The sequence below is a fragment of the Lithobates pipiens genome, unplaced genomic scaffold (genome assembly GCF_037356315.1).
Source record: "Lithobates pipiens isolate NorthernLeopardFrog02 unplaced genomic scaffold, aLitPip1_a1.2 Scaffold_8, whole genome shotgun sequence".
Lineage (NCBI taxonomy): Eukaryota > Metazoa > Chordata > Amphibia > Anura > Ranidae > Lithobates > Lithobates pipiens.
In genome coordinates, this window is record NW_027507903.1 from 248527186 (window position 1) to 248599274 (window position 72089).

The 72089-nt window shown below is 42.3% G+C and overlaps 1 protein-coding gene across 1 annotated transcript; it reads right to left on the reverse strand.

The window, feature by feature from the left end:
- Positions 1-5490: 5490 nt before the first annotated feature.
- GNS (glucosamine (N-acetyl)-6-sulfatase) lies at positions 5491-52388 on the reverse strand. The gene is made up of 14 exons (XM_077469772.1): positions 52127-52388; positions 41630-41689; positions 38763-38966; positions 36827-36892; positions 35789-35887; positions 32610-32777; positions 31070-31152; positions 29673-29791; positions 26604-26707; positions 22789-22890; positions 22516-22620; positions 20231-20341; positions 13459-13619; positions 5491-8440 (listed from the first exon to the last, which is right to left on the reverse strand). The coding sequence occupies exons 1-14, from the start codon at positions 52292-52294 to the stop codon at positions 8362-8364; spliced, it is 1629 nt and encodes a 542-aa protein (XP_077325898.1). The 5' UTR covers positions 52295-52388; the 3' UTR covers positions 5491-8361.
- Between the last annotated feature and the right edge of the window lie 19701 nt (positions 52389-72089).

A 72089-nucleotide genomic window follows, 5' to 3' on the forward strand; every position in this document is an offset into this window, starting at 1 on the left:
TCGAAATAAGTCAGATACGGAAACACCTTAGGTGTACGGGCTGGCTTACGGGACCCAAAAGACAGCTACTTCAGCAGAGGATCCTGCTGTATCCTGAATTTTCAGGGTATCACGCACAGCTATCATAAGTGCTCCAACTAGCGCTTTGTCTTGCACGGACCCGGAGGGTGAATTGTCCGATCGGTCCTGGTCAGCGTCCTCTGACACATCAAAGCAGGGGCCACCAGTCACTGCAGGCCCGAGTGAGTCCGAACTCTCCCCGGAGGATGGGGGGGGGGGGGGCAGGGGCCATTTTTTACCACATTTGTGCACCCGCACACCGCCTTCACCCTGGCAACGATGCCTTGTCGACGGTCCTTGAAACGTTCCAAAGGCACTGCAATGTTTGCAGACGAGCCGATTGCAATTGCAGGGAGATCTGGGGAAGAAACACCAGTTTATGCCATGCTGACCCACCCAGTCTGCCACCCTTGGGGACTTAGGACAGGTGCTCAATCCCCATGTTGTTACAGTGTCAGCTCCCAGGTGTCCAGAGCAAAAAAAGTGCTGTTCTGAGGTACAGGAACCAGCGCTGAGGAGAAAACCGCACTGATGCCACAAAAAAATGGCCGCTGGGTGCCCTGTATGAGGGACAATCACAGGGAAAATGGCCACTGACCATGCTTTCCACAGAGATTCACAGAAAATGGCCGACAAGTAAATGTACACAGAGAATGAACAGAGATAATGGCGGCAGACAGCTCTATGGCAGCAGCACATACAGAGCCCACAGACACCAGCAGAGAGACCACAGACAGCCAGCGCAGCCCCCAATCCAGGATCAGAGCCCCCGGAGGACCCCTAGCTCTGGTACACACACTGCTCAGCATCCTAGTCATGCAGCATCCACCACGGGGGGGGGGGGGTAAAGTAGGGAGAGAGGAGAGGGACCCCCTAATCGACCTCACAAGGGAATGCCCAGCTGCTCAATCCCGCCGAGGCAGGAAGAGCTGTACTTACCATCCGGAAGAGCTGACCCACACCCGGGCACACTGTGACAAAGACATCGGTAGTCCAGTCATAGGTGTGCCCCAGAACATTGCGCTCACCAGTGCCCCTGGAGCATGTGGTGGCCGACCCAGTGCATAGCTAGGGTCTGCACGTGCACGATGGCCAGGCTGGGGAGACTACAAGGATCGATATTATCCAGCCTGTCACCTAGCCGGCTGTTGATAGCAGATCACAGGATCTTAAAATCTTGTGCAAAAGGCAAAATCCAGAAAAAATCCCCAGGGCCGATGGTCCCGGCAGGGAGCCTAGGTCCTTCTTCACTAGGCAGAAAGAAAAAAAAACTGAGCTTCAGGAAGCAGGCTGAGGGGTTATTACCAGAGGGACTGCCCCCTGGGCGGAACTGTAAAGTTCTGTTTTCACATGTATTACATGTTCTGCCTAGTTTTCTCCTGAAGGTGGCATAATAACCCTACGGTCAAGATTACTGGAGCTGTGTCAGTCAATGAACGAAAGAGAAATTATATCTGAATGCAGGCATCATTCAGATATCACCACTGAGAGCAGAGGGCGTCATATGACGGCCTGCGGTATGGAAGTGGTTAACATTTGGTTTTGGAATGAATGCGTTTTCCTGAACAAAAACCATACACTGTCAGAAATGTATTTGTTTGGGAAGATTTTCTAGCCTGCTCTTTTGAATTTTCTGGTTACTGTGGTCCAAAATAAATAATTGTCGGTTTGACCTATCTAAAAAAAAAATGATCACGTACTCAATAGTATTGTTATGGTGGTTGTATCCCTTTTTAAAATGCTACTGTAACTATGGAGATATCTGTTACCCTTTTTGCTGAAATGTAAGAGGATAAAAATAAAGATAGTATGAAATTCAGCTATTGTATGGCCAGTCTACTCTTCCCACTCTATAACCAGCATTTGGCATGAGTTGTACTTGAATTCCTGTGGGCATTCCTCCAGTTTTCTGTGTTACTTGTAGGATAATGTCGTTTATAGTGCATTAGAGATTCCATAATTGATCTGTATATGTATTTTTTATTTTTGTAATAAAATTTAACTATTTGTGTACATGTCCGTTAATTTAAGCTATGCACAATCCTTTTTTTTAGACCATGTATTTAAAACCCATCCTATTTTGTTCATCAGTCATCCATACCCACACAAACACTTATCATATTGGTCTATATGATGTACTTGGTACAAATTATTTTGGACTGGTAATGGCACACACCGCTTGATGTAACTTCTTTATGAAGCATTGCCTTTTTTTGGCCAATTACACCCCTTTTAAAAATTCATAAAGAATTTACAAAAATGTAAATATATCATAACACAGCTAAAAAAAAAAAAAATTGAGTTGAAAAAAGTTTGTAGGGCAAATGTGCAGGAGTATAAAGTAAATCTATAAAATTTCCAGAAAGAAAAATGCTGTGTGATCTGGATACTTGCTGCAGGTCAGTGTCTCAAAGTATTCGTTTAGCACAATAGCCAAGCAGCCAATAGGTCAGCACAGGCTACCTTTAAAGTGTTAGTTCACCTTTTACACCTTTTCACCTGAGATCCTGAGCGGTCAAGACGGCCACTCCACCTGGACAATGCTGACCAATCAGGATCTGTCTGGACCATCCCCTGCAGTGCTGGATGATGGGGAGGAGTGAAAGCAGCAAGGATTTCAAATCCTTGGACTAGTGGAGTGGTTTGCAAGAGCCCTGACAGCACAGGATCACAAGAGTAAAGTACAACGGACACCGTGGGCAGGGGGTTTGTGTTAAGTCACCTTTACAGATTTTGTGTAAAGATTAACTAACCCTTATAAAAAAATAAAAATAAAAAAAAAGGCATATGGCTTTGAACACAGCATATTAAAAGCCTAGTGCAGTATTCAATAGAAATAGTCTGGTATGTGACAACTGCACCTATTCCTATTGCTCAGTCCTTGCACATGCCATCTGGATCATAAATCACTGGTTCTCCTTGTGCACAAGCTCTGGATAGTTACCCACACCTCATGTTACTAATCTAAGGAGGTGTTAAAATATTAGTCTCAGCTATCCATTTTGTATATAAATAAGTTTAACCACTTGCTGTCCTTAGGCCATTTATATGCAACCTGAGCTTAAGGGGTTAACTGCAACTATGAACTATGTACCTTTTTTTCAGTCAGCTCCAAACAGTAAAAGTGATCCAGGAGCTCTAGAATCACTGTCCTTTTTACCGTACCATGCAGGGGGACGTTTTCCCATTATCTTGGAATGTATATTTATGCATATTCTATGTTCAGGTGGTAAAAGTACCATCAGTAAAGTGCAACCTCCAGGAAAGCAATGTGTATGAAAATTGAAAGTTAAGACAACAGAAACAATTTCCATGAAAACTGTTGTGCCTCCCTACATGTGTGAATGATAAAACCTCGGAAAAAAAAAAAAAAAAAAAAAAAAAAAAAAACAACAACACTGATATCACATACAAAGAGCATACAGTGTCAAATTCATATAATTTTATAAACATAAAAAAGCCCAAAGAAGCATACAATAATTCCCAATGAGTGAAAAAAAAGTCATGTGACAACACGCATTGAGTGAAGCCAGTTTGACTGCCGAAAACCAGAAGTGAAGCCGGAGCCGCAGCCCCACAGTTTTTAACACAGAATTGAATACTTAACAAATCTGTAAGTGTAATTATTTTAATAAAAATTTGCTGTTTAAACCAGGGTTCGACAAAACCCGGGCGCCAGGTCGCATTTGCGACTAGAATTAGCGACCTGGTGCCTGGGGGTATGCTGTCTACGCGGACCCCCTCGGCGCGATCGAGTCGGGCCGCGCCGCCGGCGGCCGGTAATTGAGCCCCGGCTTTGAGGCCTTCTACGATCCTATGGTTCCTTCTGGAATCTGGCGCCCTCTTGTGGTGGCCGTTGGAATTACAACCAGCAATGCTAATGGATGCAATGCTAATTCCCCTGCCTGCCAGCCTATCTTCCTTCCCTTTACTCAGAACCCCTAAACATTATATATGTATATATTTTATTCTAACACCCTAGAGAATAAAATGCTGGTCGTTGCAATACTGTCTGTCACGCCGTATTTGCACAGCGGACTTACAAGCGCACTTTTTTGGGGAAAATGTATTTAATAAAAAAAATAAAAAAATAAGACAACAGTAAAGTTAGCCCAATTTTTTTTTATATTGTGAAAGATAATGTTACGTCGAGTAAATCGATACCCAACATGTCATGCTTCAAAATTGCGCCCGCTCATGGAATGGCGACAAACTTTTACCCTTTAAAATCTCCATAGGCGACGTTTAAAAAATTCTACAGGTTGCACTTTTTAAGTTACAGAGGAGGTCTGGGGCTAGAATTATTGCTCTCACTCTACCGATCGCAGCGATACCTCACATGTGTGGTTTGAACACCGCTTTCATATATGCGTTCGCTTCTGCACGCAAGCTTGGCGGGACAGGGCGTGTTTAAAATATTTTTTTTTTTATTATTATTTTAACTTTTATTTTTATTTTTTTCACTGTTCTTTTAAAAAATTTATGTCACTTTTATTCCCATTACAAGGAATGTAAAAATCCCTTGTAATAGAAAAAAGCATGACAGGTCCTCTTGTATATGAGATCTGGGGTCAGAGAGACCTCACATCTCATATTTACACAAAAAAATTTGTCATTTGAAAAAAATATAAATAAAATGTCCCTCTAAGAGCTATGGGCAATGACTTGGAGACAGGTGGGGGGCTGGGGGCTTCTTCCCCTCACTCGTCTCCATGTCAGGCCAGGGACAGGTCCAGATCGCCGTCACGGACCTGGCTCCTAACTTTTTTAGCTCCTAGATTCCAAGCAAATTTGTCAACCCCTGGTTTAAACCTTTTACACTATGGGGATCCCCTCTGTCATTTGAGCCTAATATAGGATGGATGCACAGAAATTTAAAGGGCCATACACTCCCTATATGTGAGCATTCAAGGGAGGAGGAAAGACGTGTGTAAGGAGTATCCCAAATTGGAGCAGCACTGCTAAGGCACCCCCTGCCAAAGGGGGAAGGCATGTTTAGACCTTGCCATTAGTAGGTCCAACTTGGGAGGTGAGCGCATAGCAGAAACGGTGGTGGGAATCACTAGAGCACTGCGGTGTCACACCATTTAGTAAAAAAATTTTTTTGGAAGATATTGACTGTCACTGGATGATCTTTTGTCACAAAAACGTTTATTTGTTGCACATCAGCAGAGACTTTTTTCACTCATTGGGAAGGGCTGGACTATTCTTTAGGTGCTTTTTAGGTGTATGCACTTTATATGCAATATTTTTGTTCTTTTGATGTTTTTTTCATTCACATGTAGGGAGGCGCAACTTTTTTTTTTTTAATACACGAGTTCGATTAAGCAAAAGAGATTCACTATAGACTGTATCAAAGCAGTCTGAGCTGCTAAGAGTAAAGAGCTTTTAAATCCTTCTCTGATAAACAAGGAAAGAAAACAGAATGCATAGAGATTCAACATTTTATTGTAAAGTGCAGCAGTGAAAAGGATCAGTTAAAGGGCACTTCTATAAAGGATAACAGTTTCACAAGGCAAAAAGCAAAATTACAATTATCTGTAGATAAATATAATAAACACAAATCATAATAAAATCAAAAAATTAAGAACTAAGCCCGAAATCTTAATGTAGCAGCTATACGTTTACCAGTGCAAAGTGATGGTTGCTTTGTTTTTGCAGATGGCCATTTATCCCTACTGGTCAGGCACCGCCTTATAGTTTTGTGAACCTTCTGAATGTGAAGGTAAAATAGGTCCCTGGCAACCCATTCACTTCTGAATTATAGGCAGCCCGTGAGGTCATCCCTTTATTGTTTAGCATGGCCCATGCTTGCTTGGATTGCAGTTAGAGAAATCATGATGGTGGGGTCGATATGAACTAAAACTTTGCTTTAACTGCCTAATCAAAGCAAAAAAAAAAAAAAAAACTCAGCCAAGCAATTCTGTATTAGTTTAAATAAAAACATTTTTCTTTCGGGTCAGTTCACACTGGGACAACTTGTCAGGTGACTTAGCTGTCTGACAAGTAGCGTCCCGTTCTGTACAATGGAACTGTTCTAATCGGAGCGACACAAGTCGCTCTGACTTAGAAGGTTTCTGTATGACTTTGGAGGCGACTTGCATTGACTTCTATACAGAAGTCATTTTGCAAGTCGCCGCAGCAGTCGTGTCCAGGTCGCCTGAGGCAGTTGTGCTGCGTGAACCGGACCTTCAAGTTCACATAAAATTAAAGCAGAGCTGAAACATTCTGAACAGTGGTCCACAGACTGGTTCCCACCTCAGGATTGAAGGCATCAACTTTTAAATATAATTTGGACAATTTTGAAAGGATCATGTCATGGCTGAGGGTTCTCTGGTCCCATCAGATCCCTGGCTATAATCTCAGAGGGAGTAAAAGAGGATCGTTCAGCAATGAAACTGGGCTATGCATTCAAATAGAATCACTAATTTATTAGAACTTAATCAGACGCCATATATGATCAAACCACCACCACGCGGCTTTAAAATCTAGTAAAATAGCCAATTTCTTTTCTACCTATAACGCAATTAATTTTCCCAATTTGCTGCAGTAAGCAGTATGGGAAGCAAAAACATAAAAATGTAATGCATTGTCACTGTTTTTCTGATGGTGATAAACACTTCTAATAAATCACACACACACAAATCATGCTTAAAAAAAAAAAAAAAAAAAAAATGATATGATATGAAGGAGGAAAGGTACAAAGTCACAAAATGTGTTTAGTGGTAGACAGTTATCAGTTGGCTGGGTGACTGTGTCATCTCCAAGCCACGTAACCAGGGGAGATGAAGCTGGCTAACTGCAATAAAAATCCTGTGTCCTTCAGAAAGTTTTAGCTGTTCTGAAGTTCAACATTTGGGACAGCCAGGTTGCTTATACATTTTCAGTTATAAAAAAAAAAAACCCATAGGGCAAGCTGAACAATAAAATATGTACATATAGAGGCAAGACCAAAGACAGAACACTTACTGTGAGGTTCTGAAAGGATCATTTGGTGGGCAAATTTGTGCAAGGCATAATGGGGCATTCATGAACATTGGTTATGGCTATGGGAAAAGTAGAAATGACACACACTATACCTCAGTTTTGGATTTTGAGTACACTGAGAAATTGGAAGTTGAATGAACTCTCCTATAAAATGAAACCTATATTCCCTTACTCAAATTATAGGCTGGTACCAAAAAAGAACAATGAATCGTGATAAATATATCTTCAATTTACAAAGTTCAAAGATTAGGATGGTGGGGACACTGTCAAGAACATACATATGAAGCACATGGCACACAAACCTTAAGTGTTATGTAATAATTATGGGATGGCTTTAGAAAAGTACTGGCTTTAAGGGTTTAAAAAAAAAAAAAAAGTTAAGTCTCGTCATCTTTGCATTAGCTTGTATAGAAAAATGCATACACAATACAAAAATGGGTTTTATGCTGAAAATAAAATAGGTTAGTCTCCAAACCGATTATTCAGAAGCACCATCACACACAGGCAAATGGCCAAAGTCTGCATTATCATTTTATTATCACACTATAGAACACTTTAATCTAGAATCCAGTTTATTTGGACTGTACCACTTTTAAAGCCTCAGTCATCAAACTTGAAGCCCGAGGTTACGTTTTTTTTTTTTTTTTTTTTTTTTTAAACCAGTCATTATCAATTTCTGATCAGGGCTAGATTTCTGTCCATGACAATTCAGAGACTTTTCTTTCTTTGGGAAAAGGGATGTGTTCTATAAATTAGATGGATGTTCCCAATTTGCTCATCTTAGATACATGAAGATTCTTAACAAAACTGCCAAACAGTTCAGCAACTTTAGAACCAATTCTGGCTATTGGGAACTAACAAGGTCTTAGTGGTTTTAAACAACTGCAAAATTACAGTATTTTTTTCCTAACAAAAATAGTCTCATCTCATTAAAAAAATAATTTACTTGAGACATATTAGTACAGCAATAGAGTTTAGCATTGATAATTAGTTAATTATCAAAAAGAGAGCTTCAATGTTTTGGGGACTGGCTATGATCAGAATAAAGTGGCAAAGGTTCCCTTTATCTAGAAGATTATAACTGTCTCTAATATCTCTAACCAACCAATCACAGCAGTGAGAATGAAGCCCAACTGTGAGGACATAGAGTCTTAGGAATTCACTGACATAGCCACAGATTTCACATAGCCAGCTGGCGTTTGATTAGGTCCTGCACAAAAAAATGACACAGATAAGCCAAATCATTGAAGCCTTCAAGGCTGGCAGAGAGCAGCTCAATTTCTTCACCGGAGATAAGTTAGGAGATGAAATATTCTAAAGCAAAGACTTCTGGGATAAGAGGTGGCCTTGCTGATCTCGATTCCTAAACATCATTCCTGGGTCAAACTGATACCTGGAAAAGAAATATTTCATCAGAAGAAGTTAAAAACAAAACCTGTAATAAAGAGATAAAACGTCTAGGGCTTGAAGTGTAAACTACTACACGTATGAAAGCTTGTCCACCACCTAGTCATGTACGTATCTGTCCCCGTTCCAGCAAGATATAGCTCTTGGTCAGGCCCACATACACGCTTTGCAATACCCAACCGGAAAGAATCTGATTGCAAAGCACAGGCCCCGCTAAAATAGTTTTTAACCAGTGGTTGGGATAAAGTATCTCAAAGGTTTAGGAAAAGATGATTGTAGGTGGAAGAGGGGACTCAATCGAACAAATATGCAAAGTTGTGATTTCACATGCTGCATGTTTATTCCAGGTCAGTGACTAAACTGTCTTTTTTTAAATGCTGCTCTTGCTGCAATGTTCACCTTATTTTCATTCTCTTCCGGGTAAACAGGCAGCATCATTCAACCAATTTCCTGTAAGCCTCAGCTGTCACATTGCCACACCCTCATGGGGTGGGCCAAACCTTGGTCTGGCTTCACCTGGCAAACTACTAGGAAGAAAAATAAAAATAAAAAAAGTAGGTATTGGGTGAAGGGGATAGCCACCTCCTTTTTCTTAATACCCCTCCCTTTTTCCTCTTTGGAAGGAAGAAGATGGGGATTTGGGGCTGTGGTTATTTTTGCTCTTCGCCCTTCCGTTTTAAATTTTCTGATTACTGCTCCATTAGGAGCAACATGCGGTGATGGTAGGCAAAGTTCGACCTCAACTCTGGGCTCTACTGCCAGTTATTCCCATTTATTGTACCTTATGACCCTGGTGTTGAATATACTGCGTTTCCAATTAAAGTTATTTTCCTGGGATATCTGGGGGGACATTACTGTACTGGGGTTGGGGGTTTATCGGCACTTGCCATATCAGGTTATTGATGCTCTACTTATGTTGATCATGTCAAATAGTTTTGTCTAATATTTGAATGTTTAACGATGTAAAAATAATAAAAAAATAAAAATGTGCAGGGGGGGCAGGTGCGAGAAGGACATGGGAAGCCTTTTGGAAATTACCATAATTTTGCTTTACAGTACTGAAGCCAGGAAATTTAGCGTGATAAATGCCTAGGTAATCAACCGTTAGAATATTGACAGCAATGGTAACTTCCACATTTCTCTGGACAAAATTCCTCCTGAGTGAATGTTCAGGAACGTCCCTCAGGAGGGGGATTGCGATGCGCTCATATCACCCGGACATGGCGAATCTCATCGCCAGGAGGGCTCTATGATTGGCCCTCCTGATCATATGACGGCTGTATCCAATCAGAGCCGTCATGCGATTAAATAAATAGTGCTGGTTGCTAGGCGATTGGCTCTCCTCACACAGAAGTTGTCAGTGAGGAGAGGAGAGGGGATCGCTGAAGCCAGCCGGTGATCAGTGAGTATGAGCTGTTTTTTTACAGCTTTTTTCACACCGATCACCGGCCCAGTGTCCCCACACAATGTAGAATCATAATGTTCCCACACAGTAAAAACACCTGTCCCCCATATATGTAACAGTAAAATCATATGTCCCAATAATCATCTGCGTACATCTGTGTGAACAAAATGATAAAAATGTAATTTGGGTGCAGTGTTGCATGACTGCGGAATTCTTATTGAAAGGGCAAGAGCACTGAAAGATGAAAATTGGCCTGGGAAGGAAATGGGCTAAAGTGCTCTGGATTGATATGGTTTACTTCCATTTTTGTAGTCCTTTTAATCCCACAAACATTTCCCTTATGCCCTCTTTGCATGTAGTATCCTCGTTTGTGCAAAATGGCTCCTAGTCACCTTTCCTCCTAGTTGAAGTTTGCAGAAGGAGACACAGGCAAGATGGCTTAAGGCTTCCTTCTGTGGGCTAGCATGATTGGAACATCACCTGGTTGTGACCTGTCCACATCCATAGAGTGACAGCTATGCAGAGCGTGGATGGCTATGTTGGTATGTACATGTAATCAGGAGTCATGTCCACCTGAACACCCACCCACCACATCCTGCATTTCACACTGAAACATGGAAAATGTAGCGCTCATTTCTCTGTGTGGATGTGCAGTGTAACACCAGCATACAGTACTGTGCAAAAATTTAAGGCAGGTGTCAAATGCTGCAATTTAAAGTGGGAGTCCGCCGTTTTTTTTGTTTTTTTTTCTAAAGCCAGCAGCTACAAATACTGCAGCTGCTGACTTTTAAAATAATGACACTTACCTGCCCAGCGCGCCCGCAATGTAGGCACCCAAAGCCGATCTCTCGATCGTCTCTCGGGTGCTGCCGCTGCCATCTTGGCTATGGGAATTAGGAAGTGGAGCCTTGCGGCTTCATTTCCCGGTTCCCTACTGCGCATGCGCGAGTCGCGCTGCGCAATAAGGATGGTCCCCGCTGTCTCTGGGATCCGTGTGTTTCCCAGTAGACAGCGGGGGACCTTCGGAAAGGGGCGTATATTCTGCAGATATCTATACCGGAAGTGGGTGCAGATACCTGTACTGTACAGGTACCTGCACCCCCTCCCCCCTGAAAGGTGCCAATTGTGGCGCCAGAGGGGGGGGGGGGGGGGGTTCCAATGAGTGGAAGCTCCACTTTAGGGTGGACCTCCGCTTTAAAGAATGCTTTCAGAAATAGAAGTGTCCATTTATCAATTAACATGGAAAGCAAAACAGAAGAAAAATCCAAATTAATTTGGTGTGACCACCCTTTGCCTTCAAAACAATACAATTTCTGCCAGGAACACTTGCAAAGTTTTTGAAGAAACTCGGCAGGTAGGTTGTTCCAAGCTTGTTGGAGAACTAACCACAGATCTTCTGTAGATGTAGGCTGCCTCAGAAAGAAAGAAATACAGTTACTTATTCAGAATATCATAACATCAGGGAGGCGTGCGATTGGCCCCAAATATATCCCGCAGCAGGACAATGACCCAACATATACAGCCAATGCATCTTCAGCATAAAGAAGAACAAGGAGTGATGGTTTGCCCCTGATCTCAACATCACTGAGTTTGTCTGGGATTACATAAAGAGAGAAGGATTTCAGGCAGTCTCCATCCACAGAATATCTGTGGTTAGTTCTCAAACGTTTTGAACCACCTACCTGTTGAGTTCCTTCAAAAACTGTGTGCAAGTTTACCTAGAAGAAGGGATGCTGGTTTGAAGCCAAACAGGATTGTCGTGCATAATATTGATTTAAAAAATGTTCTGTTCATTAACTCTGCCAGTGTGAGGCGAAGAGAACCGATAACCGACATTTCCTTGTTTACATGTGATCAGCTATTATTGGAGCCAGCTGATCACATGGGTAAAGAGCCAAGTCATTGGCTTCATCTGGTGGCTAGATGGAGGAGTGTACTGGCACCGATGCTGGGTGGTTCCCGAACCAGCCAAGGACGCCTCCCTCCTGCAGTGCATGCCTAGGCTTCACCCAGGGACATCAGATTCACTCTGGTGTGGTGTAGCTCACTTTGGTTCACTACATGAATCCCCTTGGATCCCTGGACCATATGAACTGATCACTGTTTAATTGGCAATTAGAATTCAGCTCCAGTTGCACTGCTAGATTGTTTTATTCAACTTTTCTTGGTAATGCATTTATATCCTTATCACTTTTCACTTCTTACACCTTGGCTACCACCAACACCTTCCAGTAATTCAATCCCCCTGTTCTTTACTGAGCACAGGACACCTTGCACCTGTTATAATAATATAAAGAATTATATATTGATGGTCTCAGCACTTATGGCCTTCAATTTCTTGAAATCTGTCTCCCCTGGATGGTTTTCTTGCTGGATAGCAGCCCACTCACTCCACCTCAGCTCCCGGTGGAGATGCGCCGCGCCGCCGCCCCCCCCCCCCCTTTGGGGGTCCCCAATCTACAGTGCCACACTATTATATAGTCAACCTTGTAAGTACGGTAGAGAGTGGGTTTTTATACTTGGGTTTTATTTTATTATCTTTTTAATAATTTTTCTTTTTTCCTTGGTTAGGAACAGACCATACAGCAACTCCTATTGTATATACTTTTTATTGAATTCACGTGCATGCTCCTGAAGAGTGAATCAATCCACAAAATGCATAGAGCTATTATATGCCATGTCCCTATGATTCAATTGATATCTGTCAGTGTGTACAATTTTTTTTATATTAATTGTTTATAACCATGTGGTAAACCATCTATATTGTATGTATAGATACACATTTTTATGAATTGTACCAGTTATTTGAATTGTATTGGATATACACCCATCCAAGATTATGCGTTTGTATGTTCAGTTTTTTTAATATAAATTGAATTCTTTATACCGACGTGCTCCATTCAAAGTGCCAATCCCCTTTCCCCTCTTTTTAGTCATTGGCTCTTTACTGAGATCGGGTTTGTGCCATGTCCCAGGGACACAGTGCGTCCATGATCGCCACACTCTCCCATGGGCACAAGCGTGGTGAAACTGGGGCACATGACGTTGTCCCAGAATGAGATAACATCCCATAGTTAAACAGCAAGACATTTAAAAAAAAAAAAAAAAATCACAGCTCTTTAATGAGCATGGGGGAGAGGGATCCAGTAATACCAAATGAGAAAGATCCTGGAGTAGAACTAATCACACAAACTAGCACCAGCTATTATTTATACTTTAATCACACAAAATAGACCTGCCAATCATATCAGCAGCTGCAAATGCTACCATAATGCAGTTACTTGCTATAGCCTACCGCTTGCTAACACTTGTGTTTAAATTATAAAAAACACACTGCAGTTTTGGAAATACGCAATAAAAGGTTGTGCTGTACAAATAAAATGGCTTTTAAAGCACCCTGGGTAATGAGATAACTGAAGAGCCCAGCAAGTGCTTTTACTGAACAGTTTTTGTTGTGTAAAAAGAAAGGAATCGCTCCTTTCTGAATACAAAACATTTCCTGCTGACATCCCTGCTGAATACAAGACATTTCCATTACGTCAAAACAGTTACACGCTACAGAAGCAGGGGATCATAGCTCAGAACTGACATGTTATTACCTAGGATCAAAGACTCCAGGAGTTCGGCATGAAGCTCCGCTACAGGACTGCAGTATCATTAGACGGTGGTTCATCTTCTCAAGGATCTGTTGTTCGATCGTTTTACCAATGTTTGTCAACTGGTGTGGATCTGCCGTCAGGTTGTAGACCTCCACAAATAGCTGTATTTCAGTAGGGAAAAAAAAAAAAAAAAAAAAAACGTAAAATACAAGTACTCCTTTGAAACAATTATTAGAAATGCTTAAATTGCACAGCTACACATTCTACAGACTACTGGGATAACGTTAAAAATCAGATGGGATTGCTGCACTTAAAATTTATTCCCAAATTGCAAATTCCATTCAATGTCAACTGCAGGGACATATCTATATCTATATCTATATCTATATCTATATCTATATATATATATATATATATATATATATATACACACACACACACACACACACACACACTACACACACACTACACGGTTTTGGGCTATACAGATAACGGCCTCAGTCCTTCAGAGCAGGACATATACAATAATGATGATCTTTACAAGCGTATTTATACACTTCTGTCTCATATAGGATCAATCATTCAATACCAATCAAGATAATTAACAAATAAGAAAAACATGTAGGCATGTATGTTATCCTGATTAACCCATGATCTCATTTTTCCTATTACATTCAATATGCGCCAAGGAAGAACAAAAACACATATGGTGAATACATGTGCATAACCAGCTAAATCCAAAAACGTACATATCAGTATAATAAAGAATTTTTTTTTGAAAAAATAAAAAAATTTATGAAAAAGAAACATTACTAAAAAATAAAGAGATGATGCATTTGACATGGATATATATATAAATGCGTGGATGAGAAACTGACAGAATGCTCTCTTTGGACAGAGCTCTGGGCTGTGATCACACATAGCCGATCAGCAGGTCCCGGTCTTGAATTATTGGCCAAGACTTGCTGATAGGCTCAAACTGTGTACAATCATTGCAGAAGCAGGGCAGGGGGCACACAGCCACTTGCCTATACCCACAAATAGGCAGTGATATACAGGTAGGTTGCTTTGCCTACAGCGGCCGCTCACCTGTAGTCAGGGCCGGATTAACATAGGGGCTATTGGAGCTGCAGCTCCAGGCCCCTTTCTCAAGATAGGCCCATTTGCCCAAAAAAATAAATAAAAAAAATAAAAAAGATCGACTTTGAGGATTGTAGCTCGGCGATCAGGAGTCAGAGACCCCATATTTGGGGGTAGGTAGCTAAAGACCCACTCCAGCACTGGTTAAAATATGGGTCTTCTATCATCTATGGTTTCCGGAGATACAGGGCTCCTTGCGCAGCCTGTCAGAAGCTACAAACAGAGCGGCCAGTTTAACCACTTAAGGACCGCCGCATGTCAATGTACGTCGGCACAATGGCACCGACAGGCACAATCACGTACATGTACGTGCTTGCCTTCCAGTGGGTGGGGGGTCCGATCGGACCCCCTCCCGCTGGCTGCGGCAGTCCATTTCGCTTCAGGAGAGATTCGGGATGAGGGGATGGCCGTTGGTTTCTGGCCATCCCCTCTCGATCGCTCCTGGCGAATGAGAAGCTTCCCCCGTCTGTAGTGTAAACACAGGCAGGGAGGAAGTGATATTCTCCTTGGGCGGTCTTTTTGACCGGACTGCGAGGAGAACACATAGTAAGTGCACCAATCACTACACTGACATGTAGGTACACATAGGCACACAAATCACCCCTCCAGCCCCCTCCCAGTCACAGTGTCACTGATTGCAGTGATCATTTATTTACTGATCACTGCATTTAGTGTCAGTTGTGACAGTAAAAAAGTGTCAGGGCAGTTAGTGTTAGGTCCAGGGTAGCCCCCTACCCCAATAAAGGTTTAACCCCCTGATTGGCAAAAGGGGGTGAAAGGGTCAACTCTAGGGGCAGTGTCACTAAGCGATCGTTTTCCTGATCGCTGCATTAGTGTCACTGGTGCCGCTAGGTAGCTAGTTATTTTTTTAGGTTCACCGCCAGGTTTTTATAGCGTTAGGTACCCCCATATACTACCCAATAAAGGTTTTAACCCCCTGATTGCCCCTAGGGTTAACCCTTTCACCAGCGATCACCGTATAAGTGTCACTGGTGATGCTGGTTAGCCAGTTAGTTATTTTAGTTATTTAGGTTCCCCGTCAGGTTTTTATATAGCGTCCGGGACCCCCATATACTACCTAATAAAGGTTTTAACCCCCCGATTGCCCCCAGGTAACCCTTTCACCCCCTTTTGCCAGTGTCACTAAGCGATCGTTTTTCTGATGGCTGTATTAGTGTCACTGGTGCCGCTAGTTATTTTTTATGTTCACTGCCAGGTTTTTATAGCGTTAGGTACCCCCATATACTACCTAATAACGATTTTAAGCCCTCCCCCCCCCCCCCCCGATTGCCCCTAGAGTTAACCCTTTCACCAGCAATCACCGTATAAGTGTCACTGGTGACGTCGGTTAGCCAGTTAGTTATTTAGGTTCCCCGTCAGGTTTTTATATAGCGTCAGGAACCCCCATATACTACCCAATAAAGATTTTAACCCCCTAATTGCCCCTAGTTATCCCCTTTCACCAGTGATCACCGTATAAGTGTTACGGGTGACTCTGGTTAGTTTGCTTTTTATAGCATCAGGGCACCCGCCATTTATTACCCAATAAAGGTTTAACCCCCTGATCACCCGGCGGGTGATATCAATTAGGTTTTAGGGTCATATAGGGTCTGCGTCGCCCCAGGCAGCGCTAGGTTAGTGCCAGTACCACTAACACCCACGCGCAAAGCATACACCTCCCATAGTGGTATAGTATCTGAACAGATCAATATCTGATCAGATCTATACTAGCGTCCCCAGCAGTTTAGGGTTCCAAAAAACGCATTGTTAGCGGGATCAGCCTAGATACCTGCTGGCACCTGCGTTTTGCCCCTGCGCCCAGCACACCCAAGTGCAGTATCGATCGATCACTGTCACTTACCATACACTAAATGCATAACTGCAGCGTTCGCAGAGTCAGGCCTGATCCCTGCGATCGCCAACAGTTTTTTTTGGTAGCGTTTTATATTTAAATCATGAAGGCAGTGCTTGGTTTTCGGGGTCCCGTATGTGGCTAGGCTCCCAAAAAGTGCCCCACATGTGGTATCTCCGTACTCGGGAGAAGCAGCAGAATTTATTTTGGGGTGCAATTTCACTTATGCCCATAGCATGTGTGAGCAATATCATTTAGTGACAACTTTGTGCAAAAAAAAACAAAAAAAACGTTTGTAATATTCCCACAACTTGTGGCAAAATATAAAATATTTCATGGACTCAACATGCCTCTCAGTAAATAGCTTGGGGTGTCTACTTTCCAAAATGGGGTCATTTGGGGGGGTTTTGTGTTATTGTGGCATTTTATGGCCTTCGAAACTGTGATAGGTAGTGAGGAGTGAAATCAAAAATTTGCACCCTTAGAAACCCTGAAGGCAGTGATTGGTTTTCGGGTGCCGAACGCCGCTAGACTCCCAAAAAGTCCCACATATGTGGTATCCCCGTTCTCAGGAGAAGCAGCAGAATATATTTTGGGGTTCCACATATAACTATGGCATGTGTGAGCAATATATCATTTAGTGACAACTTTTTGTAAACTTTTTTTTATTTTTATTTTTTGGTGTCATTTAATCACTTGGGACAAAAAAAAAAAAAAAAATATTCAATGGGCTCAACATGCCCCTCAGCAATTTCCTTGCGGTGTCTACTTTCCAAAATTGGGTCATTTGGGGGGGGGGGGGGGGGGTTGTACTGCCCTGCCATTTTAGCACCTCAAGAAATGAGATAGGCAGTCATAAATGTAAACTCCAGAAAATGTACTCTAGTTTGTAGACGCTATAACTTTTGCGCAAACCAATAAATATACGCTTATTGACTTTTTTTTTACTAAAGACATGTGGCTGAATACATTTTGTCCTAAATGTATGACTAAAATTTAGTTTATTTGATTTTTCTTATAACAAAAAGTAGAAAATCTCTTTTTTTTTTTTTAATTTTCAGTCTTTTTTCTTTTATATTGTAAAAAATAAATATCGCGGAGGCAATCAAACACCATCAAAAGAAAGCTCTATTTGTGGGAAGAAAAGGACGCAAATTTTGTTTAGGTACAACATTGCATGACCGCGCAATTACCAGTTAAAGCAGTGCGAAATTGTAAAAAGACCTCTGGTCCTTAGGCTGACAATTGGTCCGGGGCTGAAGAGGTTAATGTCACCTAGATGTTTTGCAACTAGATAAGGAGAATTGATAAGAGCAGTGTGGGCTTTTTTGTCACCCTCACTTCTCCCAGGTTGTCCTTACTGCTTAAAAACTCTCCTCCCAAGCACATTCCATTCACACCCAAGCGTTGTTCACGTATAAACATGTGTCATACATGGGCTGCCCTACACATGACATTTCGGAAATGCGTAGTTGCTTTGCAATGCATTTACATCTGCTCATTTTCGAATGTGCAACTACTCACACAAACGTGAAACTGGTTTCAGAAACGCGCATCACACTTGCGTTGCTATAATGTCATGCTAACCATGGAGTGTCATTAGCATCTGCACATTTATGAATACGCAGCAACCTTCACAGAAAATGCATGCATTGCCATGTGTTTGGAAACGTGCTGCAAACACATATTGCAATTGTGTCGCAATAATTCACTTCTGCTCATTTTTGAAAGCACAGCAACCCGTGCAGAAAATGCATACTTCACTGCGTGTTCTGGAAACGAGCTGCAAACATGCAGCGAGCTTGCATAATCATAATGGTGATGCGCGTTTGCAGCACGTTTCCAAAACTTGCGGCAAAGAGCGCATTTTCTGTATAGGTAGCCACATGTTCGGAAACGTGCAGATTGAATTCAGCCTAATTGTTATTGACACTCCAATCATGGTCAGTGGATGTGCGTTTTGCTGCGCAAAATGCACTCCAATCTTCCCAAAACGTGCCCTGAAAAACCGCGTGCCGCTCCATGACCAAACAGGTGTTTGAGCTACTGTTGGAGCATTTGTCATGCGTGTGGCTGCCCATTCATGCATGACATGTGTTTACATGTTAAAAAACACAAAAACGCATGCAAAAACACATGTGCGCTACGCTCAGATGTGAATGGAATGTGCTTGGGAGAGTTTTTAGGCAGCAAGGTTGACCAGGGAGGAGAGGCGAGGGTTAAAACAAAAACACTTGTCATATCAGAGTAATAGGAATGGCTTATCTAATTTGACTTCTTTGAACATAGAAGTCCAAGGGGTTGAAATTGCACAAGAATCGCAACAAATTAATGCAAGAATCTTCAACGTTGTAGCTTCTTGAGTCACACAGATTGGAACAGCCACTGTTGAACATAATGTCATTTCAGTTGTCATGGAGCGGTGTGCGGCAAGTCGCATTCAAAGTCACACCAGTGTGAACCAGGTCTTACAGGGGGATAGCAACAGGCTGATGACAGGTCAAATGAAGGTACTTGGTTTGTATTCAAATACATTTAATAAGGAGAGCTGCAAAAATGTGCATCTGTTATATCAGTCTGGTGTTCAGCCTTAAAGTGGATGTAAACCCACTCTCATCCTTTCTAAACTACTGCAATATTGGTTATCTAGAAGGATATACATGCCTCCTGCATATATATTTATCTGTCAAATGTCTCCCCTCTGTCTGCTACGAGACCCGAAAAACTTCAGATTTTGTGGGTGGGTCTGTTTTTCAGGGCTCAGTGGGTGGAGTCGTGATGTCCTTAAACTACCCGCCCACCTCTACACTCAACTTATCAACATGCATTTTCTCCTGTGCATTTCTTACACTTAATTTCTGCTATGATCACTAACATCCAGTCAAAATCCACAAAAAGCCCCCACATGACTTCAGCATGCCAAATCATGCTGAGGTGGGGAAGAGCCAATCCTTGCAGAGCAGCAGAAGAAAGGAGTGGGAGGGAATTCAAAAATAATGCATGTCTCTTAGGCTAGTGCATGAGATATGCAACTCACCTGTCACTCACAGCAAGGGGGAGGATTTGACAAAAAATTTTGTCAAGATATCTCACTGAACAATAAAAGAGGATTGTTCAGAGCTGGATTAACTCTTTGTGGCAAGACTGGGCTCAAAAATGATAGAAAATGTTAAAACTCTACATTATGACAAAAAAATAAATAAATAAATAAATAAATATATATATATATATATATATATATATATATATATATATATATATATATATATATATATATATATATATATATATATATATATATATATATATTTTTATTAATTATTATTATCATTATTATTATTATTAATAATAATAATAATAATAATAATAATAATAATGATTCGGGTTCACATCCACTTTAAAGTTGTTCTAAAGCCAAAATGTTTTTACCTTAATACATTCTTTTCATTAAGGTAAAAAAAACATTTTACATGTTTGCCCTCCCCGTGTGAAGGGGAAGAGAGGGGAGATGAGCTCCAACGCTGTGCACAGCTGCATCTCTTCAATCTCTTCCACCTCACACGGGGACTCGAGCAGCAGCAATGGGCTCCTGCTGCTGTCAATCAAATGCAGTAAAATCAAGACGTGTGTGTGCAGTTCTTGCCCTTGTAGTGTAGAGGGAGACTTTGTTCAGTGGGCTACACAGAGGTTTTACCAGGAAATAAAACAATCAGAAACATTTAGCGCCATTTAATAACAAGTGCATTTTTAAAGCAGAGACATGTGTTCAGCTGAACTTACCTGTGGTCCATTAAATTCACAGTACTGCAAGTTTTGAGCTGCTGAAATTGTTCTCACACAAGCATATGTGTTATTATAAGCATCTTCACATACACAGTCTGGAAAGCATTCCTAAAAAATAAAAAGCTGATTTATACATACTTGGCGATTGGATTGGCTACACACAACTTGCCCACAGTTGAGCCCACATTCACACTGGGCCGATTTGGCAGCTATTGTCAGCAATGGCACCGTCTGAATCCCAAAAGTAGTTCCTGTACTACTTTTGGGCGATGATTTGAATAGACATCTGTGCATGAACCCGCACAGATGTCTGTCAAATCTTTTGTCAAATTTTGGTGCCAACACTGAAAATGCAGGATGCACGCGGCCGTAAACCAAAAATTACAGTTTTTAAAATATGCGTATAATATATATATATATATATATATATATATATATATATATATATTTTTTTTTTTTTTAATTGGTATCACAAATTTAAAAATAAATATGAATTTGTCGCCCATTATTGGCGCAAGAAAAATGTATAACTTTAAATTCTATTGATGTCTCCACACTGGTCCGTTGCGCTTCCATTGTGGTGTTAAAAATCCTGCTTGCTGCATTTTTGGTCAGTTAAAATAGCACCAAAAACATACCTCCCTGTTTGAATGCAATAAAAAAAAAAAAAAAAAAAAAAAAAAAAAACACAGCTAGAATGCAATAGAGCTGCCATGACGCAATCGATTATGTCAACTACAAAAATACGTCGACGTGCGTGCAAGGCGTTGATGCGTCACACAGTGAGAGTTGCATATCCACACCCCCACCGTGGCTTTCAGCGCGGTGCTTCTCTCATCCTGCTCTGTGTCTCCCGCTCTCCTCCGTGGCGCCGCCCCCTCTGTTCTCCCCCTCCGTGCATCTGTCCCCCCTCCATGCTGCCGCCCACCTCTCGTGTCCCCCTCTCTTCTCCCCCTCCGTATCTCAGGATGGAGAGCAGAGGTAGGAGCCGGTAAACCCGGCTCCTTCGTTTTCAGAATGGACAGTCAGTGACCACTGATTGTCCATTCACATAACTGAAACATTGTACCTGCCTGTGATTACAATGTCTCAGTTAACGAATGGAGAGAAGCTGCTGTCTTCTCTCCATTCATTATCATTGCAGCAGAGGCTGCAGAGAAAAGGACTGCAGAATCTCTGTCCGAAGTCCCTTTCCCTGTCTCAAATGGGAGATGTCAGAGGTCTGTTAAGACCCCTGATATCTCACCATAGCCCCCCCCAACAGGGCTGATAAAAAAAAATTGCAATAAATAATACATTTTTTTTTTTTTTTTTTTTTTATAATTTCAAAAACAAAAAAACACACACTGACACTGCCCCCACACCCCTTCCCTTAAAAAAAGAAAGCATTGTACAAAATTATAAACATTCATAAACTTCTGAACAGAAAAAATAAATAAACGATATATTATATATTTCTTTTATCTTAACAAAAAAGTAGCACATAAAAAAAAAAAAAAAAAAATATATGATAAAAGAATATAAAACTAGTACATACATATATATTATATACAAGTATGTAGTTATGTACTAGTTATATTCTTTTATCTTACCTTTTTTTTATGTACCTATTTTTTGTAAAGTTATCCAAAGGATTAATAAAAAAATAATAACAATCGTATAGTCGATGACTAATCAAAAAAATTAAATCGACAGATTAGTCGACAGACAAACTAATCGTTAGTTGCAGCTCTGGAATGCATTAATAGCGCACCCATGTTATTAATGCGTTTGAGTCACATGACCTATGAAAAACACACCATAAGCACAGTTAAATCGTAGCAAAACCATGGAAAAAATTGAGTGCGTTTTCGGCACAATGCAAATATATTTTATGTTTCGGCTGCTGAAATTTCTGTGCATCTCAGAGGGATTCCCCTGCACACATGGTATGTATTGATGGGGAAAGTAAGCAATTTTCTTTCCTGCAACCTGTGGCTGCAGGAAAGAAAATTGCTCTTCTATGGCTGGCCTTAGTGTATATCAAATGTAAGAAAAAAAAAAGAAAAAAACACAAGAATAAAATGGACAACAAATAATAGATTCATGGTCTGTCTCTGTCCAAGACCAAGCTGACTTAAGCAGTCACCACAACGGCCCAATTTTGTGGTATTGTACTTGATTACATAAGGCAAATGGCATCGGTATTACCCAGTTATGTTCAACAGAAGTGATATGAAGTTAACTGTAATAATAAAAAAAAAAAAAAACTCTGTTAGGATATTTTGATTAACAATACATACGGAGACACCGGGTCCTAGCGCTGGACAAGAGGGGTCCGTACGATTAGATCCTTCTCCTTGATATTCAATCAAAATATCTGTTCTCCAAGTATCATTCTGATTTCTCTGTAAAAGAAGCATAGAGTAATTCTATTAATTCTAAATGTATAGAGACTGTAAAACAAGTTTGATATTTCCTCTTGATGCCATTAAAATCAATCGGTTTCTTCCAAAATATTAAAACATGTAACATCTTTGCAATTATCTTAAATTGTAGCCTGCGGCTTTACTTGCCAAGACTGGGAGGAAAGACATCCCGTCCATCTGGGTCTTATTGAGGTCATAGCCAGCAATATCTAGAATGGTTGGAGCGAGATCAATGTTTTCTACAAGTGCCTGAAAAGAGAACATAAGAAAACACAGGTATTTATGGGGTGCAGATTAACATCTCTTTTTGGCTACAGTGGTCTTTAATCATCACTTGGATTGAGAAGTAACTCTGGAACAAGCTCCCACACACAGAACAGCTGGCTAGGGTCAGGCAAATAGAATTGCGGTAAAGCTTCCAACTGAGTTTTCCTCTTAAACGGCAGGAAATGTACATACTTTAATTGCTTATTTGAAAAAAAAAAAAAAAGCCTTGGAAGGTTTTATTTTAGAATTCATACAATTATGTTGATGCATTAAAAAGGGATGGTAATAGTTACACAACAGTGTATCCGGAAAGTATTCACAGCACTTTTTCCACATTTTGTTATGTTGCAGCCTTATTCCAAAATAGATTAAATTCATTATTTTCCTCAAAATTCTACAAACAATATCCCATAATGACAACAGGAAAGACGTTTGTTTGAAATCTTTGCAAATGTTTTAAAAAAAAAAAAAAACACACACAACAACAACAACATGTACATAAGTGTTCACAGCCTTTGTTCAATACTTTGTTGAAGCACCTTTGGCACCAATTATAACATCAAGTCTTTTTGAGTATGATGCTACAAGCTTGGCACACCCATCTTTCGTCTTGGGCAGTTTCTCCCATTCTTCTTTGCAGGACCTCTCAAGCTCTATTAGGTTGGATGGGGAGCGTCGGAGCACAGCCATTTTCAGATCTCTCCAGAGAAGTTCAATCGGGTTCAAGTCTGGGCTCTGGCTGGGTTAATCAAGGACATTCATAGAGTTGTCCCGTAACCACTTCTTTGTTATCTTGGCTGTATGCTTAGGGCCGTTGTCCTATTGGAAGATGAACCTTCACCTCAGGTCCGGATCAGATTTTCATCAAGGAGGTCTCTCTACATTGCTGAATTCATCTTTTCCTCAATCCTGACTAGTCTCCCAGTTCCTGCCTCTGAAAAACATTCCCACAGCAAGATGCTGCCACCACCATGCTTCATTGTAGGGATGGTATTGGTCAGGTGATAAGTAGTACCTGGTTTCCTCCAGACATAACGCTTGCAATTCAGACCAAAGTATTCAACCTTTGGTTCATCAGACCATAGAATTTTGTTTTTCATGGTCTGAGAGTCCTTCAGGTGCCTTTTGGCAAACTCCAGGCGGCCTGTCATGTGCTTTTTACAGAGGAGTGGCTTCCGTCTGGCCACTCTATCATACAGGCCTGATTGGTGGAGTGCTGCAGAGATGGATGTTCTTCTGGAAGGTTCTCCTCTCTCCACAGAGAAATGCTGCATTTCTGTCAGATTGACCATCACCTCCCTCACTAATGCCCTTCTCCCCCGATCGCTCAGTTTGGCTGGGCGGCCTGCTCTAGGAAGAGTTCTGGAGGTTCCAAACTTCTTCCATTTACAGATGATGGAGGCCACTGTGCTCATTGGGACCTTCAACGCTGCAGACATTTTTATCTACTCTTACCCTTCAAATTTTGAGTGACATGGCAAAGGCTGTGAATACTTATGTACATGTATTTATTTTCATTTTTTTCTTTTAAAAAAAATTGCAAAAAGATTTCAAAACAAACTTCTTTTATGGGGTATTGTTTGGGCTGTCTTAAAACATGTAGTGCGCCACAAAAAGCGTGACCCTCAGTCTGCTGTTGTGTCTCAAATACACTAATTTGACTAATGCAGATTCCAAAGCCTGGTACACACAGATTGCAGGTTCCCATATTAGTACAGCGATCTCCCCTGCTGAGCTGTTGTGCTCTGGCAGGGGGACAGCCCGATCGGCAGAAGTCCGATCGGCTGCTGGTTTTCCAGCATGCTTGTTCTGTCAGATCACCTGCCATACACACGGGCTGAATGTCAGACAGTTTTTATTGAACTGGTCAATGTCACCTGGCCCATGTGTACGGGGCTTTAGTCTCCTCTTTGTTCTTCCTTCTTAATACTGTGTAAGCTGAACCACTGGCCTATCAAAAAAAAAAAAAAAGAAAAAATAATAGTTGCTCAGCATTCTAGGAATGGATATGGTTATTTACCTTATTCGTCTATGTGCTGACGTTATACATTTAATCAGAGCAATTATCAGTTTCTTTATCCATTTTCCCTCTGGAAGATTTTACCCCCTTTATGACCAGGGCATTTTTTGCTATTCAGCACTGTGCTACTTTGACTGGCAATTGCGCTGTCATGCAACACTGTACACACAAAAATGCAATATTTTTTTTCAGACAAATCAAGCTTTTGATGGTATTTGATCACCGCTGGGTTTTATTTTTTTATTACAGAAGTGAAAAAAAAAAAAAAAGACCAAACGTAAAAAACAAAAATAAAACATTTCATCATAAAATTTAGGCTAACATGTATTCTGCTACATGTCTTTGGTAAAAATAAATAAATCTATATTGACTGGTGTGCATGAAAGATATAGAGTGTATTACACACATACATACACACACACACACACTTTATGTTTACATACACGCGTTCACCTTATGCTGCACTTTTTATATGGGGTGTGTGCGGAAGCGACTGGGGTGCCTGTTATTTTTATTTTTAATATTTTATTCAAAACTAATTATTTTAATTTACTTAATTGCTACCACAAATGAGCTAACAAGCCCCCTATGCGATAGCACAGTCCGATGACAGGTACTCGTTATGTAGACATCTCTCCCATCGCCTCGAATACAGCTATTCCAACACAGATTGTTGGCTACACTAGCTGAGGAATGACAGCTGTGACCCTGGAAGTGACGCCATACATAGGATCGTATGAGGGATCCATGGTGGCTCTAGGAGCCCATCAATTACTTTAAGAACCAACAAAGGGTAGTCTGAAAAGTGGTTCTGCACCTTTAAAAAAAAAAATATTAAAAGCCAGCAGCTACAAATATTGCAGCTGCTGACTTTTAATAAAATTGACACTTACCTGTCCCAGGGTCCAGCGATGTCGGCAGCAGATGACGAGCAATCGCGTCTCTCTGATGCCCCCGGCACCATCTTCTGTCAGGGAATCGGGAAGTGAAGCATTGCGGCTTCACTGCCCGGATCCCTACTGCGCATGCGCGAGTCACGCTGCACGTCTCTGCTGGTCCCCTCTGTGTCCTGGGAACTGTGTGTTTCCCAGAACACAATGGGGGGGGGGGGGGAGGGGCGCATCTGCGGCGGTCTGTCCCGAAAGTGGGTGCAGATACCTGGATTATCCAGGTAACTGCACCCCCCCTCCCCCCTGAAAGGTGCCGATTGTGGCACCGGGGAATCAGATGAGCCGACCTTCCACTTGAGGGTGGAGGTCCGCTTTAAAATCTGTACCAAGCTCACATGTGCAGCAACAGTGAGCTTGGATTTAACCACTTGTTACCATGGGGTTTAGAAATGTACCTTGGTAGACAAGCGGTTAGTATGTCCTGTAGAATATTCAGCTAATAAAGCATTTCTCTGCTCCTCGGGGCTCCTGAAAATGGAATAAAGGAAAAGTAGAGGTGCTGTCCACAGCAGCCAGACTCCATCTGTCAGTTTGTATGAAGTTAGAAAATAGGCAGAAGCACATGCCTGGTGGTTATGTCTCAAGCAAATTACCGTTATCTACCCCAACCAATATTTACTACATTTCCTTCAGATACTTAGTGACATACAAAAAAGTATTTAAATGATCACAAAATCGACAAATCCTTATATCAGAAGATAGTAGTTTAAGTTCTGTCCATTTACCTTGCTTATTTGGTTAGGCTTGATGCCAGGTCCACGAACAAGTAGTGGAACTTTAATATCAAACTCATACAGCTGTCTTTTGTCTATTGGCAGTGAGAACTGACCTGCAATATGGACAGTGTGAGGAAGATATTATTTCAGGTATAATGCAATACAAAACATATGTACACAGTGGTCAACATAATATCTATATCAAATATTTTATTAAAAGGACCTGATAAGATATGGGCCACTTACTTTAATAATTCATTTGCAAATGTATAGTTTTTTTTTTTTTATATTGTTCAAGAAAAAGACACGGACAATTCTCTACATGTTTAACATCTGGCAACAGATAAAACATCTGCCTTTCTCCAAATGCAATTACTCAGACCAAAATTCATTTTTTTTCTCCACTGCTAAAGGGAGCAGATTTTGCACCTCCCAAACCTTGCAAAAATTATATGTTTTGGCATTAAATATCAGGAATGACATTTTTGCTGTTTAAAGATGGCAGCCCTCCAAAAAGTTTGAATTTGGTGTAGGCCACAAAGCAGTGTTTTGGAAAGACAGGATTACAAACACTGCTTTGTTTAAAGATGTTCCCTAAACTACAGAGCAGCCTTTCTCAACTAGGGTTGCTAATGGTTCCTTGAGCAATGAGCAATTTTTGCCTCTCAGATGAGTAACCATTGACAACTGTGATCTTTTTTAACTGTCTGAAAAGGGGGGAGGGCGCGCTATGGGCTTCTTTCCAATGGCGATCAATGTACAGCCATAGATTTTCCTTTTCTACAACCACGGGGGGAAGGGGAAGCCGTGAGCCAAGAAAACACAACGATTATTGCTAGGGGCTATAACAGCCACTAGCAATAAATTGATCAACTTGGGTATATTCAACCTGTCCATACATAGTTCAAATCTCAGCTGGTTCCTGCAGAACTGGCCCAGACTCAAACCGTCCATGACCACCTTAAGGAGCATTCTTTCCAGCGACCATCCATTACTCTAATACACTGAGTCGTGGATATAATTTATAGCAGACGTCCTCTAGGCCAGAAAAGTTATTTCAACCGCTCCTCCATGGTAAAAGGGTTGAAAAATGCTGCTCTGGGACCTTCCAGATACAGATGTATTCATGTTGAGATCATGTGACACTATTTTCACACGTCAACTTCATACCACTATATTTTTTTGACATCTAAAAATTTAGCTTATGTGAAGATTTCAGTACAAAAGGGGTAAATACTTGTATAATAATGACTTGCACACCAATCTTCCTTGTGCATCAGATACCAGGAGACCACCTACAAAATTGTGACCTGTTGGTATAGGACTGTCAGTCCTTGCCAAATGGTTTCCTCAACAGAGTGATCACTGCTGGAGATGTGGTATGTCTTACACATTTTTTTGGGACTACCCTGAAACGGAGTACATTCTGGCAACCTGTGCTTCAACTTGTCCACAAATTCACTGGCATTTCCTTACAGAACGACCCTGCAGCAATATTGCCTAATCTCGCTCCACTTTCAGAGAGGCAATAGAATAAATCTCTGCTTAAGTACCTATTATTCACAGCATAAGCTTGTATCCCTAATATGTGAAAACAATCCGCCCCAACCGTTTCACAATGTCTCGCAAGAATAAATGATATCGAACAACTGGGAGGACCTGACCTCGTCCCTTTGAGACAAAAATGAGGAACATAAGACCAGGTGGTTCTAATGGAATCTCTTCCGTTTCTCTTATGAATATGTATAGTTACTTCCTACTGGGTCACCAATCCTGATTCCGAATCCCCCCCCCCCCCCCTTCTCCCTTTTGACCTACTCTCTTTAATGCATAAGAAATTATTTTGGATGCAAGCAGATTCAGGGAAGCATAGGTATTTGTTTACTGTGCTTTGAGGTTTTCTGAGCACACATTCCTACCCTGTAATCATTCCCAGAATCCCAGAGGCCCTTTGACACCCATTTAACTAGGTCATTTATGTTTGGATAGACCACTGATACTTCAGTATACAGATTCTTGCTGATCAATATGGACTCTATAGGTGATGCTGTATTCTTCTGTGGATTTATTTTGAACTTAGCCTTGCAGTGCCTTGAAATATATGCTCAAAAACTGTATAGGGCCCATGTTTTTATTGTTGTTATCTGTTGCAATCCTCTAAATAAAAAGTAAAAATAAAGATTCATTTTTTTTAATAATTTGGAAAAGTGTTGATTTTTTTTACCTTTAGCCCCAGTTCACACTGGCGCGACTTGTCATGCAATTTGACCATGTAAAATCGCAGGACAAGTTGCACCCTATTTGTGCCTATGAAACGGCTTAAAATTGGTGCGACTCCGACTTGCGTCGATTTTGAAAAAGTTCCTGCACTATTTTTGGCTATTTTACATGCTACTTGCATAGACATCTGAACATGACGTCGCACAGACCGCATTCCGTGTGAACCAAGGCCAAGACCTTAAAGTGTGTGTTACCCTAGCATTTAATATTACTAAAACTGACTACACTGAGCAGGACACCATGGTCAGCTCTCTATGCTGGGAACTCTGTGTGCTCTCCAATGATTAGACTTAAACCAACACACCTCCTCTGCACAGCCTTTAACTGGGAAGATCAGTGAGCTTATATGTCTCCTCCCAACAGCTGTTATGCAGCTGAGAACAGAGGGAATGTAATCACTAATAAAAACGGTAATTATACATTTTTTTATATATATATTTATACACAAATCTTTTGCCTTGTATTTGCTGAATGATCACCTTATAAAACAACCCATTTACAATCAATTTAAGCCCTACTTTTTTTAATCCGTTACATACAATTACAGCAACATCTACTGTATGCAGATGAAAAATAAACATCTGACCATCTATATTGTGCAAAACAATTTTCACGGGTAAAATGTCAATCACATGAGCAAGATAATGGTCACATTTCCTCCTCGGTGCTAAATAAAGATAAGACTTCTGCTTCCTAGCTAGGAGCTTTATATGTTTCTGTACGGACCTTTTACCATGAAACATAGCATAGGGCCAATGATTCGCATAGCGAAAATGGAAGAAAAAAAAATCGATTTACCTGTGTGGTATCCATTGTCAGATGTGAAGAAGATAAATGTATTATTCAACTCATCCCGATTCTGGAGCTCTTTCACAAGTTTCTCTACCAGGTCATCAACAGACAACAGAGTTTGCCACCTGCACCACCAAACATATTGCATTATGAAAAGGGCACCATAGCACTATAAATGCCCAAGCAAAGAAAAACAAGACGGCAATGTGCAATGCACACTGCAAATAACAGGCGCTCCAAGAAACAGAGCTGGCATCATGGTAAGAAGGACTGCAATACAATAAAATTATCAGTCAATCTTCCCTCAATTTTTCCACAGTAATTAGAAGTGTCCATTAAATGGTACACTGTCCTCTAAGTGTCCAGCACCAGCTCTCAATGAAACGTAGCACAATTCTATGAACACCCCCCTGGGGGGCTATAAATAGGATATCTAAAAATGCTATGATTAAAACCTTTATGTTTGGCATCCTTGAAGACAGAAATATGGGAAAGTATATTTATTTGACTCAGACCTCCATCAGCACCTTATTAGACAGCACTTCATCCCAATATAGTCTAAAATATTTGAAAGGAAAAAAGGGAAGGGGATTTTTACAGCGCTAATATACTCAAGGCACCAAAAGAGTTTATATATAAAACAATCAATTTTATTATTAAAAAATATTATTTTTACATATTCACAAATATGTCATAATTACAAAGACAAGAGTAACTGGTCCATATAGTACAAAAAGTGGGGGGGAAGGGGGGAGCTTGCAAGCTGATTATTTCTTCCGTCGGAACGATCACATTGTAAATGCCTGGGTGTAGAAAGATGGCCGCCGCTTCGGAGCTAGGCCGAAGCCACGGCCTCTCCTAAGGCCGAGACCGCGGAGTGCTCCGCGGATCGCAGCATGTGCCGATCCGAGCGGGGTGACCCGTTCGGATCACGGATCGGTGACGATCCATTGCACTCCTAGGGATGGCGGCACGGAGGGGGAGAAGAGAGGGAGCGGCAGCACGGAGGACAGCGGTAGATACTAAGCACTGTGACGCATCGACGCCCTGCACGCACATCAATGTATTTTTGTAGTCGACGTAATCGATTACGTCGACTCGTCGCGGCAGCTCTAAAGCCGTACACACTATCAGATTGTCTGCTGAGTTTTTCCTTCAGATTTACCAAAACCATGTAGTAGAAGGGCCTGCCTGATTGTATACACATTGAAACTCCTAAGGTTTGACCTCATATTATATGGTTTTAGTAAATCTGAAGGAAAAACTCAGCAGACAATCTGATAGTGTGTACGGGGCTTAAACGGCACCCTGCATATTTATCTTAGTGGACATTGATAGAAAACCAATAGTATCAATTGTGACCCCATTATAAACTCAAATCAGTTTTCAAGTAACCAACTTGCCTTTTGCGATAAGCATCATCTAGGAACTGAATAGAGGAGTTTGACATAGGCGTTTTTGCTTGTTTTATTAACCAATGCTTGTCCTGATAAAAGATACAAGGAGAAAAATACAAAAACACAGAACAAAATGAGAAAAGCGTCTTCCCAGAAATCACAGAGTAATACATCTAAAGCCATCATATACTCATTTATTGAAAAATTCACAATTATGAAAAACAAAGTTACTGTACAGAAGTTACCGGTGTCTGCAAACACTTTCATTTTGCCTTGAATGGGTAAAGTGACAGGGTCTCTTTACGTACCTGATAATTTCCTATCTTTTGCATGGACCCTGGAAGTAAAGAGTCTTTATTTCCGGTATCTTATTACCTGATGGGGCCATTATGAGAGGATTTCTTAATCCCTACTGCATTTTCCATTTATGTATTAGGAATACAACAGGACAGGGTCGGTTCAAATCCCAACCACGACACTACCTGCCTGGAGTTTGTATGTTCTCCCTTTGCTATATATATATATATATATATATATATATATATATATATATATATATATATATATATATATATATATATATATATATATATATATACATACACACACACACACACATACACATATACACATACATACACACACTATATTGTCAAAAGTATTGGGATGCCTGCACATAAACTTTAATGGCGTCTTAATCAGTAGGGTTCAATATTGAGTTGGCCCAACCTTTGCAGATATAACATCTTCAACAAATCTTGTGGAAAGCCTTCCCAGACGAACCAAGGCTGGGATGGCATTAAAGCGCACGTGCATATAACGGCAGGCGGCCCAATAATTCTGACAATATAGTGTATGTGTAAATTGCTACGAAAATGAACGGCGCTATACAAAGTACTTGTATTAAAATAATAACAGCCGAGCTGCAGGAACACACACTATTTCAGGCTGGCCAGAACAGAGGTGGGAATTATGGCATGGGGAGCTCATTGCTGGAAAGCCAAGATATACAAGAAAGCCAGAGCTTAACTACTACTAATGAAAATATCACTTTTGGTGAACTGACCTTTTAACATTATGGGTTGATTTACTAAAGGCAAATAGTCTGTACACTGTAAGCACAGTTGCTCGAGATCTGAGGGGGGAACATACAAGGGAAAAAAACAAAAACACAAAACAAACAGACAGAATTTTTGGATGATATAAATCATCAAGCAGAGCTTTCCCTCAGATATAGCACAATTGTACTTGCAGTGCACAGACTATTTTCCTTTAGTGAATCATCATACATACATACATACATACATACATACATATACAAGTTTCATAAGGTTTCCTTATATTTAGTTAACGAGTAAGCTTTAACAAAAAAAGATAATGGCATCCTTGAACAGCATGAAATGCTTCAAAAGAATGTGCAACTGTATGCTGTAAGGGAATCTTACTTGCATAACTTGTCAGTACAAATATGTTTGATAGAAATAGTACAGAGAGTGTACTGCTTGGACAGTTTCCTGTGTTGTTCAAATATCCCTAGATACTGTACCTTGCCATGAACATCGAAGCTGCCTCCGCGGGGTGCACTGACATTCTGGAATGTGTTTGCATACTGTGGAGCTGGTGTCCAGGGAGAATGTGGAGCTGGCGTGGAAATCATCATAAAAAAGGGCACGTGATTGAATTTATGATTAAAGAAATCCAAGGAAAAATTGGCCTGTTAGTAAAAAAATAAAATACAAGATGTGTGAGAATTATATGGATCATATAAATACAAATATGTCAACGTCAAATTTTGATGTAAACACCCATTATTCAACCAAGACTGCGGTTTATGCTGCGTGTTATGCCACATACACACGATTGGAATTATGGTCAGAAAAAGGTCTGATGGTTTTCTCGACTGAATTACGCTCAAGCTGTCTTGCCTACACGCGGTCACATCAAATTCCGACCGCCAAGAACGCGGTGACGTACAAAATGTACGACGGGACTAGAGAAAGGAAGTTCAAGAGCCAGTAACCAATAGCTTCCGTCTCGTAGTTGAATCTGAGCATACGTGAGTTTTTGAGCGTCGGAATTGCATACACACCATCAAAAATTGAGAACATGCTCTCAAAAATTTTGCTGGTGGGAATTCGGCCAACTAAATTACCATGGAGCCTACACACGGTCGCATTTTCCGATGAAAAGCTCTCATCGGTCTTTTTCTGGCCAAAATGCCAATCGTGTGTACTGGCCCGCCAGAGTGAGACTTTTTAGGATCTTGGCATATAAAAACATTTTTAGACGAAGACTGAGCATTGGTGCAAAATGAAGCAGTAAATTTAACCACTTGCCGCCCGCCCTATTACAAATTGACGGTGGCAAAGTGGTTTCATAATCCTGATCGCACGTCATATGACGTGATCAGGATTATGGGGCGCGCATCGCGGCGATCGTTGTTGCGGGGTGTCAGTCTGACACCCGGCAACTACGATCTCGGTAAAGAGTCTCCGACGGAGACCCTTTACCACGTGATCAGCCGTGTCCAATCACGGCTGATCACAGTGTAAATAGGAAGAGCCGGTGATCGTCTTTTCCTCACTCGCGTCTGTCAGACGCGAGTAGAGGAGAGCCGATCGGCTGCTCCTCTGACAGGGGGGGTCTGTGCTGATCGATCATCAGCACAGCCCCCCCCCCCCCCCCCGAGGATGCCCACACTGGACCACCAGGGACGCCACCAGACCACCAGGGATGCTAAGCAAAAGGTAATCCTCCCTAGACCACCAGGGATGCCAGTCAGCACAATGGATGCCAATCAGTGCCCATAATGGATGCCAGTGCCCACAATGGGCATCACTGATTGGCATCCATTAGTACAGTATAACACCCGTGCTGCCTATCCATGCCCACCCGTGCCGCCCCATCCGTGCCACCCCATAAGTGCCACCCCATAAGTGCCCATCAGTGCCGCCTCATAAGTGCCCATCAGTGAAGGAGAAAACATACTTATTTACAAAGTTTTGAAACTGAAACAAAAAAAACTTTTTTTTTTCAAAATTTTCGGTATTTTTTTATTTGTAGCGCAAAAAATAAAAACCGTAGAGGTGATCAAATACCACCAAAAGAAAGCTCTATTTGTGGGAAATAAATGATAAAAATTTCATTTGGATACAGTGTAGCATGACCGCGCAATTGTCATTCAACTGAAAGCTCAAAATTGGTCTGGGCAGGAAGGTGTTTAAGTGCCCGGTATTGAAGTGGTTAAAGTGAATCATGAACTTTGTATTATCTTTTTAGGTGTCAACCTAGTACTAAGAGGAGTTGAAGCAGCATAGGCTATGCATGTAAGGTAACTAGAAATATTGGCCCTAAACCTATTCTTCCATTTAATTCTTGACATCACCTACAAAAAATAAAAAAAAATAAAAAATAAAGCTATAAAGCCTACTTTGTCCTCAGATCCCCTGCCAAGTCAAAGATCATGGATGTCACTTTTGTGACATCTGCGTTCTTTTCAATTTTTACTCCATTAGTGATGGAGTAAAAACTGACCTATGCAATCTCAATAGGTGGGGGTGCGTCTGTTCACATCAGTGCTCATCTGAATGCACCGTCCAAGTCTGAAAAAAAAAAAAAAAAAACACAACTTGTTTTTGCTGACCTAAAAGGATTTGGATGTGTGCACATGTAAAAGGCCATACATCCATTTACATCCAGCCACCCATGGAGATACATTATGTTCAGTCTAGAGCCATAAAAAAAAAAAAAAAAAAAAAAAATGAAAGATGAGGCAGATTAAACACTTGTCTGAAACAGGAAAATATTGGGAAGAAAAAGCATTTTTCTGAAAGAACATTTCTTGGCATGGTTCTAAAAGGCAGAAGGTTTTTTACTTTAATGTATACTATACATCGGGGTAAAACCTGCATTCAGTTCCCCCTTCAGCTCCCCTTATAATAAGCCAGATCTTGATCCAGCGATGTGCACAAGAGAAGAAGCTATGGCTGTCTTCTTCCCCCTCACTGGCTGAGAGACAGCAGCAGGAGACCATTGGCCAGGATTGCCAGCGGGTGAACCAGGAAGAGGAGGATCAGGGCTCTGTGCCATAGTTCTGCACTGAGTAGGCAAGTATGACATGTTTATTATTTTAAAAAAAGAGAAAAAAAAGTTTTGAATAACTAAGGTCTAAAAGCTAATGCCTAAAAACAGTTTTTTTTCATGAAAGAGTGCCTGCTAATGCCCTTAACACCCTCTGCAGTGCCTCAAGTTAAAGAGGAAGTAAACTTCCTTTGCTGACATTTACCCATAGGCAAGCCTATAATAAGGCTTACCTACAGGTAGTGTAAATATCTCCTAAACTTGCACCGATTAGGAGATATTTACTGTACATGCAGCCACTGACAACACTGGCGCATGCCTCTGAAGGAACAACCACCCTTGCCGTTTCTTCAGAGCCCGGCACGGCTACCGGCGAGTCCTACATGCAAAATGGAAGGAAGACGAGTCAAGATGGAAGCCATCTCCAGTGATGACTTCGCATCACTGGAAGGCTGCGTTTTCAGGCGAGTTTCATATAATGTGCTAGTATGCGATGCATACTAGCACATTATGCTTTTGCCTTGCAGGTAAGAGTAAAAAAAAAGCAAAAAAACAAACAAACGTGTGCAGCGATTTACAACCTCTTTAAACAACTGACAGATATTCTGCGAAAGCCTACTTCAATGGCAATAAATGGTTTCTCACCAAGACATCAGTTAGGTAATCCACACTGTAGTTTTGTCCAAAGCGCTTAGAATGACCATTCACTGACATGGTATAATTGTAGTACTTTGAATTCTTCTCCTAAAAAAGAGACATTGCATGAATTATTACATTCAAGATTCATTGCCAAGGCTTTATATTACGATAGTTTAAAAACAAAAGATTACAAAGTTACTTTAACCACTTGACCCCAGGCCTTTTCTGGCACTTTTTGTTTACATGTAACCCCCAAGCATTATAATACCGTATTTATTGGCGTATAACATGGGCCCAGAGTTTAGGAGGGAGTTTTAAGGGAAAAAAAAAAAAAAAAAAAAAAAAAAAAAACTTACATTTAAATGGCTATCAATGCAGCCTTGTCAGTGTCATATGCAGCTTTGTCATGTAGCCTTGTCCATCGTTGCACCCTTATCAGTGTAATTTGCACCCTTGTAAGTTTAACTTGCAGCTTTGCCTTTTAAAAATGGCGCCGCTGAGATACAGAGCCGGATGTCCTGTGTATCTCGGCGGCGCTCGGTAGTTCGAAAGCTGCCGAGAAGGGCCAGAGGCAGCTGTAAGCCGCCCAGAGGCTCACAAAGGCAGGGGATCGGCGTATAACACGCACCCACGATTTTCCCTGATTTTGGGCCTTTTTTTGGTGCATTTTTGAAGTGGCGCCATTCATCTAAATGGGCCTCTTTCTGCTCCAAAAATGTGTTAAAGAAGCTCATGCCCCATTTTGGACATGGGTCAAGTGATCACCAATGCAATATACACTTTGTACTTCTTCAGCCTGTACACAATGAGAACACAAAATTGCATTTAGCCTACTCATTTGCTCGTTACATTATAACCTTTCTCCTCTAGCTTTTCCTGGTTCTATTGTCACACAAGAGGGTATTCTGCCACTTGAGATCTGCCTTGCAGCTCACAACACTCTCAAGTGCAGACTGAGTAAATCAAGACATTGATAAAAATAATCAGATAGGAACCATATGCAATGGAATGCGTCTAATGGATTTTACTAAATGTAAGACTCACCAACCCGAACCAGTAATTCCAGCCAGGAGGCACATGACCTATTCCACCTGCATCGTCTGCTCCATACTACATTAAGAAACAAAGAATTACAAATTAAAAATAGAAAAATCACAATATACAGTAACACATATTGCTACATGTGCACCCTGCAGTCTTAGGCACTTCTTACACTGTATGGACATTAGTTATTTAGTACAGTGGTTCTCGACCTTTGTGAGACCAGGGCCCAGTCAATTCTTTAAAAAAATAAATAAAAAAAAAAACAAACAAATAAAATGCTTCCATGCCCAAACAAAGTTTATACTCGTTAATTCTATCATTATGATAGACAGGATATGATTATGTAGAGCAGCCATTCTCAACTACAGTTCTGTGGATCCATGGGACTCCTCCAGAGGTTGCTAGGAGTTCCTTGAGCTTTCGTTAATAAAGCTCCCATTAAGCGCTATCTGCTTAGCTCCAGGACCAAAGCCAGTCGCACAATTATCTTTTTTAGCTGTCTGTAAGAGTGGCATTCTGACCATCACTGTAAAGTTGCAATCTATTGACCCCGATATATGGGACATTTTTGCCACTGACCCAAAATTAACTGGTTTAAGGGTACCCCGAGACCTCAGAACTATTTTCGGGGTTCCTCTGGTGTAAAAAGTTTGGAGGAAGGCTGATGTAGAGTATACACTGCAGCAGTCTGGCAATGTAATGTATATCACATGCTGTGCAACGGGGTGCAGGGCTATGTAATTCCACAGTACAGCTTGTAGGAGGACAGTGGTAAGGAGTAAGTGGTCCCACATTTGGGGTCAGTGTACTACCTTCATTCAGCATGTCCCCATACAGCGATGGTCAGTCACCTCTTACACTTGTGGCCAGTGCTTTCCCCTTTATGGGGGGTCTGTACTTCATGCACCCCATAACACTGGTGGTCAGTGCTCATGTATATTGGTGCCATTTCTCAGTGGACCCCTTACACCTGCAAAGTGTGTAAGGGGTCATTGAATTATTAGTTCTTTAAATTGTTCCTTAATCTTTCACCAGTTAACCAAAAAAGGAATTCTCATGAACAAGCCTTCAAACTGTAGTAGTTTTTCAATATCATTGGAAATGGGGCTCCTGCACACTGCTTTTAAAAGGCATTTGAGCTTTTATTTCACAAACCATAATTTTATGCATTGTCCAGCTTCTTTGCACTTTTTTTGGGCACTAATGGGCGAAAAAAATAAACAAATACACACAATCGGAAATTTGGCCAGCAAAAGACTGATGAGAGCTTTTGGTCGGAAAATGAGACTGTGTGTATGCTCTATCAGACTTTTGCTGGCGGAATTTCTGTAGGCTCTCCTGTGTCCTATTTTTCTGATGGAATAAGTTCCGACTGGAAATTCCGATCGTGTGTAGCATTTCCGACGCACAAAATTCCTATGCATGCTCAGAAACAATTTAACGCATGCTCGGAAGCATTGAACTTCATTTTCTCGTCTCGTCGTAGTGTTGTACGTCACCGCATTCTTGACTGTCGAAGGTTCAGAGAACTTGTGTGACCGTGTGTATGCAAGGCAAGCTTGAGCGGAATTCCGTTGGAAAAACCATCCAAGATTTTTCCGACAGAAAATCTGATTGTGTGTATGCTCCGTAGGCATATTTTCAGCTCAAAAGCTCCTCTCAACACGTGTTTAGTCGGGGGAGGGAGGGTTATGCCTGAGAACTGAAAAACCCATAGCGTGCATGGACACATTGACCAACATTGAGGGGCTTTTCTAGGCAGAGAAAATAAGAGCTCAGAAGCCAGTAGGAGACACTTCTTTGAGCTGCAGTGTGCATGAGCCATAAGAGAACTTCTAAAGTTTTTTATTTCCCTGAATATGTTCATAAACACATAGGCTTAGTGGCTATAACAGAAGATCACAAAAAAAAAAAAAAAAAAAAAAAGTACCGGTACCTGATTTAGGTACTTTCCAGCAAAGAACGTCTGGTAGCCAATGGAATTAAGAAGAGCCGGAAAGGCGAATGGCTCCTGGGTCTTTTGCCAGGCTTTGCTGCTGCAGTTCCCTTCTATTGTGTTGTTGACAACATGGTGGTTATGCGGGTATCTTCCAGTCAGAATACTGGCCCTGCTTGGGCAGCACAGAGCACTGGCAACATACTGCAAATAAGAATAAAGGGTAAATGCCTGGTAATTATTTTACAGCCCTCAATCTGTATGCTCACTGTTGTATCAGTAAATCATCCTCATTAATAGCTGAAATAAGCACTGAATTATAATAGCAGCATGAAGTTTGTTTCATAAAGATGTAGCTTTATCCAGTAAAGATTTTTCTCTCTTTAAAGCGGTATTAAACCCAAAAGCAAACATTATATTGCAGCTTACCATTTCCTAGATGTGAGGGCTCTGCATTCATTTTCATCTGGTGATCTAGACAATAAGTCTGTTTTTCTAAAGAACAAGCTTTCCAGAATGTATTGCCATTGCCGGCAATAGCCACAGATTTGGCATGCAATTTGACATGTCAAAGTGCTCCGATGTGAACATGGGCTTATAGCTGCAAAGGGTGGGCCAACTCAATATTGAACCCTATGGACTGAGACTGGGATGCCATTAAAGATCATGTGCTTTATTGAATTGTACTGTCTGCCCTAACATTGTAAAGCACAGGGCAAACTGTTGGCACTATATAAATCCTATATAATAATAATACTAATAAAGCATGTAAAGGTGGGGCTCCTAATGCTTTTGCAGGGCAGTTGCGGTACAAATATTAAAAGGGTCCTGTATGTTTTTCAGTCTGGTTCAGGTGCAATTTCAGTGTAAAATCTGCACATGAACCTGTGAATGGAAATCGCACCAGAGGCTTTTTTTGCTTTAATACTACAGTGCTGAAACGCTTTCTTTTTGTGGTATACAAAATAATACAATTATTATGACATGTCCAAAGATAAGCATGGCAACTCTAATCCATTAGAATACCTCTACTAGCATGACCAAAGTACTCTAACCCAAGAACAATAGAGGGGCAAAGTGTAAAAAAAAAAAAATATTTACTCCGTTTACCTAACAGCTCTTCATTGGCTGAGTGATATCACTCATCCTATTCAGTGAGGAGTTGGTATAATATATAGTGTGTGGGTGCTTGTATGTGTTGAACATTATTATAGTTTTGATTAATATATATATATATATATATATATATATATATTTTACAACAACAATACAAGCACCCACACACTATATATTATACCAACTCCTCACTGAATAGGATGAGTGATATCACTCAGCCAATGAAGAGCTGTTAGGTAAACGGAGTTGAGAGGGGCACCCAATGCATTATAGCAATCTACTTTCCTCGGAGGTCCCATACGAGTCTGTGAACTGGTAAATGTATACTGTACAGGTCAGCAAAGATGGCACCACCTTAAAATGCAGTGCTGGTGTGTTTGAAGAGCAGTAGCTGTTGTGTAATTTGTCTGCCATCCCTCACTAAACATTGCATGTGGTTAATGAGGCCAAACCTGAAAAACAGCCTATGTTGCCACCACCTGGCGTGTTACGCATACACAGCAGCTGTCTGCATCTTGCACACAATTCGCTGCACAGCGACTGTATCCAGAGATTTCCTAAACTTACTCAAGTTAGTTTTTAGGCTGCATTCACACCTGAGTGTTTCACATTTTTACCGCAATTTTGTACAGGTCACCAATGTAACAAACAGAAAAACACATGTAATCGGTCCCAAAGAAGCTCATGTTCTTTTTTTGAGCTTAAGGCGTTTTTCAGGTATTTTGCTTCAGGTGACAAAATGCTCAGATGTGAACAGGTGCCATTGAAATTAATGGGATTTTGATTGTTGGGCGTTTTAGGAGTTGAAACGCTCAAAAAAACGATTGGCCTGGCAGCATGTGGTCTGTGTTCCTAAGCATCTAGGTGATTACAAATCATGAGTAGATCTAATCCGGAAAGGAACTGCATGCAAAACAGTGAGACTAAATTGATCCATGGTGACAGAATTGGCCTAATACTACAGCTAGACAGGCAACAGACTTCCACTATACAGTAATAGGATACTCATCTTATGGCTCGTTCACACAATACCTGCATGAAAACTGATGACAACTGATGGGAAAACCACGCAGGTTTCACTTGCAGAGACATCAGTTTCAAATCACTTTACTTCAGGTTTTCATGCGTGTCAGTTATGTGCCCTATTCACACCAATGTTAATGTCATATCAGTTTTTTTTGTCCTGTGCAGAAAACAGCATATACATTGCAGATTCCTTGGGCAGAATTTTTTAAAAAAATCTGCATGCGATACCAGTGTTGTGGTGTAAACCGAGCACACAAAGAACTATTGGTCCATTCACACATGGAGTGCATCTTGGGCCGTTCCCCACTCTCTCCTTATTGGCTCACTAACTGTGACTGACAGCAGCAGGAACCAATAGCTCCTGCTGCTCTGTGAGCCAACAAGGAGAGACAGACCCAGGACTGTCACTGCTCTCATGAACATTGCTGGATCAAAATGAGATTCAGGCAAGTATAAGGGGGGCTAGGGAGGGGAGCTGCAACCAGAAGGTTTTTTAATCTTTATGCATGGAATGCATGAAGGTAAAAAACCTTTTGACTTTAGAAACACTTCAAAAAAAGGCTCATTTCCACAGCTGCCAGGTGTCATACAATGACTATAGTTCCACGAGTTATCGGCACATTATGTATTGTCATTTCTACATTCATTTACATTAGCCTGCTAATGTAAATTCAACAACATGTCAGAGAGCTTTTAAATTCTTGTTACACAAATGAAACACTTACCGCATTGGTAAAAGTAACACCATGATCTCCAAGCAGCTCTTTAGTCTTTTTCAATGGAGTCTGCAAAAAAAAGTATATTATTTATAATTGCACAATTAACCAACCATCATTAACATATCTGTTCATATAGTATAAAAGTGCTACAAATAAACATTGCACTATTAGAACACGAGCCATGTACATAACATTTGGAAAATACTTTTTTTACTCACCTCTAAATGGCTGTTGCTAGGGGGTCCCTCGTAGTCTGCCTTCTTCAGTGCATGGGGTCGTGACATCACTTCCCTTCGGCGTAGGAAGGGCTCAGCTCTGCCCCCTCTTGTCTATCACCTGTGACACGTGAAAGGTCCCAGATGATTGAGTGGCCAATCATGATGTGCGTGCATGCGCAGTGGGTGCCCACAGTTACAATGCCGGCGCCGCCGAATGGAGGGGGAGATGAGCGGGGCTTCAATCCCCCACAGCGCTGGACCCTGGGACAGGTAAGTGTCCAATTATTAAAAGTCAGCAGCTGCAGTATTTGTAGCTGCTGACTTATTTATTTATAATTTTTTTTTTTAAATTGCAACACACCTTTAAAAATAAAATATTCAATGATTCATGCCAGAAAAAAATGGAAAACTAAGCCTTGAAAAGGTTCCTTGTCTGTCACAATCAAAAATCCTGATTCATTATAACATCAGAAAGTATCCAGTTCCTCAGACACAGATCCAATGCAAATCTGCTCTGCAAGTCTGACTCTTATGCCAGCTATAGATGGTTAGAATATTAGTGGGTTCAGCAGGGACCGGCAAGGATTCAAACCATCTATGGATCTACTTTGGTACCAAAGTCCCATCGATCAATCAACTTAGGTACAACGAGCATGTCAGATTTTTTCATGCTATTGCTGCCAGTGGGTATAGTAGCTAACAATAATCACTGTGTGATCACCTTGCAAACCCTTGTCGAGAGAACACAATGGCCCCGCAGGAGGGATCCCCCCCCCCCCCCCCCCCCCCCCATTAACACTGACTGTTGATGGGGGAATCAAGCGACTTTCTTTCCAGCAACCCATGGCTACAGGAAAGAAAAATTGCACCATCTATGGCCTACTTTCATAATAGAGAGAAATGGCAAAAAATAAATGTCTGTAATGCTTTGATGTGGAACAAATAAGTACACAAGGCCTGTCCTACAAGCTACATTAGCTGCTCTAGGATGGATAAATAAAGGGTAATAGAAAGGCTGAAATACTTTACTGGAGAAAATGCTATTGTAGGTTTCCATCAGTGCTGCTCACATATTTGAAGTCTAGGCACTTTGACCAAGTATTCACAAAGTATTAGTGAAGGAGAAAAGAAAATTGGGACTTTATAGGAGGTAGTGACTAGCCAGATTCACATACTTCCATCTGTTACATATCATAAAGGAAGGGGGGGGGGCCCCTTTTTATGAAGCACACAACTGAGAAACAATAACTATATAGCAACATATTTAGTATTACATACGAGCATACATACACCTTAATGACAGTTACATTATCAGAGTATATATATATATATATATATATATATATATATATATATATATATATATATATATATATATATATATATATATATTTTCAGGTTCAAGTGGTGCATGCAGTTTTCCAGAAATGTGCCACTCCAGACTACGTTTTAGGGCATGGCAGCCCACTTTTATTTAAAAGAAACTAAAAAGTTCAAACAGTAATCTTCCCTGGCAGGGGTTCCGCCATAACTGTATAACCAAATAATAGCCTCCTGGCTTACTCACGGTCAGCTTCGTGCTGCGTTGGTCGCAGGCTACACCTGCCTACTTCAGACATACAGACTGCCATCTGCAGTCTTAGACTCGAGACATTCTGTCTCTTTCTCCTACTGGAACCCTCCCGACCTCCTAGGCCAGACTTCCTGTCTGCTGGGCAGAGCCGTCTCCAAGTCTGAGCACTGACTTCTCTTCCTGGGACGTTTATGAACCCAGCCCACAGGTGTGCTAGTAGTATTCCTGTCACAATCAGGCATAAACTGCTCATATGCACCTGTATACCCAGAAGTAAACATGAACATAGTTAGATATTAAAATGATCATATGTATAGGATCGATTCATGATTCAAAAAGATTCTAATACTGAACACAGTTGCTGTGACGTAGCATCATAGGAAAGCTCTGTGTTTCGTGGATAACTTACTCCTAATTTGCATCTGCTCCTGATGAGTGGATCGATAATAAAATATAAAAGATGGCAGAATAGTATAATGATTGGCATAAAGAAAGGACGGGGGGGGGGGGGGGGGCGGCAACTGGATTCCAGCACTCTTACTTACAAGTACAATATAGAAAACTATTGATGATATCAGCAACTGTGGGAAAAAACATCATCCCCGGGAGCTGAGGTGGTAATATCCACGGCAAAAAGGCTGCAAACACCTAGAGTTATACATCTATTGGAATGTGGTCCCCGGTTACCAGTTGTGATTTGTAATGAATGCTGTATATAAAATTCCAAAGAGCTTCTGTGAGAGATAAATCAATGGACTGATTGCACAACTGATAAACTAAGGGGAAAAGAAAGTGTAATCCACAAGGACATAACAGTGGCAAGCAAGCCACAAGCAAAATGATAAAGATTGTGTCTCTCATCATAAGCCTTGGTTAACACCGACTGCGGGAATGAAATCGTGCGAGTATTTCATTCCCGCATGTCAGTTCTGACTTCAGGGCGCAATTTCAGAGACATCTCTGAGGGTTGCTGCACAGATGTCAATGTAAATCCCATACTGAAAATCGCAAAAAGAAGTAGAGGAAACAAATGCAGGAGTCGTACCAATTTGGACACTGCTATTGCCAGGCGATTGGACATGTCAAATCGCATCATGTGACCCAGGGCTAAAGGGAGTGATGGGGAAAAAAAAAAAAGTTACCATGTAGAAGCTAGTGAGTGAACGATGGAAACCAAGTAGTACCTTAGACTTTGAATAACATGAACCAGGATAGTGCAGTGTCCCAGGAATGTAGAAGACAATGTGTGGACTCCACCAGGGTGTGGTATAGGTAAAGGCAATCAGATACAGAGAACCACCAACGTCACGCTACGTGGTCAATGGGGAGGCAGCGTCATAGCCTGGGCGTCCACCGACGCCCAGCAGTTGGCATCCAAAACCTCTCTTGTGGTGCATACAGTTGGAGAAACACCACATGACATCATCCGCTCGGCATGTGGGCGTTCCGTCGATCGGCATCAGGTGCCCGTCCCTCCCCCACGTCTCATTATAATGGGAGAGGAGGGGAAGGCCCCGATGCAGATCGCACCTCCTGGGGACAAAGAAACCAGAGCTACCTCCAGTGCACTTAAATTATAAACCCCCATATATTACATGTATATTGGCAGATGTATGTCACAGACTAAACAAGTATAAAATACATAGTTGTGTGCTTCCATCCCTAACAAAGTATTACCGCCATTTAAGGCCAGCAAAATTGTTAAAGGGGACCCCCCCCCTTTCACTAGAAATCATATGAGCATGTAGCCTTGCATGCAAACATTTTACATTCTGTTAGGTAAATTTTTTTTTTCTTTTAGTTACAATTACTGTTTTTCCACTTCCTGGTTAAGTGAGGCACAGGTGACATAACCCTGGCCTCACTGATGTGCACATTTTGGGTTCCAGGAAGAAAAATGGAGTTGGATTCATCTGTCCTTAGTAAAAAAATATTTTGAATCTCTCTCCACTCAAAACTAAATTCATTCCATTTTAAAAAAGGAGAAGAAGTTTTCCTGCTGTAACATGTTACACCAGCACTGGCCAGCCATGCCACTCATTAACAGAGCCTTTGAGCAAATCGGCTTGTAGTTCTCAATGAACTACAAGGGTGCTGTTGCGCATTCTAGGTAATGGAGTCTTCCTGGCAGTGTGTAACTGCCTTCCTGTACAAAGTAGGAGCAGACAGCTTACGCAGAATGTCTGGAAGAGCACCACATAGCACCCACGATCTGATCGCAGGTGCAATGTGTTGCAGGCTCATAGTGAAAAAAAAAAAAAAAAAGTGAAACATATACACGATAGAGAAATATTATATACATACATACATACATACATACATACATACATACATACATACATACATACACACACACACACACATTATAATATATACTTCTTATCGAGTATGTAATTGCCAGTAAGAAGTACTGTTTCATCCATAGGAAATAGGCTCCAGACTTATTCAATAACGCAAAGTGTATTAATCCAGATCAACCTCACAGAATCAGTAAACTATAATCGGATGGCTTACTATGACTACAGGACGTGTAGCTTTGTACTGCCTTGTTAAATAAATCTGCAATTAACATTTTCTCTGGTGGAGAATGGCGTGCGAGTCCTGCCATTGATGGATTTTACTACCACCCACACGAGAGGCAGATTCAAATGTATATAAAAAAAAATAAAAAAAACCCACGCACCACACGTCATGGATATAATGGTTCATTAAAACAATACAGCCATAATGCGATACATATATTCCATATAGGGACCATACATACACCTCCTAACAATATATATGTGGTTAAGAAATGGAGGTGTGTGTATTTTCTGTGCTTGGTCAACGTGTTTCACTGATTGCGTACTGTAGAAAACAGACACTTGGCACCACCTTCAAACATGAAGACTACTTATATAGAGGAGGTTTTTTTTATCAATGGTTCCTCTTATATAACTGGAATGTTAATACTTATAAGCACATCGCCAAGTTTCAATTCCTGGTATACCTAATAAGTGGGCAGGAGGGCATGTGATCACATGCTACACCAAAACCATCCTGCATGCCTTTTAGCAATGTAGGCGTACCTTGAGAGGGCTACACCCCCAAAAAGAGAGGTGCCGCAGGCCTAAAGTAGCAATGCCTGAAGCGGATAGCAGAAAGTTCCTCGGCACCAGCAGTTTCCAGTGTGGGTACAAAAAGGTGAATATGAAAAATGTACGATTTCAAAATAAATGCCTTTTGTTTATGTTTGTAAATTGATCAAGCAATGTCCTAGTACAGAGATGGTAAACCTTGGCACCCCAGATGTTTTGGAACTACATTTCCCACGATGCTCATAGACTCTGCAATGTAATTGACCCTCGTGGGAAATGTAGTTCCAAAACATCTGGGGTGCCAAGGTTTGCCATCACTGCCCTAGTACCATACCATGCTGGGTCCTGTGTTGGGTTACCTATTCAGTCAACTACAGCTGAAATTTTAATAGTTTACCATATATAGGAATCCTCTGGGGGGGAATCCACAGGCTCCCTGCTTACCTCCCTAGTTAAAACACCAAAATTATTTATTGTATCCAGTACAATGAATTTTGTAGAATTTAATATTATTGAATGTGTATTTAAAATTGAGCATTAATTTTGTAACCATTGTCAACATTGTTTATTACATATACTTCTATAGGGTTGTCAATTTATGTTACATATGTATTGTACATTCACATCAGTCTCTGCCCTGGAGCAGCTTACAATCTAAGGTCCCTAATTTACATTCACATTCATATACTAGGGCCAATTTAGACAGAAGCCAAATCAACCTACCAGCATGTCTTTGGGGTGTGGGAGGAAACTGGAGATCCCAGAAGGAAACAGACACATAAAGAACATGCAAAATAAAAAAAAAAGTAGATGGGTGCCCCATCCCATAGTAGTTTCCTGTGCCCCCCCCAAAGCAGTGTCCTCTGTCCCCTGCACCCCCCCCCCCACCCCACCCACACTGTGTGTGGAACTCTCCTACCTTGCACAGGTGTGGAGCAGAGATCGGCTGGTGTTGCAGGGCTGGATGGGGGTGGAAACTGCTAAAGTTAACTTTTCACATTAACAGGCTGATGATCGGTTGCTAGGATCGGCCGACAACCAATTACCTACTGTTTAATGTAAAAGGTTAACGCCCACAAGTTCCCGCCCCCACGATACCAGCCGCTGTCCAATGAAGAGGAGGGCAGAGAAAATGTCCGCAGGCCGGGTGCCTGTGAATTCATCATGGACACTGACAGGCCAGACATTTAGCTGTGGCAGGCCGAGTGCGGCCAGCGAGCTGTAGGTTGCTGACCCCTGATGTACATCAACAAAGCAGCATAATAGCATAGTGTCAACGGACCCCTATACCTTTCTGAAAGAATAAACTATGGCCTTGGCCTTCAATGGATTGGTTTTCTCAGCCTGAAATTTCCTAAAATGACCTTGTGACAAACAATTGAGTGATCATTCACAGAAACAAATTGGAATTTTCCCACCACTCTAATTATCTGCCATTTGCGATATTGTGAAATAGATGGAATGGGGTCAAACAAGAGCTAATAAATTATTTTTCAGATACGATTAAAAAAAAATTTAAATTATTTTTTTTATTTTATTTTTTAATAAATGAGTACCATGCATGAGGGCTTGTGTAGATGAGCTTAGCATTGTTTTCAAACACAAAGCTACTTGACTTTAGCCATGCACAGTACATGCACATGAGTAGCAGTTCACCTGCTAGTATAACCATGTTTTATCAGCTTATACCTGTGACTGCACAACTTCTGAAAATACAAGAACAGATCAACAGGACCAGCTGTATCCAAACTAACATAAAGAAAGTCAAAATCAGCATCACACACACTACACAATTAAGTGTTGCAAACAGTAAAATGCACCCAGTATGCAAGTATATTTGATCACTTTTACTGGATAGAAAAAAAAATGGCCCCGAGCTCATGGCTCAACTTCAGATGGGAAGCCTGTTTTGAGAACAACAGTCTAAAAATACCCCTCACTTTTCCTGCTGCATCTCTCTGAGACAGAACAGAAGTGGTGGAATTTTTACGAATGGTATACAAACAGCAAAAATTAAAAAAAAACTTCCCTACTGTAGCATAGTCACCCCACAGTCATCTCATGTCTCATAAAATGGCTGTGATGTGAGCAGGAGGAGACCTATGAAAACTGCCCGCAGCCCTTGGAACAAAACCCCAAATGGAAAGTGGTCACTGGATCACTAATGAACCATCAAGTCATCTTACATTCACTAAACATTTCACTTTTACTTGCAACTACTGTTTTTGCTCTTCCTAGTTGAGTGAGGCACTGGTGAGGTTACCAGGGCCTCACAGTAGCTGCACAATTCTGGCTAAAACGAGAATCACGATTTTTTGCTTAGAAGAAAATTGCGTTTGAAAAACCGCTGCGCAAATATGGTGTGATAAAATATTGCAACGACCACCATTTTATTCTCTATTGTCTCTGATGAAAAAAAAAAAAAAATAATAATAATAATAATAATAATAATAATAATAATACACATCACGTTTGAGTGGTCCAAGTAATTTTCTAGCAGAAAATAATGATTTTTTTTTACTTGCAAGCAACAAATGTCAGAAAAGGTTTGGTCTTTAAATGGGTAAACTTCCCTCATCTGCATGACGAGTTCTTTCCTCTGATAAAAGAATGAAAAGATACTTTGTTTCTACTTATTTGTGTGTTGTACTAAAACTTGGCAGGCTGACTGGATTTTTTTTCCCCAGCTATGAGAACTCTCTGCACTTGCTGGAAAGATCGTGACATGCTGTTTTGAAGATCAGGATGGGAAAAAGATTGCGATTTCGTTTCTTAAAGCAGAGGTCCACCCTAAAGTGGACCTTCCCCTCATTGTAACCCTCCCCCCCTCCGGCACCACAATTGGCACCTTTCGGGGAGGTGCAGGTACCTGTACAGTACAGGTATCTGCACCCACTTCCGGCGTAGATTCTGCAGAAGGTACGCCCCTTTCCGCAGGTCCCCCGCTGTCTGCTGGGAAACACACGGATCCCAGAGACAGCGGGGACCATCCTTATTGCGCAGCGCGACTCGCGCATGCGCAGTAGGGAACCGGGAAATGAAGCCGAAAGGCTCCACTTCCTGATTCCCATACCCAAGATGGTGACGGCAGCACCGGAGAGACGATCGAGAGATCGGCTTCGGGTGCCGACATCGCGGGCGCGCTGGGCGGGTAAGTGTCATTATTTTAAAAGTCAGCAGCTGCAGTATTTGTAGCTGCTGGCTTTTAAAAAAAAATAAAAAATAAAAAATAAAACGGTGGACTCTCGCTTTAATGATTAATCGTGCATTTCTACCTCACAGCTGCAGTTTGGGAAAGCTACACCACCAGCGCCTTCCTCCAGAGATGTGCATTGTCATGTGTTCCAGGAAGTAAAGGGAGATAGATTCATCTGTCCTAAGGCCAGCCATAGACTGATCGAATCTGAAACCTGCTGAACTGGCCGAGATTCGAATTGTGTGTTGGCAGACTATTTGGGTACAACCTGCCTGTTGGACATCTTTCTCCACCTACCCCCTCCGGGAGCAGGCAATTGCTCAGGGGGAGGGATTCCCCTGTCAGCACTGTCTATGTTAATGGTGGAATCGCCTGAATTTCTTTCCTGCAAAATGGTCACAATGAGTAGAACAGGGAGGACAAGAAGCCTGTAATAAAACAATCATTATCTGTTTATAGATTGTGATTATTACTAAACCTTTCTAAAAGGTGTCTTTGTTATTTTATGATAAGGGAGATTTCCTCTAAGTAAATGAAAATTTGCACACCTGTTAAACCTGCTTCAAAACACAAGTCAAAGGCAGAAAAACAGAGTCCATCTACACGAGTCTATAGGCTGCTGGAGTGCACACAAGTTCCTCATTTATGGTCTTTCACAGTACAAAACTGCTGAACTCGCTCTTCTTTAAGTGCCCTGCTGAAGAGGAAAATCTAAAGTGACTGTTACTTTCCTTATTCAGGCTCAACTGAACGTCTCTTGGCCCCCCTACTTATACTCATCTTCCCCGTCAGGCTGTTCCTCTTTGGGGGTGGGGGTCAGGAGTCCAAATCTTGTTTTTAGCTGAATTCCAAGGACACGGGTTAATATTTACATAGATGAAATATACTTTATAGGAGGGTGCCAAAAGAATTTCACACCCCACCTTAGTTTGAATTCCTCTTGCAAGGACTTAGTCTCAGAAAAGTGTCTGGAGCAAGAGATAAGTGCCAGCTACCAATGCAGCCTCCTCTTCCTAGCTGCACTGATAGATAGCTGTGTGGGGGTAGGGGAAAGGGCAACTTGCCCAACCACATATCTAGCTTTCCACAGCATGTCGGTAGATGGTGCAATGTACTACGTGTACTTTGTCCCCCTCCTCACTACCCACTAGCTCAGGGATCTATGAACTTTCTAAACAAAGGGCCAGTTTACTGTCCTTTAGACTTGGGGGGGGGGGGGGGTTGCGGCCAGCAGAAATAAAACCTCTTCTGCCATCAGTGGGAGTGAACAGTGCCCAATCCTTGGTATTAAAGGGGGAGGAATAGCGTACCCCTCTTCATGTCAGTGGGACATAATTTGTGACACCGACGCCAGCAGAAATAAAACTTTTTCTGGCATCAGTGGGAGTGAACAGTGCCCAATCTTTGGTATTAAAGGGGGAGGAATAGTGAATCCCTCTTGGTGTCAGTTGCACAAATTATGTCCCACTGCTGGTGTCTTTCAGGTCCCAATCCTTCACTTATGATGGGGCTCTTCTTTGGACTTCCACATCACTGCTCCCAGGATATGGACCAGAAGAGTAATGACAGGATTGCAAGATCACCACATAGCGAGGGCTAACCTGCACATCTGGATTGGTGGTTCCTGCAGCAGGAAACAGATGTGGTGAGGGACCTGGATTGTAGACTTAGGCTGGCCATGCGCAGTTTGAATCTTGGCTGGCTCAGCAGGAACAGGCCGACATTAGAATTCGAAACGATACTGGGCAGGCTTAAAAGTACCAAGCTGATAAACTTGGGTATAACCAGCCTGCCGGATTCTCTGGCGATGATCACTGTCTTCTCCTGGAAAGGACAGCTTCCCCCCCCCAGGAGAAGATAATTGCCGATTCCCCTGTCAGCACTGTCTGTGTTGATGGGAGAAGTGTCTGCGAGCCTTAGGCGAGTATAACTTGCTTTACTATACGGGGGCAAAAAAAAAAAACTATATGATAGGTTACAGGATGCAAAAATTTCATTTTCGCCCAGACTTGGGCTTTAAGTCTGGGCGCACTTGTGTTATGCTGTGGTGCACATGCGTTGCCAAATGCATCCATATCACACAAAAAAAGCGCATGACCCTATTTTTTTTGTTTTATTTTGCTGCATCAAAACACACGGTACTTTGTTACCCTACATTACGACATGCGATTTTCCAGCCGCGCCACACATCTGCAAAATTGATTTCTGTATCGCAAATATGAACCTAACCTAAAAGTTCCCAATCCTGGAAACGCTTCGGAACGCGTGGTGCGTTTCCAAAGCGTTTATCAGGCATTGGATTTGTATTGGCGAGCCCTAAAAATGGTACGTGTGACCCGAAGAAAGATAAAAGAGCCAAAACACACAAGGAGGAGACACACACATAGGACAAAGTGACATTCCCCAGCCATATATCCCCCAATGAGAAGAGCTAGTTACCATTCCGCCCAAGGAGACATCCTGGTCATCTGTGAGGATCAGCACTATGTTCGGTCTCCGGGATTCCCCCTCCACAGCCAATAAACAAAGGGACGCTGAGAAGAGCAGACAAAGCCATGTTCCCGGAGAGCCCACACAACTCATCCTCCTCTCATACAAAGTCCCCATCTTCTACTTCATTACTCGCACGGCGTACACATGCACACAGCCCACAAGAGGAAGTAGCACTATGCTAGTCAGCTGACCAGTTTCACATCACATGTCTGACAAAAACAGGAAGAAGGGAGAGGAGGAGGAAGTAGCGTACTCATGAGGCGTGTCTGCCCACTAGGGGGCGTGTGTGTGTGTTCTCATCTCATGCTTTCCTACACTGTGTAGGTGTTTCTTCAGGTTTTGGCGAATGTGTAACGGAAGTGATGTTTTCTCACTACCATCTTGCTACACCCAACACTCGACCACAGTAAGGATACACTGAGAACGGGAAAGCGGACATCTTGTTACACCCACAGCAGTTTTGCATTTCACATTTATTTTTAACTGTAAACTAAGGTTATATAATGAAATACAGTACTTAGAACTCCGTCTGACCGTTTATATGTCGAATTAAAAAAATGTCAGTGACAGCAGCGTTGCCTAGTATTCATTGAGAAAAATGCAAGGTGTTTTGTGAATGGTGTCCCTGTGTGAGGCAGCTATGTGACCTCCTGTGGTTACTGTACAGTAGGGATGGGCTCAGACATGTTCAGATCGTAGACCCAACCCACCTGAGCCATAGTTGCCAACATTGTGAAAAGAAAAATTGTAGGGACACTTTTTTTTGGGCTGTAGACTGAGTCTTATTATAATTAGGGGTGGGGCATGTGTTTGTAGGCGTGACATAGCAAAGAAGAAACCACGGAAGAATGGGCATGGTTTAAGTTGAATGGTGGGCATGGCTTATATGGGCGTGGTTCAAATGGGGTGTGGTTAGAGTCTGAGACGAATGAGAGATGGAGAAAGAAAGGGGAAAAGAGGGAGGGAGAGAGAAAGAAGGAAAGAGGGATGAAGGGACAGCAGCCCCAGATCCTACACCACAATAGAAATGTGTATTCCAGAGTTTAACAAATCAACAGAAAAAGATACTCCATACACCTGGTGTTAGTGCTTCAATCATCCCGGCACCGTGGTTGTGGTGTCAGGATGATTGAAGCGCATTATTACTATTATTACATTATAATATAGAATTAAATCATCCAACTCACCAGAATCAGTGGGACCCCTGAGCGTGTCACCTGCCACGTTGACTACAACCAGATGTCATCAGGTGCCCCTAGCAGGGTCCGTCCTTACATCAGGTGCCCCCAGCAGAGTCCGTCCTTACATCAGGTGCCCCCAACAGAGTCCGTCCTTACATCAGGTGCCCCCAGAAGCAGAGGCCCTTCTTACAGATCTGTGTCCCTGGCAGCGGAACCCCTCCTTACATCTGGTGTCCCCAGCAGCACAGCCCTCCTTTACATCTGGTTTCCCCGGCAGTGGTGTCCTCCTTTACATCTGGTGTCCCCCAGTAGCGGAGCCTTCCTTTACATCTGGTGTCCCCCAGAAGCGGAGCCCTCCTTTAAATCTGGTGTCCCTGGCTGCGGAGCCCTCCTTTACCTCTCGTGTACCCCAGCAGCGGAGCCCTCCTTACTTCAGTGTCCACAGCAGCTGGCATCAACGGAGCCCTCCTTACAGAGTGATCTGCATCCCCAAGCAACAGAGCCCACCTTGCTTCACTGTCCCTGGCAGCAGCAGAGCCCTCCTTACAGAGCGATCTGGGTCCCCAAGCAACAGAACACACCTTACTTCAGTGTTCCTGGCAGCAGCCGCTGAGCCCTCCTTACAGAGTGATCTGTGTCCCCCAGCAGCGCAGCAGCTACAGTTCCCGGCTTTCTCGTGTGTGTGTGTTCAGTGGAGAGGGGAGAAGCTGATTGCCTGCCCCTCCACTGAACACAAGGGGTAATAATCCTAGTGATGGTGGCAGTGGCCATCTTTTTGTAGCCCGCGGGCCGTTTTTCCTAAAACATTCCTAATTTTCCCGTGACAAAGACAAAATCTCAGGAAATTAATCGGGATGAGCTCCGATCGGGATGAGAGTCCCAAAATCGGTATTGTCCTGGGAAAATTGGGACTGTTGGCAAGTATGTTGAGCAATACCTCACTGCAGACCTCCAATCATGAGCAGCATGTGTCTGTGTAGCTGCAGCCGGGAAATGTGTCACTGCCCATGATTGGCAGTGTGCAGTGAGGGCTTCCTGGTGGGATTGCTCGGGTAGGTTAGGACTATGATCCAAACACGTCTGTGCCCATCTCTACTATACAGCAGGGTGGTTGCTTGGCACAAGGAAAGGAAGACCACGGCAATCATTGAATTAATGCCAACTATTTTTTTTTATTATTATTATACAGGATTTATATTGCACCAACAGTTCCCTTGACAAAATGAAGACAAACATTACAGTTACATTACGATTTGTTACAAGAGGAATCAGAAATCTCTGCTCGTTAGAGCTTACAATCTAGGAGGGAGGGTCAGTTGATACAAAAGGTAATAGCTGTGGGGGATGAGCTGATAGATAAAGTAAAACAGTGTTAGTTAGAAGCAGGATAAGCTTCTTTAAAGATCAGGGTCTTTAGGGATTGTCTAAAAATGGATAGATTAGGGGACAGTCGGACAGATTGGGGTAGGGAGTCCCAAAGGATGGGAGAAGCTCTTGAGAAATCCTGGAGGCGAGCATGGGAGGAGGTAACAAGGGAGCTAGAGAGCACGAGGCCTTGGGAGGACCAAAGAGAGTGGCTTGGTTGGTATTTTTAGACTAGGTTAGCGATGTAGCTGGGTGGAGGCAGAGTTGTGGACTGCTTTGTAAATTATTGTTAGTACTTTAAATTTTATTCGTTGGGTGAGTGAAAGCCAGTGCAGGGATTGGCACTACTACAGATTACAGCTACTACTACTGAATCTCTTTCCTCCACAGCGCTCCCATATGTACACTTATAGCTCGTACACACGATCGGAAATTCGGACAGCAAAAGACAGATGAGAGCTTTTGGTTGGAAAATGTGTGTGAATGCTCCATCAGATTTTTATTCTTCATCGGACTTTTGCTGGCCGAATTCGCACCAGCAAAATATTGAGAGCAGGTTCTCAATTTTTCGGTCGGAAAAAGTTTTGGTCATATTGCGCCGGTATTCCTAACGAGTACGTGCTATGTATTTAAATTTCGTTTTTGCTCAAAACTATAGTAAGTTTTGGGGTTAATTGTGCTAAATTGTACTTTGGCATCAGTTGGCTGGGCTGTATAGAAGTTCTGCCTGGTCATAGGTGGGGTTGTACACCTGTGGGAGGCTTTAGAATGCAGTCTGGTTGGACGCATTGGGTACCAATCTTCATCTCAGAGCCAATCAGTGGGCGTGTTTGCCTCACTGCGTAATCCGGGAGAGGGTACTTAAGGTGCCAAAGTCACCTGGTTCTGGGTTCCAGTCCAGAAGTTGTTGCTGACTCCGTGGTCCTGGTCCTCCTGACCAGCCCCCAGGGACCCTCATGACCTGGGGTGCGGATCCATCCTTTTCAGAGCCTCAGAACTGGCTAGTTTGAAGTGCAGTAACTGGAAGGAGGATTCTAAGCTGTTCCGGTGCCGTCTCGGGTTTGGAGAGGCCCAGAAACTCTACACGCAACCAGGGGAGGACTCTTCAGTAAGAGAGCCATGCCCAAGGCTGGCTGCTCGGTAAGAGCCTGGAAGCTGAGCTGCCATGGACATTGACTGAATCCACAATTCTTAAAGTATCACCAGACTGATCTACAGGTATCCACGGGGGGAACTCTGAATCGCCCCCATTCCTCTTTCCTAATTAATCCCCTATCTTTCCCTCCCTTACTCCCCTCTTCCCTCAATCCCCCCTTCCTCCCCCCTTACTGCTCCCCTACCCTATCCCACTCCCCTCCCCCCAAGTCTCTTGTCTCCCCCTCTCTCTTCTGTGTGTGCGCTCACTTTGTGCCCCTTCGTGTGGTTGCAACCTATTGCCGGCTCACGTTAGCCTTGCCCTCTATCTGTTGGCCTGGGCCTGGAGCTGTTAAGCGGCTTTGGTGTGTTTTTGGTCCTCCCTCCGCACTCGGTTGAGGGAGTGATACATGTGGGGTCCACTCATTATTTACACTGTACTGCAAGGTTGGTGATCGCACTTTCTGTTACTGTGTTGTGCACTCAGGAGGCTGCGTCCTTCACTGTCCATGTTGTATTTTCTGGTTTGGGGTCTCTACCCTATATGTGTGAAAAATTTTGAATAAAACTTATATTTGCAAAAAAAAAGTATCACCAGACTGGCTGAAAGATTCTGGTACAGTAAGAAAGGTTCCTACTTCTATCCTTCCACTTATAACTAAGTTTCCAACCAAGTCTGTGTGAGAGATTTTGAAAAGCTAGAATTACCTGTTGGCTGCTAAACCCAAACTTAAGGATTTATCCAACAGTTAAAGAATCCAGTTGCGAGTGGCTATTCCCTGGATTGTGTACAGAGAGAGAGACTTTTATTGAAGTCAGCAGTTCCAAGCACCTGAGCTAAACTTTACCCTGATACCCTCTATTCCCAACTTAGAGACTGAGTTTGTTCAACTGTTTTATGCAAAATAAAAATCCTAACAAGGAATTCAAGTGTTAGTCTCTACAGTTACTGGGTCATCAACCCTGGTAACCCCTAGACAAGAACAACGAGTGCGAGCTGGCGGAGGTAATTGGTAAGCCCAGAAAAATTCAGCAGCTCCTTCGGGGGTTAGTGCTACAATCAGAAATTCTGATCGTCTATAGCAATTCCGACGTGCAAAATTCCTACACATGCTCGGAAACAATTTGACGCATGCTTTGAAACATTGAACTTAATTTTCTCGGATCATTGTAGTGTTGTACGTCACCGTGTTCTTGGCGGTCGAAAGCTCAGCGAACTTTTGTGTGACCGTGTGTATGCAAGCCAAGTTTGAGCGGAATTCCGTCGGAAAAACCATCCAAGATTTTTCCAACGGAAAATCCGCTCGTGTGTACGTGACATTAGATTAGTCTAAGCTGGATCAATATAACTACACAATACAATCTATTCCTGGGATTCAGTTTTAAAGGATTACTTCACGTTTACCAAAATCGCCTATACAGATGTAGCACCCTGATGTTTAGGCAGGGCTGCTATCAATTTTAGTTACCAGACTGTAGTTGCCTTGGCCAATTGTTAGTAGATCAATGGAATTGCTGCACTTTTCTCTTCGGTCACCAGGTGGCATTGTAGCTGGTGACATTAGATAAAATAAGGGCATAGCAAGGACAGATTAGGAATGAATGGCTCAGCCAATGGGCAGGGCTATTCTTGGGTCCCATGGCCTGCTGAAAGAACCTATTTATTTGGATGGAGTCAGGTGATCGGGGTTCTGTACCACCTGGACGGCTGTCTGGGTGGATGTGTGTGTCATGCTGCTTTGGGCTAATAGGCCACAAGCCTAAGCCCTATCCCGGGGACATCTAGCTGCTAGGCTGTCTGAGGGCCTATCCAGAAGCAGGGAAGCAGCGTAGGGTTGGGAATGCAGGCTTGTAGTCCAACCAGAAGTAATGGTTCTGCCGGCTGGGGAACCAGTTGTGGTCGGAGGTGGAAGGGGAAGCTGTCGCCACTAAGGGACAGTCCATCTTGTTACCGGAGACCACTGTGAGTAAGCTGAGGCCAGTACCACAGCAGCAGACTTCTCTGATGGTGAAGAAGTGGGAAAACTTTAGCAAGTGCCAAGTTAGGGACCCAGTGGGTCAGCAGGGGGTGATGCTTGAAGAGTATCTTTAAGTGCCAAGCGGGGGTGATGCTTGAGACAGATACTGAGAGCTAACAATTGAAGTGCTCTGGTGATCCAGTGACTATTGCATCCGAAGTCTAGTCAGAGAGACTGGGAGCTCATTGTGTAAATACCCCCAGTGAGTGATTGTGGGGTAAGCGGAGAACTGTTTGTGTTGCAAATAGTTGGATACAGTTACAGTTAGTAACTTATACAAGATTGTTGCCATAGGAGACAGCGTGCTACCTATACAGAAGTGGTGTACGGCTGGAGGCCTACACCTGTATAGCTGTCTGCCTATAGAAGTCTCAGAGTCTGCCAATTAACCTTGCATCTACCTAAGGGTGTCCTGGCCCTAACCCTCTCTCTCACAGTTCTGTTTAAGAAGCAATACATCTGTTTGTATTCAAAAAGTGTCTGGCGCCCACCCTTTCATCTTGCATTACAGCACAAAAGAAATATGCTTAATCATTTCTGTTGTGTGAAACGCATCTACCTTGACCACTGCTGGTGTCCTCTGGTGTCATTTTGGATATTTTCATATTCCAATAAACTTTACTTGGAGCCCACGTGAGGTGCAGCTATTTCTTATTTTGTCTATTTATTTATATGGTAGTTTGGGTTTGGGTTTTGGGACGACGTTTTTTTTTCTTTTTTTTTTTCAGTTTATACATTTTTTGTCCAGTGTTTCCAAAGCAGTTTTTTTAACTAGTGTGCATGAAGCCTTATGGAAGAAGTCAGCTAGTATTCTGAGATGTTTATTTAAGATAAGATAAAACTTATCCAGTGTGTCCAGTGATATCCATTGTGTAAATGTCATCAAATTCCTCAGTGATGTGATCACTCTCCCTTGCACCTCAGTCCACACTGTGGGGGTGATTTACTAATAAGAAGGCAGTGCACCAATTCATACATTAATTGGTGAGCCGGAAAAGTCATTAATTGAATGTGCGAACCGGAGCACATTGAAGTGCAAATAGCGATAATAAATAACCGCATATGTAAACTGCAACTGGAGCTAGGGTAACTGCGGTTTTCTCATTGATAATAGCGCACGCCCAATACAATTGGTTAATTTCATCTCATTGGATGTGTCTTGTTAGCAATTAGTAGGTGTTCTCAGTTAAAGCGGGGTTCCACCCTAAAGTGGAACTTCCGCTCACCGGAACCCTCCCCACCTCTGGTGTCACAGTTGGCACCTTTCAGGGGGGGAGGGGTGCAGATACCTGTCTAAGACAGGTATTTGCACCCACTTCCGGGCATAGACTCCCACGGGAGTCTATACTTCTTCCTGTCCTGCTGCTCTGTCTGCTGGGACACACACGGGTCCCAGAGACAGCGCGGACCATTCCCATTGCGCTGCGCGACTCGCGCATGCGCAGTAGGGAACCGGGAAGTGAATCCGCAATGCTTCACTTCCTGATTCCCTCACTGAGAATGGCGGTGGCAGCAGCCGAGAGCCGAGCGATCGATCTGCCTCGGCTGCCGACATCGCTGGACCTTGGGACAGGTGAGTGTCCATTTATTAAAAGTCAGCAGCTGTAGTATTTATAGCTTCTGGCTTTTAATAATTTTTTTCCCAGTGGACTCCCTCTTTAATTAACCCTTTTGATGCTAATCTCATTCCTATCAATTCTAATATATCTTTGATTTTTGATTTTTTTACCCAAATCTTTCAATACATTACAAAGAACAGAGAAGTGTTTATAAACCCAATAAATTAATATTTTCAGATCTTGATCTTTAAAGGTGACCATACACTGCAATCAGTTAGATCTTAAATAAATTAGATTTAATGCAAGAGCCTGTTTGATTTCCTGTAAGTTGAATTAATTGTTCAAGTGCGTCTTCCTATTACCTATTTTGCCTAAATATCGAGTTGTACAGAGATTGGCCAATCAGATTGCATAGTGCATCACTATCTTAAGTGCCAAATTTGGAATGTAGATGTGCAATAACCCACTTGTATTTTCCAAACAATATTTCTTGGGCAATATACAAGGCACATGAAAAAACACCTTTTTTCAAGACATGCTCGAGTGTTCAAGAATCTTCAAACTACGTCTCTCCAGCTGTTGCGGAACTATACATCCCATGAGGCATTGTAAAACTCTGACATTCACAGACATGACTAGGCATGATGGGAATTGTAGTTCCTGAACAACTTGAGGGCCTTAGTTTGAAGACCCCTGTGCTAGATCATTATTATGCCTCCAGAATTGGGAGTGTGGCATCTACCCAACTTCTCTCTGCTGGTGGAAACAAGAACCTTCATCTATAGATATAGCTATATATACACACACACACACTGAAGATGGAAGCAGTGTACATTGGCATACTTGCCAACAGTCCTGATTTTCCCAGGACAATCCCGATTTTGGGACCCTCGCCCCGATCGTTGCTCATCCCAATTAATTACCCAGGATTTTGCCTTTGTCTTGGGGAAAGTCAGAAATACAAAAAGATGGGCTCCGTCGCTGTCACGAGGATTCGCTCTTACAGATCGCTCTGTAAGGAAGTCCTCCGCTGCTGCTGCCAGGAACTCTGAAGTAAGGCGGGCTCTGTTGCTCGGGGACACAGATCGCTCTGTAAGGAGGGCTTCGCTGCTGCTGCCAGGGACACTGAAGTAAGGAGTGCTCTGTTGCTTGGTGACACAGATCGCTCTGTAAGGAGGGTTCCGCTGCTGCCAGCTGCTGGGCACACTGAAGTAAGGAGGGCTCTGTTGCTGGGGGACACAGATCTGTAAGGAGGGCTCCGCTGCTGGTGGACACCAGATGTAAAGGAGGGCTCTGCTACCAGGGACACCAGATGTAAAGGAGGGCTCCGCTGCTGGGGGACACCAGATGTAAAGGATGGCTCTGGTGCTGGGGGAACCAGATGTAAAGGAGGGCTCCGCTGCTGGGGGACACCATATGTAAAGGAGGACTCCGTTGCTGGGGGACACCAGATGTAAAGGAGGGCTCCGCTGCTGGGGGACCCCAGATGTAAAGGAGTGCATTTTTGGCTTCCTATACCTAAACATGTACATGCATTTTCGGTGAGATTTTGGTGCAGTCCCTTCCTTCTAGCAACAATGATGGCACAGTAGATATTTCTAGTCTTTGACCAAAACAGAAATGCATAAAGCAGGGAGACCCATGAAAAATGAGCATAACTGTGCTATAAAAAGCACTCAAAGGTGCATGATTATGCAGTAGCACTAGGATGAACCTAAGCTTAATCAGTTCTGTCATACATAAGCCCTAGATCCTAAAATATAGTTATATTAGCACCAATCCAGCAAGTCCTCAAATGGCTGGTGTCAAGTCAACCACAAATGTAAACAGAGGCTAAGATTTCACTATTCAAGTTGTAGAGAATAGAAGTGTTTAGTTACGATTTACAGCAGAAATACTAAACCCTTACAGCTTAAGGGCCGGTTCACACAGCGAGGCACGGCGAGGCGTCTCCGACTTGCCTCGCCGCGACCTGCGGGGATCTCAGCGGCGACTTGCAGAGGACTTCTGTATAGAAGTCAATGCAAGTCGCCCCCGAAGTCGCCCAGAAGTAGTACAGGAACCTTTTTTCTGAGTCGGAGCGACTCGAGTCGCTCCTCTCAGAACGGTTCCATAGTACTGAACGGGGGCGACTTGCGGGAGCGAGGCGAGGCGAGCCGTGTCGCCTCGCATCGCATCGCTGTGTGAACCGGCCCTAAGATGCCACATCTCAGTTTTTTGTTTTTTTTAACCAGAAATTGCCATGGTGCAACACATGTGATCAGTAATGATGACAGCCATTTGAGGACTTGAAAGTTGGCTGAGAGCTGACATAATGTAACATTTTGGGCAACAGTTAAATCAGTGGATTTAGTTTTGCTTTAATTATGTGTCTGTTTAACTACTTCATAGGTGGGGTGGGAGCTCTCCCGTTCTGAGTGGATGTCATATGACATGCTTCAAGAATCACGCCTTGCATGCAGCGCGATCTGTCATCTGCTGTATCCCTAGGGCACAGCGGATGACAGATCAGTGTACCGGGCCTCTGCCGGTGTTAGATCACATGAGAATTGTACACAATGGATGGGTTCCATTCATGCCATTCATTGTGTACTATTATGATGATCTCTGTGATTGGTCACAGTGATCTCATGGTACAGATAGGGCCAATCAACGCCCATCGGTACTATGTGATTAACTGTGGCCAATCATAGCTAATCACAATAGAACACAATGAATGAATACATTTCATTCAGAAAAAAATGGTTGTTTATAACAATGATATTCACTGCTTTAACCACTTCAGCCCCGGAACATTTTGCTGGTCAAAGACCATACCACTTTTTGCGATTCGGCACTGCGTCGCTTTAACTGACAATTGCACGGTCATGCGACTTGGCTCCCAAACAAAATTGATGTCCTTTTTTTCCCACAAATAGAGCTTTCTTTTGGTGGTATTTGATCACTCCTGCGTTTTTTATTTTTTGCGCTATAAACAAAAATAGAGCGACAATTTTGAAAAAAACGCCTTATTTTTTTCTTTTTGTTATAATAAATATCTCCCAAAAATATATAAAAAAAACATTTTTTTCCCTCAGTTTAGGCCGATACGTATTCTTCTACATATTTTTGGTAAAAAAAATCGCAATAAGCGATTATTAATTGGTTTGCGCAAAAGTTATAGCGTTTACAAAATAGGGGATTGTTTTATTGCATTTTTATTATTTTTTTTTTTTTTACTAGTAATGGCGGCGATCAGCGATTTTTTTTGTGACTGCGACATTATGGCGGACACATCTGACATTTTTGACACATTTTTGGGACCATTGTCATTTATACAGCAATCACTGCTATACAAAAGCAGTGATTCCTGTGTAAATGACACTGGCAGTGAAGGGGTTAACCAGTGGGTGGCAGTGTAGGGGTTAAGTGGTCCCAGGGGCGTGTTACTAACTGTTGGGGGCTGGGCTTTCTTTTAGTGAACACTGATCTCTGCTCCAATCACATGGAGCAGAGATCAGCGTCACTTCTTGCTAGGCAGAACGGGGAGATGCTGTTTACAATGGCATCTCTCCGTTCAGCCGCCCCGTGAGACGATCGCGGGTATGCCCACGGCGATCGAGTCCGCGGGACCCGCGACCGGTCGCGGGGGTCCCGACCAGCACGCGAGCCTTAGATGGCATTAGATGGCAGGGCGGCATTAGAGATTAGATGTACCTATACGCCAATATGCCTGCCCGTGCCATTCTGCCGACGTACATCGGCGTGCGCTGGTCGGGAACCGGTTAAGCAATCATAGTGTGTAAAAATAAATTCCTAATCACCTCCTCAGAGTAGTACAGTTTTACTATGGTAACACTGTATTGTCCCAGTCACAGTATGTAAAAAAAATGTAATAAAAAAGAGAAAATATTTAAAAACATTGAAAAAAAAATGATTATTATAATTTTTTTTTTTTTCTACATAGTGTCCTACAGACTAAATAATATACACTGATTTGGGTTGTATTCACCAAAGTAATCTAGCAGTATACATTTTGGTCTAAATGTATGAAGAAAGATAATTTTTTTTGAAAAATGTTATAATAGAAACAGAGAAAATTATTTCTTTTTTCAAAGTTTAAAATTTTTTATCATTCATTTAGCAAAAAAACAAATAAAACATTGGTGATTAAATATCCCACGAAAAGAACATCTAAATATGAATGACTTTGGCTATGTGGTCAAAAGCGGTCAAAGGATCCTAACGCATTTTGACTGTCAGACCTTAGTCATCTTTTTTTTGGTAATAAAGCTACCTTTGGATTTTGCAAACTGTCATACTCTGCTGCCCAGGAATATAGATGCACGGGACTTTAGGCTGGGTTCACACTGCAGCGGTGATGAGATTGGATGTGATTCGCATCGCACTGCAGTGCAAATCACATCCGATCTCTGTGCGATGCGAGTTCAGCCATACAGATAGTATGGCTGAATTCGCATCGCATCCGGCCCACACTCGCACAGGACCCTTTTTTTGGTCCACAGCAGAATCGGATCGCATGGGTGTTCACACCATGCGATCCGATTCCTGTCCGAGTTTGCAGATCGCACTGCGATATGTGAACTGATCTGGGGGTGTCATTAACGTTTCACTGACACTCCCAGCAGTTCGCATAGGGCAGTGTGAACTGCTGCCGGGAGGCATGCGATGCGGGAACCCGCAGCGGATTCGCAGCGTTCCCGCATCGCTGTAGTGTGAACCCAGCCTTAAACCGGTCACTGAGAGTTTGCCGAACAAGAGGCAGCCCCAGCCCGATGGTGAATAACTAGCCTATTTACTAGATAAATGTCCTCCAATGTATCTTTAGACAGGGGAAACAGTACAGGGTGGATTCTAACACTAGTGATTGCTGTGATTGGTTATCACAGTGATCACACCAACATTCTCTTGCCCTGCCTTATTACTAGGATGTTGCTGTGATGCTTCAGGCAATACTCCAGCCTTTTATGCTTGCCTCTGCAACAAGAGCATGTTCTATCAGATTCAAACCTTGCACATGCCTGGTGTGCTATCTAACATGTGGCAGCAGTGCTGAGCTCAGAGCTACTGTGATGGATGAGAGCGTGCATGCATGGTGTTTTAAATCCAAGATGGTGGAGGTGAGCATCAATGGCTAGAGCATCGGCTGAAGCATCATAACAAGGCTGTAGCAACATGGCAGAGGGGAGGAATACCGTCTGTGGAAGTTTTTCTACCAGGCTTTTGTGGGGGCAAAAATGGCCTACAGCAATAGTAGTTACATTATCCAATATTATTCATAGCAGCACAGTTTGATTTTATTTACTGGTACCCTTTAAAAACACAAGTAAACCCGCCTAACCTTCAAGAAAACTGTCATCTTAGTCTCTGATCTGCTGTTGAGATGGGGCTGCAGTTATAATCAATCATGGCACCAGGTTTTCAGTAGAGGCCTTTGCAATTATCCCATTTTTGTACAGTCGACCATGGTTTCTGCTATTATGACAAATTAACCTGGAACCCCTAATTCCCCTTCCATACCTCCTAGACCTGTTGCTTCAGAAATATTTCCCTCATCTAAACAAGGTCGCCTGCAAGGCAGCAAGTTGGAGTTCTACTATCACTTTCATATGCCAACAATTACAGGTTAGATGTTTCAATGTTATCCTTGGATGAATTTGGTTTTATGGTTATATCTTCAGCTGCTGCCCATTGAACCTTTTATATGCAGTACTTGCATGTCATATATAGGGGTTTTGCTGATCTCTCCTTGTTTGGCATTGCTTGTTAAAGCGGTTCTTCATCTTCACCCTAAAGGGGAAGTTCCGCTAATCTGATCCCCCCCCCTCCGGTGCCACAATTGACACCTTCCAGGTATCTGCACCCACTTCCGGGCAGACCGCCGCAGACCCCCGCAGACGCCCCGCCCCCCCGTTGTGTTCTGGGAAACACACAGTTCCCAGGACACAGCGGGGGACCAGAAGAGACGCGCAGCGCAACTCGCGCATGCGCAGTAGGGAACCGAGCAGTGAAGCCGCGATGCTTCACTTCCCGATTCCCTGACAGAGGATGGCGGCGGGGGCAGCAGCGAGACGAGCGATCGCTCGTCATCTGCCGCCGACATCGCTGGACCCTGGGACAGGTAAGTGTGATTTTATTAAAAGTCAGTAGCTGCAATATTAGCAGCTGCTGGCTTTTAATATTTTTTTTTTTAGGTGCAGAACCACTTTAATAGATCAATGACAGGCTGACATGAGACGGTCCAAGAATCAGGAAAAGTATTAACAAATACTTACCTTTCTCCTTTTTCTCAGTTTTTCTTCATCAGATTGTCTCCCTGTCAGTCAATGATTTCCGTCCTGGTTTACTTCGCAAAGCATATGATGCGTACATCTGTGGAGGTCAAGGCTAATATTTATGGGCTAGATAGGAGTGATCCTAAGAGGGTCAGAGGGACAGAGTTGATCCATGGTGGGCTGATATGGGGATCCAGAAAAGGAAAACGTACGATAAGTATTTGTCAATTTTCCTGAATATGAATTTAAATTATATATATGTAGCGCCGGCTCCTGAAGAGCATGCGCTGTGTTTTTCTCTATTTAAAGTTCCTAGAACCGCAGTTTGGTTTTGGGTTTAATTATGCCAAATTATGGTTTCAGTACCAGTCTAGCTGGATTGCACTGTGTTCTGCTTGGCCATAGGTGGCACTATCATTAATGGCAAGTGTGAAGAACGCAGTTCAGCTGGGCACATTGAGTGACTTGTTTTTTCGGAATCAGCCCAGTGGGAGTGTCATCTTGCTGTGCATTCTGGGAGAGGGTACTTAAGGTACTGACATCACATGCTTCTGGGTTCCGGTCCAGAAGATCTTTCTGTCTGTTTGGTCCTGGTCCTCCTGACCAGCCTCCATGGCTCTCATGGCCTGGGGTGCGGATCCATCCAATTCCGAGTCTCTGGGCTGGCTTGCCCGAGGCAAAGTAACTGGAGGGAGGATTCGGAGGTGGTCCGGTGCCGTCTCATCTGTGGAGAGGCCCAGCAACTGAGGAAGCAACCAGGGGAGGACTCTTCAGGAGAAGGCCACGCGGAAGGCTGGCTTCTCAGAAAGAGCCTGGAGGCTTAGTTGAAAGACTCCAAGTGAATCCACACTTGTACGGTATTGCCGGAACTGGCTGCAAGATACTGGTACCATATGAGGGCTCTCTAAATTTGTCTACATCCTTCAGTTTACTACAAGTGTTCTACAATAAGTCTGTGGCAGAGACTTTCTTCAAATGTTCTATATGCAAGTCTGTGGCAGAAGCTTCGCTTTATCTGAACACTCTTTCGGCTGCTAGGCCTAGTGAGAGGTCTATCTGGTGGCAGTGAGGATCCAGTTGTGAATGGCTATTCTCTGGATTTCTATAGTGAGAGACTACATATTTTGACTAAGTTCCAAGAGTACCTGAACTTTCTACCTAAAACCCTCTAATCCTCATTGAGAGACTGTGGTTTGTCTACTCCTTTTTGCGAATAAAATTCCTTAAATTAGATCCAGTGTCAATCCAGTGTACAATCCAGTGTTGGATCCAGTGTACAATCCTTTGGGCCATCAACCTCGGGAAACCCCTAGACATACACAAGGTCAAGAAGGTAACGTTAAGCCCAATAAAATCAGCTGCTCCTTCGGGGGTCAGTGCTACATATAATATATAAACACCAGGGAATACATTTGAACAAGAACTATGCAAAACTGTGTCATTGATTCAGGAGCAAGGAAAACATTGTCTAAAACAGCAGTGATTATTAATAATTGCCAATATAATTATCTATATTTACTTAAGGCGCTGAAAAGGAACAGTGTTTTCTTGTTAAAACTTTGCCTTATTCTCATGCACCACCCTTTTAGGTCAATAGCTTGCTTAAATATTTTGAATAATTGACAGACTAATGAATAAGTGGGGACAGAATGTTTAACACTTATCACTTCAGCAAACACTGTACTAAAGATCTTACCCATAAACCAGAATGAAATGTAAAATGGCATGCCCTTCAAAACAGAATGCCGTTATCACGTTAGTAGGCACACTTTATTAACAATGATCAATCATTGCTATATCAATGTTTTACTATGGGATTATACAACCTGGTACATCATGTTTGAACCATACTGAAACTGATTTTGTTAATAAAATCTATCCTTTTGTCCAGGGTATTGAAAACATTGTTTTTAAAGTTTGCCAGTCAGTGACGACACATACTGTAGCCTCTCGGCTTTGTGATTGTATGTTTACACATTCATGCTCTTCTGAATGCCAACAGGATGTTTGTCCAGATTTTTTGACTGTTCTGTAATTACTTGTGTTTTTTCTTAGATTTACACCTAAATATGTCAGTGTTGCACGGAATGCAGAAGCTGTTTATAACCAGCTTGGTTGCAAACAGGTTGTATTTCACATTAGCAAAAGTTTTACCTAGTGAATACTATTAGTGCTACCCACTGCGTAACTTTAAAAAGATTGTGTGGCCCTCTTTTGGCAGTGCTAATGAGAAATGACCCTCCCCAGGCATGTTGTGTACTAAACCTGTAGGCAAATATGACAACCAGAACCTTTGGAAGAGTGGGTTTTGTAATAAAGTTAGCAGTGCCGCCACCCAGGACAGGGCCTCTGTGAACAGATGGGATTCCTTTCCTGGGAAATTACTAACCAGTAATCTAATCAGTAATTAAGTAAGTAAAAAGTAAATGGAGCAGAGGAATTAGTGCAATCAGCATATAACATTAACCATAAGTATATACAGTAGATGCATACGAGCATAGAAATAATATAAGCTTTATATAAGAAAAGATTAATACTAGTACATACATTGTATATACAAACAGGTATTATTGCCAAGGGCCCGATAGGAGTCCTGGTAAAATTGTCCACATGCTGTTTACCTGGGTATATACAGTATAGTATTTAGTAAAGATACCTCCAGGTGAATGTTGCAGAAAATGTTTAGTAGCAGATGACCCAGAGGATGATTGAGATGCAGAGTCCATCTTTGTGTCGGAGACCTAAGGACAAGATCAAGATCAACAGTAATGGGGAGATCTTCCAACCATTGTCCAACCTGCCTGGAACGCAGAGAAGCGGTTCCGTTGAGCACCGCACTGGACACCTGCACAGGTGAGTGTCCTTTTATTAAAATCAGCACCTACAGTATTTGTAGCTGCTGAATTTATTTATTACATTTTTTCCAAAATGTTTGAAGAACCGCTTTAACCACCTTAATACTGGGTACTTTCACCCCCTACCTACCCAGGCCAATTTTCAACTTTCAGCGCTGTCACATTTTGAATGTGAATTGCGCAGTCATGCAACGCTGTACCCAAATTAATTTTATGTAATTTTCTTCCCACAAATAGAGCTTTCTTTTGGTGGTATTTAATCACTGTTGGGTTTTTCATTTCTTGTTAAGAAAACGAAAAAAGACCGAAAATTTTGAAAAAAAAAAAAAAACATTGTTTCTTAAGCCGTGTACACACGGGCGGACTGTATGGCTAACTTAGTCCGTCAGACAATCCGACGGACAGTCCGTCCTACTTTCGAATGAACGGACTTGACCACACACGGATGCAAAACAGTCCGTCGAAAGTTTGCGCGATGACGTGTACAGCACGTACGACGGGACTAGAAATAGGAAGTCCAATACACAGCAATGCAACCTTTCGCCGTGTAAATCCTTTCTGATCATGCGCCATACTTAGTCCTTTGAACTAGCCTACTCACGAGCGGATTGTCCGCTGAAACCAAAGTACGACGGACAATATTATGGAAATTCCGAAATACTTAGTCCGCCAGACTGCACGCTGAAAAAGTCTGCTGAAGCCCACACACGAGCGGACTGTCCGCTGAAATGTGTTTCGACGGACTAAGTTGGCCAGACAGTCCGCCCGTGTGTACGCGGCTTTAGTTTCTGTCAGAAAATGTTGTAAATAGGTAATTTTTCTTCTTCACTGATGGGCACTGATGAGGCACCACTGAAGGGCCCTGATGGGATGGCACTGATGAGGAGGCACTAATATGCAGCACTGATGGGCACTGATCGGTGGCACTAATATGCAGTACTGATAGGCAGCACTAATGGGTACTGATAGGCGGCACTGATGGACACTGATAGGAGGCACTGATGGGGACTGATAGGCAGCACTTATGGGCACTGATAGGCGGCACAGATGGATGGCACTGGTGGGCACTGATTGGCAGGCACTGAAAGGCAGCACTGATTGGCTTCACTGATGGGGACAGACTGGTGTCACTGATGGGCACAGAGTGGTGTCACAGATGGACACAGAGTAGCATCATTGATGGGCGATGGGCACAGAGTAGCATCATTAATGGGCACTTTTAGATCTGATCAGTGTCAGTGCTAAATATAGCGCCACTTTACCACCAGCGCGCCTAGTGCCTCAGTGTGAAAGTAGCCTTAAGGACCTTAAAGCGGGAGTCCGCCGGGACTCCGAGTTTTTTTTTTTTAAAAGCCAGCAGCTACAAATACTGCAGCTGCTGACTTTTAAAATAGTGACACTTACCTGTCCAGCGCGCCCGCGATGTCGGCACCCAAAGCCGATCTCTAGATCGTCTGTCGGGTGCTGCCGCCGCCATCTTGGGTATGGGAATCAGGAAATGGAGCCTTTCGGCTTCATTTCCCGGTTCCCTACTGCGCATGCGCGAGCTGCGCTGCGCAATAAGGACGGTCCCCGCTGCCTCTGGGATCTGTGTGTTTCCCAGCAGGCAGCGGGGCACTTGCGGAAAGGGGCGGGCACTTGCGGAAAGGGGCATAATCTACGCCCCTTTCCGCAGAGAGCTATCCCGGAAGTGGGTGCAGAATACCTGTACTGTACAGGTATCTGCACCCCCCTCCCCCCTGAAAGGTGCCAATTGTGGCGCCGGAGGGGGGGAGGGTTCCGATGAGCGGAAGGTCCACTTTAGGGTGGACCTCCGCTTTAAGGACCTTATATTGTAAGCTCCTTGAGGGCAGGGACTGATGTGAATATACAATATGTGTATGTAAAGTGCTTCGCAAATAGTGTGATAACTACCAGTAAAAATAAACAGTCATATTTATTTTGGGCATAGTTGGCCTTTACCATGTTATGAATATGCTGTATAAATTTGTACCTGTGCAAAGTAAGAAAGTAGATGCCAGTAGAGTTCCAAAAATCTATTGTCATGTATCTATTATTATGCAGCAGTTTCAGCAATTTTCGGATTTGTTTTTTTGACAAAAGCATTTGCTTTGTTACAATAAATAATTAAGATAATATGTAGAAATGTAGATTCCCACTGTATTCTAGCACAATATGTGGGTAATTGTGAAAGCTCTTGAAGCAGTAATATCTACTGAGTAATAGCTGTCACTGTGATATATAATCAAAGGGTTTTTATTCAAACAAAAACATGCACTCTAACTGCAGGGATTTGTAAAGTTGAAAGAAATGTTTGATTACAAGGATTTTTTTATCCAACCAAGCGCTGTGGAATGCAAATTGCCTGTGTTCTGATTCATGGAGGCCATATACGATTACATTTTATTATCCAATCAATGTGTGATTTGATCAGCAAATAACTATAATAATAATAATCATATCTTTCCTTCCAAATCTATTTACATCAGATTCAATCAAACTGAGCTGATCATGGATGGAGATTTATGAGATGCCACTGTATGTATACTGATATCACTGTATTAGACTCACTGGTCCCCAAAAACTGTTAAAAGTGTAAGTTAGTGACTGATTTATCCACTGCAATATCATAGTCCCGCTTTAAATTGCTGATTGGCGGCACTAAAAAAACTAATATAGCAATATCCCATAGTCTGTAGAAGCTATAACTTTTGCGCAATCCAATCAATATATGCTTATTGGGATTTTTTTACCAAAAATATGTAGCAGAATACATATTGGCCTAAATTGATGAAGAAATGTGATTATTTTTTTTTAAATTGAATTGAATATGTTTTATAGCAAAAAAATAAAAATAAAAATTGCCTTCTAAAAACCTACTAATGACGCCGCCGCTTGATTGAAACACGAACAATGCAATTGCCTTCCTAGTAATACATTGTGTCATCATTCAGGAAACAAAGGATGAACACTGCAGTAACGAGAAACATGTACAGTGTTGACAAAAAGTGTACAACTCAATTTACTTTAGACTAATGGATATCTATACTAAAAGAATGAAGAGAACACCAAATAAATGCATGTAGAAGTCTTCGCTCTGTATCGTTAGTTTTCATTGTGTTCCAGTGTCACAGCTGTGGAAGAGAAATAAATGGCTTGATTACTGTAACAAGTGGATCTGTGTACAGCCTTGCTGCTCAAAGTAAGTATTTGAACAAGACCAGATTAGTCATGAGTCAGAGAATTCAGTGCTATTTTAAACAGTTACAACGTTAAAAAAGTCAAGATAAACTCTTCCTATGCATTATTTGTGACTAGATGTATTGTGTGTGTTCTTTTTTCCTGTAGGCATTATTATTCACTAGGAGTGAGGCCAATGATATCATTGTGTAGTGAACGTCGAACAATTTTGAAGGTGTGAAATATTTTACAAGATGTTAAAAAAATAATTTTGAGGCCAACTCCTGGCAAAACTTGATCAGGTATCAGCCCAGTCCATTCAGCAGAGTTCAGAGAGGGACA

What these genes read in the sequence shown, in the direction of transcription:
- GNS (XM_077469772.1), bottom strand. Translation starts at nt 52,294, where the DNA reads ATGGGGACTTTGTATGAGAGGAGGATGAGTTGTGTGGGCTCTCCGGGA. An exon ending in GATGATGCTTATCGCAAAAG is followed by an intron (nt 29,792 to 31,069) that starts GCAAGTTGGTTA and finishes TTGGTGGTGCAG; the next exon opens with GTGGCAAACTCTGTTGTCTG. An exon ending in TGTCTTTCCTCCCAGTCTTG is followed by an intron (nt 22,621 to 22,788) that starts GCAAGTAAAGCC and finishes CTTCTTTTACAG; the next exon opens with AGAAATCAGAATGATACTTG.